The sequence below is a fragment of the Urocitellus parryii genome, chromosome X (assembly GCF_045843805.1).
Source record: "Urocitellus parryii isolate mUroPar1 chromosome X, mUroPar1.hap1, whole genome shotgun sequence".
NCBI classification, from domain to species: domain Eukaryota; kingdom Metazoa; phylum Chordata; class Mammalia; order Rodentia; family Sciuridae; genus Urocitellus; species Urocitellus parryii.
Genome location: NC_135547.1, coordinates 60,078,587 through 60,150,675, shown reverse-complemented (window position 1 = coordinate 60,150,675; position 72,089 = coordinate 60,078,587). Strand labels below are relative to the sequence as shown.

At 37.2% G+C, this 72,089-nt stretch overlaps 1 protein-coding gene across 2 annotated transcripts; it reads right to left on the bottom strand.

Moving 5' to 3' along the window:
• Positions 1–42,697: 42,697 nt before the first annotated feature.
• LOC113175803 (T-complex protein 11-like X-linked protein 2) lies at positions 42,698–59,689 on the bottom strand. Of its 2 annotated transcripts, XM_026380142.2 has the most exons (9): positions 59,578–59,689; positions 51,316–51,433; positions 48,170–48,290; positions 47,020–47,240; positions 45,201–45,337; positions 44,726–44,943; positions 44,457–44,638; positions 43,818–43,981; positions 42,698–42,930 (listed from the first exon to the last, which is right to left on the bottom strand). In XM_026380142.2, exons 1-9 carry the CDS (start codon positions 59,687–59,689, stop codon positions 42,698–42,700), a joined length of 1,506 nt encoding a protein of 501 aa, XP_026235927.2. The 2 variants fall into 2 exon arrangements, with proteins under 2 accessions (XP_026235927.2, XP_077650065.1); XM_077793939.1 differs by lacking the exons at positions 51,316–51,433; positions 59,578–59,689 and having other exon boundaries at positions 47,020–47,210; positions 48,170–48,265.
• Between the last annotated feature and the right edge of the window lie 12,400 nt (positions 59,690–72,089).

Genomic DNA, 72,089 nt, shown 5'->3' with positions numbered 1-72,089 from the left:
CATCGCGTGGCATGTGACCACAGGAACAACAGCTATAGGCTCGCTGTGGTGCTCACGTGACTGCGAGCGATTTGCCTGCGTATGAGAGGACTTTCTACAATTTTGTTGTTGATGTTTGTGATTTCAATTAAAAGAATGCTGAAATTTAGCAGCCTCTTCTTATTTGCCATCATAGAGGAAAAGTGGTCAATTGACACCGTTATGGTTCATCCTATTAGCTGTAGGTTTTCTTGACTATGTCTTTTAACAAGTTAACAAAGATACTTTTTTTGAGTTGTTTTCGGAATGTGTGTGGAATTTTCTCAAGTGGTTTTTCTGTGGCCATCATGTTTTTCTTAATTGTTAATATGAATCACATTGATTCTCAAAAGTTGAATTAGTCCATGTTTTATTCCTTAGATAAACCCCACTTTTTATTAAATTTTACACATAAATGGATTCAATTTGCTAATATATTTTGAGGATTTTTGCGTCTGTGTTTGCAAATAATACTAACCTAAATTTTTTTCTCATCTATTTTCTTGGGGTATCAGGGAATGACCAATCTCATAAAGTGAGTTTTAAAAGTGATCACACCTGTATCTTGGAACAGAGTTTTTTAGACCTGGTATTACTTTGCCTTACTTGTTTTTTAAATACCTATGTTACATGGTGTGGACTTAGATCTTATTGTTCAGAAAAGATTTTAAACTATTAATTCAATCTCTTTAACCTTCTTTAGGCTATTCAGGTTTCCTAATTCTTTTTCCATAGGCATTTGTCAAGGAGTTGCTCCATTTCATTAAATTTGTCAAATTGATATAATTTTTTGTAGTTTCTTTCCTACTCTTTACTGTTTTTAGTTTTGTAGTGAAATCTACCCTTTTATTCTTTTACATCACAGTGTGATGAAACCTTATAAAAATGTGTACATTTTACATAGATATACTATATGATGTCTCATATACCTGTATAGTAAAATGATTACTACAGTCAGACAGCATTTTTGTTTTGTTTTGTTTTAATACACCCACAACAGTGGAATGCATTACAATCCTTATTACACATATAGAGCACAATTTTTTATTTATGTATATAAAGTATGTTCACATCAATTTATGCCATTATACATGTACTTTTTTGCATTACAATTCATAATACACATATATACCACAATTTCATATCTCTGTATAGAAGGTATGTTAACACCCAATTCAAGTCTTCATACATGTACTTTGTATAATGATGACCATCACATTCCATCATCCTTGCTAATCCCCTCCCCCTCCCTTTCCCTCCCACCCCTCTGGCCTATCTCCAATTAATCTAATCCTCCCATGCTCTCCCTCCCTATCTCACTATGAGTCACCCCCCCCCCCCCTTATGTCAGAGAAAACATTTGGCGTTTGTTTTTTGCGGACTGGCTGACTTCACTTAACATTATCTTCTCCAACGCCATTCATTTACCTGCAAATCGCATAGTTTTGTTCTTTTTTAATGCTGAGTAATATTCCATTGTGTATAAATGCCACAATTTTTGGCCATTCATCCCCTGAATGACATCTAGGTTGGCTCCACAGTTTAGCTATTGTGAATGGTGCTTCTATAAACATTGATGTGGCACTGTCCCTGTAGTATACTGTTTTTAAGTCCTTTGGGTATAGCCCGAGAAGAGGAATAGCTGGGTCAAATGGTGGTTCCGTTCCCAGATTTCCAAGGAGTCTCCATACTGCTTTCCAAATTGGCTGCACCAATTTGCAGTCCCGCCAGCAATGTATGAGTGTACCTTTTTCCCCACATCCTTGCCAACATTTGTTGTCTTCATACTAGCTACAAGCAGCACTTTCAATTTGTTTCTTGTAATCTCTTGGTCAATATGATTAAAATCTAATAAATTTCATTTTTTAAAAATACAATTCATATTTCTGGACATGTTATGTTCCTTTTCTCCTTGCTATTTCCTTATCTTTATTATGTCCACCATTCTACTTTTTTTGGTTTCTATTTGTTCTTATTTTTTTGTTCTTAAGGTGATTTGTGATCTTATAGTTTGAAGGCTTTCAATATCTTTAAAAATTCAAATTTAATTTTAATTTGACAGATAATAATTTTATATATTTATCATGTGGTAGAGCAAAATGTGAACTTTAGCATTTTTAGAGCTGACAGGCTGTGGTTTTGAACTCTGAAACACAGCAGCTCTGTTTTCTGACACTTAGCTACAATGGCTAACAGGTACCTGTAAAAGATAACCACAGTAGTAGAAGCAGGAAACAAAATAGTAGAGACAGAACAATCCTCCTTTAGCCTTAGTGCAGTAGAATCCCTAAGCTTTATGAGAAGCTAGGTTGTTGACATTTTTTTACCCATATAAGGATGTAGAATGCACCCTCCAATAGAGTTGCACTAACTCCCTTGCCTTGATGTACCTCCAAATTGCTTGTGTGTAAAAGTAAAAGCCCTGCTCTGCTCAGGGCTCAGACTTTAGGAATTATCCCTCTGGGCCATGGTGCCACTAATAAAGTGTTGCTTCCAGATTTCAGTGTCCTGACCCTCATTTCCTGCTATGTTTCTGGTGCATTGGCCAGGAAAATGGGAATCAGATATGGTGGTCTTTCACCTCCCTTGTTTGCTGGGGAACTGCTGAGGATGCCACAGGACTGGTCACAACCTCTGGAGCCAATGGGTTATTTCTCTTGCTGATGGGGTCCTCTCCCAGTGCTAACATTGTGGGACATGGGGCAATAGCAAAACTGGGTGAGACTTAGCAACCAACACCTGGAGCATAGCCTGTCTGAATTGGTAAGAACCCAGGTTCCAGTTCTATCATTCCTGCTCTTAAGGACAGAAGGGGAGCCTAATTACTTCCCATAGACACCCTAGTAAATCTGTCATTATATGTGGATTGATAGAGTGAAGATGTGTCAGAGACACTTGAGTAGTCCTGTCAGGAGTGGAACAATATGAGTGAAATGGTGTCTCTGAGGTCTGGAAATTGGGTGGAGAGCTGTTGTCATATGAAAGTGTGTGAATGAGATGGACAGTAGAAAGGTTCTGACCCAGCCAGGGGCTAAAGCAAGTGTTGACTTTCAACCCATGGTTCCATGGTGCCTCATACAGTCAAAGGCAAATTTTCACCTACATACATCTAGGTGGAAACTCCTGGTCAGGAGTTTATACTGCATCCTACTAAGATTAAGAGGATCCTAAGTCCCCAAGAGGTAAGCTGCCAGAGACAAGACAAGCAGCATTGTTTTCCTTTGTGTTTCAGACAAAAAAGACCCCTTGCCTTTCTTTCAAAACCCCACTCCCTTCTGTGTCTGTCTTGATGTCTGGTAGAGGGTGAAAATGGGTGGACAGGAGAGTAAGTGTACTCCTTTAGAATGTATGTTAAAGAATTTTTAGAAGGGATTTACTGCCGACACTAGTATTAAACTCACCCCTCAAAAACTAAGACTCTTTGTGAGATTGAATCAGGGTGGCCTTCTGAATGGTAAATTGACCAAAAGATTATCTGGTCTGTTTATTTGGTGGTCATAGAAAATTCAGGGCACCCAGATCAGTTTCCTTATATCAATATTTGGTGGGATCTAGTCAGAAATAAACCCTCATGGCTTAAGGCATACACAGAACATTCCAAAGTTATGATGACAAGGCTTATGGACACAGGCACCTGACAATGCACAGGACAATCCAATGCCCTACAGGCTCCCCAGCATTCTGCCACCAAGAGTGCTGACAACTCCACTGGCACCCTCACTCAACAGAGGCTTTCTTCTCTGAGTCCTCCCAGGGTTTCAGCGCCTTCCTTTAATATGTCTCATCAATCTCCATAGCCAAAGTTTAGAACTCTCCAACACCAACAAGGTGCAAGAAGACAGCTGGTCAGGCAGAATTCTGAGTCACTCCAGATGCCTCTAAGAGAGACATGAATTCCTATTTATCCTGACCAAGAGGGCCAAATTCAGGGAAGTGACCATGTCTTTATGTACTAGCCATTCACCACCACTGACCTTCTAAACTAGAAGCATCACACTCCTTCATTTACTAAAAAGCCCCAGACCATGATTAACTTGCTACAGTCTGTCATCCAAACTTATAAACCCATCTATTCAGATTACCAGCAACTGCTCTGGACCCTCTTCAACATAGAAGAACACTGCTAAATCACCCAGAGAGCCCTAACATGCTCCAACATGATGCTGGGAGTGCACATCAGTATGCCCCAAATCAGTTCCCTCACGAACATCCAGGATGGGATCAGAATGTTGCCAAAGCTACCTGGAAGCACTCATTAATGGCATGAAAGTGGGAAACAAGAAGACCATGAACATGAACAAGACTACCAAGTTCCTTCAAAGCACAAAAGAAAGCCCAAGCCAGTTCTATAAATTCTGTGTGAGACATTCCATTTTTATACCCCCCTTTGATGCAGCAGCTACTGAAAACCAAAGAATGATAAAAAATGCAACCTTTGTGAGTCAATCTCAGGAAGACTTTTTCTGAAAGCTCCAAAAGCTAGAGGATTTTGCTAGAATGAATGCAAGTCAGCTGATTAAAGTTGCTACCAAGGTCTTTGTCCACTGAAATTAAGAGGCCTGCCAAGAAAATGTCCAAAACATGAAAGAAGAAAATGGATATGTTGGCAGTGGCCCTGAGTGGAAGATTGTACAAAAGCAATCAAGAAAGATAGAAAAATAGAGGCAGACAAAACAAGAAAGAAAGAAAAAAGAAAAAGAAAGAGGCAGACAAAAACAAGGAGAGTCTTCATACAATTGAGTTCAACAGACTGAGATGCCTAGGGTAAAATCAATGTGCCCAGTGTCATAAGAAAGTCACTGGAAAAAGAATGCCCCCACAGAGTCAATGTGGTCATAAGAGTAAGGGGCAAGCCAGAAGGAGAAGACACTCACCCTTAGAATTTCTCAGGCCTGTGAAGGTTTTATTAGCCTTTCAGTTTCACTGAAAGACTGCTCAGAAGACTAGGAGAGACTATGCTCTATTTCCCTCACCGCCCAAGAACCTATGGTCAGAATAACAGTAGGAGGCCACAGATTGACCATTTCTGAAGCCCTGTTCCTGCAACATTGGAACTCACCTAATTACTCATGAACTCCTATTTCTCCTGGACTGTCCTGTTCCTCTGTCAAAACTCCAAGTGCAGGATCTTGGGTTGTGGCTCAGTGGTAGAGCACTTGCCTAGCACATGTGAGGCACTGGGTTTGATCCTCAGCACCACATATAAATAAATAAAATAAAGATATTGTGTTCATCTACAACTAAAAAAATATTAAAACAAAATAAAACAAACAGCAACAAAACTCCAAGCACAAATCACCTTCACTCCCAATGGTGGGCAGCTCTCTTTCCTGGACAATTGGCAACAAAGTTTCTAAACTTAGCCATACCAGAAAAAAAATGAACACAAGTGCTGCCCATAGCCTTACTTAGAATTATGTTGAACTCTAATAAACAAACTGGGTTCTTTCCTTATGAAATTCTGTATAAAAGGCTCACAAATTTAATCAAGGTTGTCTCAGAAATTGGCAATATCACCCTGAAACAACAGAAACAAGTCTTGGGGATGATCCTAATTAAGATACATAAATGGATCCAAGAATGTGTCCCAATCAGCCTCTCTACTTCAGTTCACCCTTATCAACCAGGAGATCTAATATAGGTAAAAGACTGGAACATCCAACCATTAAAAGCCGTGTGTAGGGACCCCTATCCTGTATTTTTATCTATACCCACTGCTGTCAAGGTGGATGAGGTGACCTGTTAGATTCATCACAGCTGACTAAAACCAGTAACATGCAGTGGAGCTGAATAGAAATGCTTTTCAGGTCCACAACAGCCTGAAAAAAAACTATTCCTTGGAGGACATTCCATCACAACTGGGCAATAGCATACAAGCCCTTCTTCAGTAACTATGTGGGCTGACTGCTCAACACATGGCCAAAGCTGGGACCATTTTTCTTTCTGGTGATCAAACCCAGGGCTTTGTGCATGCACTCTACCAACTGAGCTATATCCCCAGCCCAATCTCACTATCTTTAATAACTAATTTCTCAACCTATTCAACACCATTACTTAACAAAGCCATGGGTTCAATCACCAGCACCACAAAAAATTAAAAAAATGATAGTGAGATTACTATTAAACTATATAGGAGTTGAAAATGGAAAGAAGAAATGGACAGATAGATGAAAAAAGAAAGAAAAGGAAAAATAGTAAAGGTAAAATAAGAGGAAGAAAAATGGGTAACATTGAGACAGGAGCAGAGGGAAAGGAAGAGGGATTATTTAGTGAGTTTCTTTCTCATAAGTGCCTCAGGCTGGGAGACTAAGTATTGATACTCCCACTCAACATGGACCTGCTGCTATGGCCAGTATTCAGTACCACTTTTAGGAAGATACTAAGCCTTCTTAACTGCAATCACTACAGAGCAAAACCATCTACTAATAAACCTTAGGGTAAAAACCTATTGAAAACATTCTCCACAATTCCTCTAATCCAATTATAAAATATCAGGAATGTTCCTAAATAGGCTGAAAAGTTACTTATTACACTAGTGAATTGCTGTGAAACTATACAGGAGTTGAAAAGACAGAAAATGGAAAGACAAAAATAAGAAACGTAAAAGGGAGAAAAATAATGCACACTAGGATGAAAAGAAGAAAAATGGGGGGGGGGGATTTGGGACAGGGGCAGGTAAGGCAAGGGGGAAAAGAAAGACTATGAGAAACAAGTATAAACCTGAGGTAGGAGAGGAAAAATAGAATGATCCCAATTAATGCTTTAAAATATTGGAGGAAATACAATTAATTGGGTTGAGGACTGCAATATTGAATACTAAGGGGACACCTATAGATTCAAAACAAAAATAATATCTGTAAGATCAAAACTCATACCAGGCAGAGGCTGGGCTTGTGGCTCAGTAGTAGAGTCCTTGCCTCGTACATGTGAGGAACTGGGTTCCATCCTCAGCACCTCATAAAAATAAATAAACAAAATGAAGTTATTGTGTTCCATATACAATGAAAAAATAATAAAAATGATACCAGCCAGGTGCAGTGGCACAAGCCTGTAATCCCATTGGCTCGGGGGCTGACACAGGAGGATCATCAGTTCAAAGCAAACCTCAGCAAAAGTGAAACACTAAGCAACTCAGTGAGATCCTGTCTCTCAATAAAATACAAAATAGGGCTGGGGATGTGTCTCAGTGGTTGAGTGCCCCTGAGTTCAATCCCTGGTACCCTACCCTGCAAAAAAAAAAAAAAAAACTGATACCAGAACTATTTATGATATTCCATGCTGCGCTATTTGAGGTGGTAATGTTTGTTACTGAGTCCTCCTGATTTGTGTTTAATCAAGATTTGGGAACTTTAGAAGATACCTACTGCTCCTTGAGTTTACCCCTAATTTTCCCTGGGTGTGGAGGTAGTGATCATACCAGCATACCACCAGTAAAATTCCCGGAGGTCCTTTCCAATCTTTCAGAGGAAACAGTTCCTAGTTGTGGCTTAGAAACAAGCCTAGTCCCTGTTAGAAGGTGTAGCCTTGTGTGCCCTTCTGAAGAAAAGTCAATATACCCAGTACTATTAAACTCCCATGTGAGTTCCCCTGTGTGTATTTTGGAATGTGTGGGGTGTGGTGGTCTAAAGTAGAGATATGGTGGTCTACTGAAGTGGCACCGGGTGACACGTGGGAAGTGCAGTGCTTCAGTTCTGTCTGGAATGGGCAGGTTGCATGTCAGTGGGGTTACTGTTCAGGGACTACCACAACATGCAAATAAAAAATTATGTCCACAAAGAAATATTCCATTAGGAAAAGTGTGGAGAGGAGTGAGAAGGTCAGGATTCCATTCAGGGTATATATTCAAGAGCTGTGTGTCATTTGTGATGAGACAACTCTCTGAGACAGTGTGAAAAACACGTGCGTGTAAAAATGATTTAAAAATAGTTATGGAATGCTGGCAGAGAGCATGGTGAGAAAGGGACCATGAACTGTTCCACCTCCTCAGGGACCCATAGGTCACTCAGACCTCAGGCAGGTGGGTGAGCTGGGGTCCTTGCCCTGCCCAGGGGGCCACCAGAATGCCACAGGGGCTTGGAGAACCTGAGAAGGCGTGTAGCGGCCACCAAGTTTGGCTACACATTAGACATGAGGGCACACAGAGAAGGCCCCTAATGGGGAAGGGACTACTCCCTGATCAAGGAGCACTCACCTTCTCCTCCCGACAACAACAAATAAACTTTCCTGGAAGGTGAGCGAAGCCCCAGAAGACCACAACTGGTGGAATGGTTACCACCAGCCGGTGGAATGTTAACTGTTGGCTGGAGAATGGTTATCCACCTACTGTGACAGGTGATGGGGGCGTGGGGGTGAGGGTTAGGAGCCCATGAGTGGACAGTTAGCGCCTTACAGGTGGAAGGGTTACCTACCATCGGGTGGAAAAGACAATGGTGTGTGGGGTGTGGGGATGGTTAGCACCTTACAGGTGGAAGGTTAGCGGCCATCAGGCAGTTGTTCTTCGTTCTGCCCAAGAGAGAAAGGGCCAAGGAACACACTGTTCTTTTTTGGGCCAGTTAGAAATGTCCATCACCCTTTGAGAAGCTTTGTAGAAGGCCTCTGCATATAATATGAAAAGGTGCTCTCAACTTTCCCCCAACCTTTTTCATAATTCCTTTGTAGTTGTAGATGCACAGCATGACTTCATTTATTTTTATGTGGTGCTGAGGATCGAACCCAGTGCCTCACACATACTAGGAAAGCAGTCAGCCAATGAGCCACATCCCCAGCCCCTCCACCAACCTATTAATAGAAAACTTTTGCAACATCTGGACATTCTAGATGTAAAGAGTTTGCCAACCTATGATATAGTAGAAATTAACACATCTTGTAAATGCCCATTTGTTTTAAAAAATCAGAAAAGAGATTTCTTCTGGAAGTTATTTTGAAATGGAGTTGTGGGACCACTCATGCACATTTGTTCAGGTCCGTTAGAGGAAATGGAGAAGATGACCTTGAGAGGAAAGAGAAGGTGGTCCTGTGCCAGACTGGTTATATGTAAAAGACTTTTTCCATAACCATACTTTTGTGTATGCATTTTATTCCACATTAATGTACGTTTAGTTGACAATGCTAAGTACTAGTCTTTCTAGATGTTCTAAAGTGCCTGGTATGTGTTAAAAGTAGAGATCATAAAATATAACACATTTTCTAAATTTTATTTTTGTTAAAATTCCTATGAAATGATTTTTTGAGAAATAGCCAAACCCTCTGTTGAGTAGTACACATTGTATGCTGTTTCTCCAGAGCGACATGCCAGTGTTATCATAAGTAGGCAAGAGTAACCATTGTTCCTTATAGCTATGCATTTTATTTGCTGTGTACATAATGTATATAAAGGACAAACAAATCCTCTTCTGCATCTAGTCTTTATAGATGTTAAAAAGATTACCAGTGTATGACAAAAGTAGAATTAGTAAACAAATTTTGTATGTTTTGTGTTAAAACTCCTAGGAAAGATTGTCTTCTAAAAATTTGAGAATTATAGCCCAATGGATAGGTGAAAGGCCAGAATGCTCATATTTTGAAGACATTTTCAAATTAGAACTATTGTTACATATGTGCAGTTTTTTCAAGACTATCGTGTACATGGTGGACAAATTGAGTCCTTCTTTGAAACATCTAGTTAATCTAGGTGTTTAGAAGTGCCTAATATGTTAAATGTAGAGGTTGTAAAATATCACTTTGTAAATATCTTTTTGCTAAAATTCATATGAAATGATGTCTTTGGGGAATTAAAATATCTAAACAACTCTGTGAGCACTATAGTGCCATCTGTACCTGTTCAGTGATGTGAAAAAGGCAGAAGGGAAGCACTTGCAAAATATAATGTTAGTGTGTTCATACTTGAACATCTTCAGGGGCAGAGTTTAGACCCTTGTATGGTCCTGGGTATTTTATTGTGTGGGGAGATATTGGGCATTATTAAATCAATGCATCTCCAGGACTGTACCCAAAGAGTCTCCCCAGGGCTCCACTAGTAGAACAGGGGAATCAGTCCTTCACCACTTGTGTTTTTGGTGGATACTGCCCTTTATGGTCTCCTGTGGTCTGTCCCTGAGTACTGTCACTCTTCCCCATTCAAATTATGTAGCTGATGCTGCTGCTGCTGGTCCTGCATGCTGCCAGAATCAAAGGAAGGGTGGGAGGTAGACACTCTCTGGCCTCTCCAAACTTTATTACCCCCAGAGAAAATGCTCTGCAGGCTAGAAATTCTCTGGATTTGCTAGATTCAGTCCAGATCCCATGGCTGGCATCTGCTGGATTCTTGTATTGGACTCAGCCCCAAACTCACACATCTGAGCTCTCCATCTCGGTTGGTGACGCTACAGCACGGACATCCCAAAATGGCTCCTGCTTTGCCTCCCTATGCACAACTGGCAGGCTCAGGGTGTTTCTCCTGCACCAATTTAAAAAAGTGAATAGCCTCTGGGTCAGCCCAGGTAGGCTGCCCCTCCAATCCCAGAATTCTCCACACCAAAACTGTCCACAGCACTTCTCATCATTTTTCTACTTGTGCAGTAATTTTGCCCCTCCCACCAGGAGCCCAGCTCCAATTTTGTTCCTTTTCCGATGCACCCCAAAATTTCCCACTCTCCAAGGCTCTCTGTCCAATATTGAGTATCTGTGAAGTCCCTTTTTCACCTACTTCACAGAGAACCAGTATGCCTCCTGCTTGGTCCCATTGTCATGGAGCTGTGAGAAATGCCACTTCCCTTTTATCTGCCCTCTTATACTTGAATAGTAACTTCCTGATAATTATTTGAGTTAAGGGAAGACATTTACCAACTGGTTGTGCCTTTAAAATTTGTCTTAAACATCCCCTTTATCCCTTTGGGCCCTAGTACTCATAGGACCATGGCTTCTTATTCTCCTCCTCAATTTGAAAAAGCAGGCAATCCTGGTTGTGTTCTGGGTGGTATCCCCAATTGAGAAGGCTAGCAATTGGGCTTCCTGAACTGGGAGAGATGAATATACTTTATTTTAGTTAAGTGAAAGAGAACTTCTGGTATTTTTCCTGTAGGACAAAGGGAGAATGCAGAAGAAAAAGGTATCTTGTGAAGGTCTCAAGATGGCAGTCTAATTTTGAAACTAGGAAAGGTCTATCTTGGAAATCTCCCATACTTGGTCCCTGTTTAAGAGGTGTCCACCAAGACACCTCTTAAAGACTTGTGGTTTGGATCCCAGAAAGCATTTTGAAAGCCTAGCATTCCCTAGATACTTTGTTTAGGCACTTGAGAGAAAGAGAGAGAAGGTGAAATAATGGAGGGTCAATAGGACATATAGAGTAGTGGGGAGTAACCAGAGCATCAGGGTATAAATGTGGAAGAGACATTTCTGCAGAGAAGGAGAGAGACTCCTTGCATCATGCTCTGGAGATTAACAGGTCACATCTCAAAGGCCTCAGATAAGACTGACTTCATCTTAGGATCCACAGTTCACCATACCAAGTCAGTCTTAAGCGCTGTCAGGGTCAGACTCGGGACATGAGACCTTCATGCAGCACTAGGGAGTCACCTCAGTCTTCTGCCTTTAATTCTCTCAAGCCTTCCTCTCTCCCATGAACCAATTCTGTCCCACAGAAAAGAAATGGAAACAAGTCAGGACCAACACTTGCAATGCCTAGGTGAAGAGGGATTAGCCCACCTGCCCGGCAAGCCTGTCATCTCAGTTGTAAGACTGGCAACTGTGCTAATCACTTTTAACTGGAAAACAGGTGCCTAGTGTTTAAAGACAGTTTGTTCAATAAGAAAGAGCACAGAGAAGAGAAATAAGAACTCCCTTGTCCATATTACTCACCTTTCTGAGGATCCTGGACAAGCCCCCATAAATGTAATACAGAACATGGATGGACAGTTTGTCTCATGAAAACAAAGAATGGAATCCATGGACACAAGAGTAAGAGCAAAGTAATAGAATTTATTATAATAATAGAAAGAAAGTAGAGATCCTGAAGGGTAGGTTACCTAAGAGAAGGGTACCAAGAGGTTATCTTTGTCTAGGGGTTTGTATGGGCTTGATATGTACCTATAGTTGTTTGGCAGGATGATTCATAAAGGGGCCAATCAAATCTCTCTCTATCTTGTTTTCTTCAGCAAATCTGGAGAAATGTGATTTCTAAGCCTTTAATAGCACAAGGGTAGGGGTAAGGGTCTGTTGCCACAAAATGAAGTACCTTTTGTGGTTGGTTGTTATCTAGGGACTGTTAAGGAACCAGCCTTGTGACTAGGTATAGCTGAGATTAGAAGCCTGATTTCCCAATCTTCTCTTCCTCCTTTCCTTCCCCAAACTCTTTCCTGGCTTACTATAAGTGGGCTATCCTTCTATCTCACCAGCAGAGAAAGTGACCACTCTCTACATTCTCATGGCCAGAGAAAGCCTGCACTCATGCTCCCAGAGAAGGTGACCACCTGCTGAGTTCCTCCACAGGGGAATGTTTGCACCCTTGCTTGTGCTACCAGAGGGGGAGGCTGCAACTGCAACCCCACATCTGGGGAAAGAGTGTGCTTGTGATATCATAAAAAGTGACCATCCTCTGCCATCTCAAAGCAGGGGAAAGTACACAAGCATGCCACTGGAAAAGGCTGAGTTCCTCACTCCAAGGAATGTGCAAGCTTTAGGGACTCCACTGCACTACCATCACCTGCAAAAGAGGCAGCACTTCTGCAGCCAGGAGAAAGGAGTTAGGGAACCCCTGCAGCTAGCCGAAATTCCCAGAAGGCACCTAGAACACAGAGACTGAAATAGGCACAAAGAAAAGTTAGCTTAGATCATTCAAGAGTAGGACCCCAAGGGAGATAGCTCCCACTGTTGCTGGCCCTGCAGTGGACACACAGGAGCATCTGCACTCCCAGGCAGATACAAAAAATTTCATGTTTATAGCGATGAGGGAGAAACCTGTGGAGGTTTGCCCCTATACCAAGAAGTGGATTTTATCAGAGACCCTAGACTTCCAGACATCCTGCAGAGACCATCATCCCCATTCTGATAGGGACTGTACATCATTTCTCAAATACCCACTCACAGAGTTCCAAAGTTTGATCTAGACTAAACCCCAATTATTGGAATCTTCTCTCTAGAACTACGCAATACCTCAACACAGAAACACACAATTTATCAACATCCAAACTGTTCTACCACAATGTATACCAAGAGAAGAAGCTGAAATCTCCTACAAACAGCTTTGCCTCCTAGCTACAAAGGCTAGAAGAAAGGCTTAATAACACTAATCTTGACCCAAGGTTTGTAGGATCGAAAACAAATACAAAGAATAAACATCCATCCCTGCCAACAGTTTTGACTACCTCAGTGGAAACAAGCCCTTTATTTCTCAACAAGTTTTCTTTTTTTCATTCCTTATTTTTTCCTTTCCTCGTTTCTTTTTTCTGTTCTTTTTTTCTTACTCACTTTTAATCTATTCTTTTTAATTTTTATTTTATTTTTATGATGCTGGGGATTGAACCCAGGGCCTTGTGTATGAAGCAAGCACTCTACCAACTGAGCTATATGCCAAGCCCCTCTTTTTATTTTTTTAATTTGAACTGTAAATTTTTTTCAAACACAAATAATGGCGAGGAGAAGATGACTGTGGGTAGGAAGGGAGTACCCCCGTGACCTGCGCCTCTGCACCAGCAGTGAGTGAGTTCAGAACAGCCAAATGCTGTCTTGTCAGGAACATTCAGCAAAGTTGGTCTACAATGAAACCTAAGGCAATCTGAGGTGCAGGGAAGGGGCTCAGACGGGAGTGAACCTGAGCCACCCCATGCAGGGAGGTACCCGTTAGCTGAACAGCAACCTGCTGCAGCTGTAGGCGATTGAGCGCTAAGGAGACCTGCCAGCCAGAGTAAAGAAATGGAACTTTGGATCCTGTGAAGATCTGCCAACCACGCCTCTACAGGGCACCAGACCGAGATCTGAAGTTGGGACTTAGGAAAGAAATGGCCCAGATTCACCCTCCTCACCAGACACACCAGTGCGGAAACAGGTACCCACCACATTGAAGAACTGACGTCATCAGCGTTTGGTGTATTGGATTGCTCCACAGCAAATTTGGCGACAGAACGGGTGTGTGACCCCCAGCCCCCCACCTCCATACAGCTGAGATAATTCAAAGACTCTCTCCCCAGCTCTCCGTGGGTGTGAATATCAGATCAGAGGGAAACTGAAAAGGCACCTGACCTCCACCCCCCCACCACCAGCAGTGAAAACCGTCTCCAGGGTTTGGCTATCAGAGGGAATCAGATAGAACAGGTTGCCGGTTTCCAACTCCCACGCTCCACAACCCCACAACCGTGAACTCTAGGTGAGTAACAAACAAAGAGAGTGCCTAGTCATTCAAGAGAGCAGGGCATCCAGGAAACAGCATGCACAGAGTGTAGCTAGAACTGTGGAGAAGTGCCCCAGTAAGTGGGGCCTGTCAGGCAGGAGAAACCCTAAGTGACTGGGATTAGAGAGATACCCAGCTGAGGAGGAAGAGCTGCCTCACACTGGGATTAGAGAGACACCCAGCTGAGGAGGGAGAGCTGCCTCACACGAATTGCTTCCTACATCCTGAGGGCAGAGATTTAGCCCAGAAAGCACAGCTCCACCTACTGGAAGAGAAGAAAATAGAACTCTAAGAGTGAATTTTTTTTCTTTTTCTCTTTCTTTCTATTTATTGTGTTCTTCCTTTCCTTTCCCCTACCTTTCCTCCCAAGAATTACTATTTCTATTACATATAATTTACTAAATACAAATAGTTGAAAGTTTCGAGGCTGTCTATAATGCTCCTAAGTACTTAGCTACCCCCAAATACTCCTATCTATTCTCCTGTTAATATCCCCCTTCATTAGAGCTATCCTCCAATGTAGCTAATATATACTAACCCCCATACCATCACATCTTTGGACCTAAACATAAAGTCCTAAGACCAAACCTCAGTTCTCTATACACCATCAGAATCTGTATGCCTTTTATGAAGCTAATGAATTTACTTTAAATTACAATTAAACCCAACATCTCTAGACATTGTCTCCCATCACAAAGGAGAGATCTCGGAGCTACACAAAACCAAAACAAATTTATAGGAGAAAATAATAACACAGCAGTCACACAGAGCTGGACAATAATGTGACCATCATGAAAAAACAAGAAAGAAAAGTAACACAATCAATGCAGGACAGCTTAAATTTACAGGAGATGCTAGACACAGCAGAGAGATGGTCAGATAAAGATTTCAAGACATACTTGATTCAGTTGGTATGGAGCCTTAAAGAGGACATTAGTCAGCAAATGCAAACAATGAAAGACCACTTTGACAATTAATTACATATACAAATCCAAGAAGCAAAAGAGAGGTTATAAAAAAAAATCAAACAGAAATCCTGGAATAAAGGAAAGTATAAACCAAATTAAAAACTCAAATGAGAGTATCACCAGTAGACCAAGTAGAAGTCAGAACATCAGACAACGAAGACAAAATATATCATCTCGAAAACAGTCTAGTCAACTCAGAAAGGCTGGTAAGAACCCAGGACCAAAACATCCAAGAGATATGGGACATCATAAAAAAACAAACTTAAGAGTCATTGGGATAGAGGAAGGTATAGAGGTCCAAACCAAAGGAATGAGCAATCTGTTAAATGAAATAATTTTAGAAAACTTTCCAGACGTGAAGAATGAAATGGAAGTCCAAATCCTAGAAGTCTACAGGATGCCGAATGTACAAAACCACAAGAGACCCAAACCAAGACACATTATTATGAAAATATCCAACATACGGAACAAGGAGATAATATTAAAAGCTACAAGAGAAAGTAAGCAGATTACATTTAGGGGTAAACCAATTAGCTTAACAGCTGATTTTTCATCACAGATGCTGAAAGTGAGAAGATCGTGGAACAACATATTTCAAACGCTGAAAGATAATGGGTGCCAACCAAGAATATTGTATCCAGCAAAATTAAGCTTCGGGTTTGATAATGCAATAAAAATCTTCCATGATAAACAAAAGTTAAAAGAATTCACAGCCAGAAAACCAGCACTGCAAAGTATTTTGGGCAAAACACTACAGGAAGAGGAAATGAAAAACAACGAAAATCAACAGTGGGAAGTAGCTCAGTAAAGGGAAAAAACTAATCAAAGAGGAAAAACAAACCAAATTAAAAATAAATAAATAAATAAACAAACATGACTGGAAGTTCAAACCATATATCAATAGTACCCTAAATGTTAATGGCTTAAACTCACCAATTAAGCGACATAGGCTACTAACCTGAATTAAAAAAAAACAGATCCAATAATATGCTGCCTTCAGGAGACACATCTGATAGGAAAAGACATACACAGGCTGAAGGTGAAAGGTTGGAAAAAATCATACCACTCACATGGACCTCGGAAGCAAGCAGGGTGGCCATACTCATATCAAGTAAAGTTGACTTCAAGCCAAAGTTAATCAAAAGGGATAAAGAAGGACACTATATACTGTTAAAGGGAACCATTCACCAACAAGACATAACAATCATCAATATATATGCCCCAAACATTGGTGCTGCTATGTTCATAAAACAAACTCTCCTCAAGTTCAAGAGACAAATAGACCACAACACAGTAATTATGGGTGACTTTAACACACCTCTCTCACCACTGGACAGATCTTCCAAACAAAAGTTGAATAAAGAAACTATAGAACTCTAACACAATTAATATCCTAGACTTAACTGACATTTATAGAATATATCAACCATCATCAAGCAGATATACTTTTTCTCAGCAGCACATGGATCCTTCTCAAAAATAGACCATATATTATGCCATAGGGCAACTCTTAGGAATTATAAAGGAGTAGAGATAATACCATGCATCTTATCTGATCATAATGGAATGAAACTGGAAATCAATGATAAAAGAAGGAAGAAAACTCCTACATCACTTGGAGAATGAACAATATGTTACAGAATGAACAATGGGTTACAGAAGACATCAAGGAGGAAATTTAAAAATTCTTAGAGATAAATGAAAACACAGACACAACATATCGGAATCTATGGGACACTATGAAAGCAGTTCTAAGAGGAAAATTCATTGCTTGGAGTTCATTCCTCAAAAAAAGAAAAAACCAACAAATAAATGATCTCATACTTCATCTCAAAATCCTAGAAAAAGAAGAGCAAAACAACAGCAAACACAGTAGAAAATAAGAAATAATTAAAATCAGAGCTGAAATCAATGAAATCAAAATAAAAGAAACAATTGAAAAAATTGACAAAACTGAAAGTTGGTTCTTTGAAAAAATAAATAAGATTGACAGACCCTTAGCCATGCTAATGAAGAGAAGAAGAGAGAGAACTCAAATTACTAGCATACTGGAAGAAAAAGGCAATATATCACAACAGACACTACAGAAATACAGAAGATAATTAGAAATTATTTTGAAACCTTATGCTCCAATAAAATAGAAGATAGTGAAGGCATCGATAAATTTCTTAAGTCATATGATTTGCCCAGATTGAGTCAGGAGGATATACACAACTTAAACAGACCAATATCAAGTGAGGAAATAGAATAAGCCATCAAAAGATTACCAACTAAGAAAAGCCCAGGACTGGATGGATATACAGCAGAGTTTTACAAAACCTTTAAAGAAGAACTAATACCAATACTTTTTATTTCAGGAAATAGAAAAAGAGGGAGTACTTCCAAATTCATTCTATGAGGCCAACATCACCCTGATTCCTAAACCAAAGACACTTCAAAGAAAGAAAACTACAGACCAATATCACTAATGAACCTAGATGCAAAAATCCTCAATAAAATTCTGGAAAATCAGATACAAAAACATATAAAAAAGATTGTGCACCATGATCAAGTAGGATTCATCCCTGGGATGCAAGGCTGGTTAAATATATGGAAATCAATAAATGTAATTCACCACATCAATAGACTTAAAGATAAGAACCATATGATCATCTCGATAGATTCAGAAAAGGCATTCGACAAAATACAGCAGCCCTTTATGTTCAAAACATTAGAAAAACTGGGGATTAACAGGAACTTTTACCTCAACATTGTAAAAGCTATTTATGCTAAGTCTCAGGCTAGCATAATTCTAAACAGAGAAAAATTGAAGGCATTCCCTCTAAAATCTGGAACAAGACAGGGATGCCCTCTCTCACCACTTTTATTCAACATAGATCTTGAAACACTGGCCAGAGCAATTAGATGAAAAAATTAAAAGCATTAAGATAGGAAAAGAAGAACTTAAATTAGCACTATTTGTGGATGACATGATTCTATACGTAGCAGACCCAAAAGATTCTACCAAGAAACTTCTAGAACTAGTAAATGAATTCAGCAAACTGGCAGGATATAAAATTAACATGTATAAATCAAAGTCATTCCTGTATATCAGTGACAAATCCTCTGAAATAGAAATGAGGACAACTACCCCATTCACAATATCCTAAAAAAATAAAATAAAATACTTGGGAATCAACCTAACAAAAGAGGTGAAAGACCTATACAGCAAAAACTACAGAACTCTAAAGAGAGAAATAGAAGACCACCTTAGAATATGGAAAAATATACCCTGTTCATGGATAGGCAGAACTAACATCATCAAAATGGCGATATTACCAAAAGTTCTCTATAGGTTTAATGCAATGCCAATCAAAATCCCAACAGCATTTCTTGTAGAAATAGATAAAACAATTATGAAATACATCTGGAAAAATAAGAAACCCAGAATAGCTAAAGCAATTCTAAGCAGGAAGAGTGAAACAGGTGATATAGCGATACCAGATTTTAAACTATACTACAGAGCAATAGTAACAAAAACAGCATGGTACTGGTACCAAAACAGGTGGGTAGACCAATGGTACAGAATAGAGGACACAGAGACCAATGCACAAAATTACAACTACCTTATATTAGACAAAGGTGCGAAAAATAAGCAATGGAGAAAGGATAGCATCTTCAACAAATGGTGCTGGGAGAACTGGAAATCCATATGCAACAAAATGAAATTGAATCCCTTTCTCTCACCATGCAGAAAAGTTAACTCAAAATGGATCAAGGAGCTAGGACTCAAAACAGAGACTCTGCATCTAATAGAAGAAAAAGTTGGCCCCTAATCTCCATCTCATGGGGTCGGGCTCCAAATTCCTTAATAGGACACCTATAGCACAAGAGTTAAAATCAAGAATCAACAAATGGGACGTATTCAAACTAAAAAGTTTTCTCCCAGCAAGAGAAATAATATGTGAGGTAAATAGGGAGCCTACATCATGGGAACAAATTTTTACCCCTCACACTTCAGATAGAGCTCTAATCTCTAGAGCATACAAAGAACTCAAAAAGTTAAACAACAAAAAATTAAATAACCCAATCAACAAATGGGCCAAGGACCTGAACAGACACTTCTCAGAGGAGGACATACAATCAATCAACAAATACATGAAAAAAAATGGTCACCATATCTAGCAATCAGAGAAATGCAAATTAAAACTACTCTAAAATACCATTCTCACTCCAGTAAGAATGGCAGCTACTATGAAGTCAAACAACAAGTGCTGGCGAGGATGTGGGGAAAAGTGTACACTTGTACATTGCTGGTGGGACTGCAAATTGGTGCAGCCAATTTGGAAAGCAGTATGGAGATTCCTTGGAAAGCTGGGAATGGAACCACCATTTGACCCAGCTATTCCCCTTCTTGGACTATAACCAAAAGACCTAAAAAGAGCATACTACAGGGACACAGCCACATCAATGTTTATAGCAGCACAATTCACAATAGCTAGACTGTGTAACCAACCTAGATGCCCTTCAACAGATGAATGGATAAAAAAAAAATGTGGCATTTATACACAATGGAATATTATGCAGCGCAGCACTAAAAAATAACAAAATCATGGCATTTGCAGGGAAATGGATGGCATTAGAGCAGATTATGCTAAATGAAGTTAGCCAATCCCTAAAAAACAAATGTCAAATGTCTTCTCTGATATAAGGGGGGGGGTGACTCAAAATAGAGTAGGGAGGAAAAGCATGAGAAGAAGATTACCACTAAATAGGGAAGAGAGGTGGGAGGGAATGGGAGGGAGAAGGGGAATTGCACGGAAGATGGAAGGAGACCTTCATCATTATACAAAATACATGTAAGATGATGTGAGGGGGAAGAAAAAAAGAGAGAGAAAGGTGTCACAGTAGATTGGGTAGAGAGAGGTGATGGGAGGGGAGGGGAGGGGGAATAGGAAGGGCAGCAGAATAAAATAGATATTATTATTGCTGTATGTATGTAGATGACTGTATGACCAATATGATCCTGCAACCTGTACACGTGGAAAAATGAGAATTCATACCCCATTTGAATCAAATGTATGTTATGTCAAGATCATTGTATTGTCATGAGCAACTAATAAAAAAAATAATGTTAGTGATTGAGACTCATACTTTCTAAATCTAATCTCACGTGCATTCTGTTGTATCTGTGTATTTTGGCCATTCTCTGAAATTCTCTGATTTCATTCTTTGTAGCATATTAGTAAACCTTGCACTGATTCTACCTTTCTACCTCAAATTTTTCCTGCAAATCAACAGACTCAACCTCTTCTTCCTTCATCTAACACAGAATAAGTGTCAAGACTAAAATGTTATGTATCCAGAACCTCTGTCTGTAGAATTTATAATGTTGCTAGATACTTAGTAGGTGTCGGGCTCAAAAGGATTTCTCCATTATTCTACCTTGTCTTTAATATCTCAAGCAACATGTGTCTAGTTAGACTCACTCATCACTTGGTGTTTAACAAGTGTTTGCTAACATCCTTCCATGCACAAGGCACTGTGCTAAGCACAAATTTGAGGTAGAAATATAGTGAAATTCAGTTGGAGTTCTTGGGGGAAAAGGACGCATATGTTTGAATATACAGGAAAGTAGAAACATGCCTGAATATGCAATACAGATGCCACAACCATATTTATGAATGGAGATGCAAACATAGGAAGGACTAAGCATGCTTTCATGAAATTTTTCAAAAAGTTTACCAGTCAAAACATGTACAAAACCATCACATAAGCACACACACATACACAAATCCTAAAACAATTTTTCTGAATTGTGAGAGAATAGCTAACAATTCCTTTTTCAAGCTGAAAGTGTTTGGGAAATCTTTTGCCCATCAATAACTCAAAACTGAAATGTAAAAATCATACATCAGAGTTGACAGGTGACTGGAACTACATGAGGGATTGTCTCCTATTAAGTCCCATGATGGAAAAACAGGGGAAAAAGAATATAAATTGCATGATTCCAGTAAAAATTGCTTCTGAATTGTGCCTAACTTCATCATATTGTGGAATCATTCTCATATATGTTTGGGCAGGCTTTTCTAGTTCCATATATTCTTGACATATTGAATAAAAGCTCACCTCCTTTTAAATTTCTGAATGATTTAGTTTAAATTTCCTTTAAGAAGTTTTTCTTAACTTACATTATCCCAATTGAGGTGTTCCTTATTTTAAAATATTAATGACACTCAAATAAATGTGAGCTTTGCTTACTTTTTAAAATAACTCATTAAATGTTCACTATGTGCCAAACATCATTTTCATATGTTAATTTAGTTAATCTTCCCTGAAGCCCTATAATTTTAATACATGGAGAAATTTAAGCCAAGTTATTCTATCTGAGAAAATTCTAATAAGAATTAGCACAATAATCATCATTTATTTTGAGTCAACTTAATAACAAATAAATAATTATATTCCCAAATAAAAAATAAGGTAACAGTGGATCCACGGGGTAAATAATTTTTTTAGATCAGGCAGGTAGGAAGAAGTCAAGCCCAGTTGTGAGTCCTGAAGTCTTTTTAATACACTGTGAAAGCTTTGAAAAATGGCTATCGAATCTTCCACATTACAATCTGCATTAAATGATTACTATGTGTGAGTGAATGAATGAAAACATATATAAAGGGTATTTTGTGGAGAACATTAGAGGAAGAGTCACGAAACTGCTGATGGGTGGGCTAAGTGAACCTTTATGATCTTTTGTGTTTGTGGAGAGAGATTCCTCAAGAGCAATAAAATGAAAAGATAGGAACGGCAGAACTCTTGTTTTCTTGCCTGGGATATACTGCCTGAAGGCAAGGACTTAACAAATGTGACCTTTTGGTCAGCTTGCAACCAAGTATAAATACAATGTTAGGCCTTTGGGACATACTAGTGGTGGGCTTTCCAGAACTCAGAACAATCAATTTTTACTTAAAATTTTGAGCACACATGTATGTGTGTGGGTAATGATGCATTTTTGGAACAAATAACTCCTATCTACAGCAAGGCAATTCACATTTCTCAATGAAAACATCTCCAAACTCAGGGGCAAACAAGTGTGTTATTGGTGCAAAATCTTTATGTTTTATTCAATCATATGTCTCGTTGCAGCTGGAATTAATTTCTTGTTATTTGTGACAACTCGGATGAATCTGGAAGACATTGTGCTATATGGAAATGACTAGACATAAAAAGGAAAATACTACATTATCTCACTTATAGGAGGAATCTAAAACAGTCAAAGTCCCAAAAGCAGAGAGGAGTGGAATGGTGTTTTCCATAGGCTGAGGGGGAGGGAGAAATGTGGAGATGTTGGTCAAAGGCTACAATTTTTTATTTATAGAAGATGAATAAATTCTAAAGACTTCATGCATGGTATGACAACTGTAGTTAAACATTGTGCATTGCACACTTGAAATGTGCTAAGAGGGCAGAAACCTTAATTGTTCTAACACACACACACATACATATAAAAATATGGTAAATATGTTAGGGTGATGGCTATACTAAATAGCTTGACTGCTTATCATTCATAATATATAAATAAGTATATCAATATTTCAAGTTGTACACTTTAAATATATTTAATGTTTGTCAATTATAACTCAATAAAATAAAAATATGAAGCTAAAATAAAGTGTACATATCAGATATGCATAAGAAGAATTGTTGAATTTTTAATAAAATCCAACATACAAAACAAAAAAAAAATTCAAACATCATATCCTATTGTATTCCTTTTTACTTTTTTCCTTTATGTGTGTATGTAGGTGGTTGTGGGGGGTGTATATGTACTCATTACATAGATAGATTTGAAAAAAATACATGTATACTCAGACAATTACTTTCTTTTTAACCTGTTTATTATTTAGCCTTGGTTTGTCTTAGTTGGAGTTTGATTAAATGTGGGTTCATGCTGTTTTGATCTTACAGTTGCTGGTTTCTCCATACCTCTGCTCTCAGCCCTATTATCTCCCCTTTATCATTCTCTTCCCCCATAATCAACCAAATTTTCCTGTTCCCATGTCCTCTTTTTCTTTATTACCTTCTGTAAATTTTTTACTCCTTCTTTTTCACAGCTAACATCTACTAACTACCACCTGCCTTACATTTGTTCACTTTTTTAAAATATTTCAAACGTTCTCTCACTTTACCACCCTACTATCTCTATGCTTAAGAAACTGTAATTCCACTAAATAATAAAATTATATTTTTATGTAATTCATACCCCCATTCTTGTTGCTGTGATTAAGATAGTGCATGACACCTGATGTTGAATGCCTGATCTAGTCCACAGTTTTGTATTGCTAGAATAATGCTAAATGCCAACCCCACCATTTCTATATAGGTGACAATTAGTATTATAGATGTGAAAGTAGACACTGGACATTTATCTCAAAACTATACATATGCAGTTGACATTAGTACTACTCCTGGCTCTGCTACCCACCACACACCTCTAAGAGGGCCTGGAAGTGACTGGAGCACTTCAAGATCACAAATTAGAGTTCCTGCTGCTGAGAAAAGTAACAGAACTTATTAGAGTAGCCAAGCAACAGTGAATCTCACCCCACACATGATCTAATGCCACCTGAGCCTAAACTTTACTTCAACTCATAGAACTGGGGAGAGAAAAACCCCAACCAAAAACCAGGCCCCAAGTAGAAAACAACCAGATGAGAACTTCATGTCCTACCACTTGAAATCTACTCATATACCAAAACCAGAAAAATCCTAAAATAAAAAAGAACTATACATGTAAGGACATGCATATAAAAGAGGAAGGTGAGTTCATTTCAATTGATGCACAAATCCAGGACTTCTGAATACATGAGGAAGCAGGCAATCAAATCTCCCCCCAAAGTTCACAATCTCCCAACAAATTACCCCACAGATATGGAAGAGGATGAAATTCCAGAGGAAGATTACAAAAAAACTAATCATTAAAATGTTCAATGAACAAAAAGAATATCTAAGGAATGAAGTGAAAGAGCAAATACAGAATATGAAAGAATATTTTAATAAAGAGATAATGAAAATAAATAAATCAGAATTCCTATAAATTTTATGTTAAGTGAAAATTAAGGGTTGAATGTTTTCTCTCATATGTGGAGGCTAAAGCAAAACAAGGGAAAGAATAGAGTGGAGGAGAGGATTGTATATCACAAATATATGGAGAATATTGGTAGAATACAAGAGATGAGAATGAGAGGGAGGGAGAAAGGAAGGAATAGGGAAAGAAATATGGGATGAATCTAACAGAATCATGGACACACACACACACACACACACACACCTATATATATTCACACACACCAAAAGGAATATTTCTTTTATGCATATGTAGAAAGTATCAATCAAAAATAAATGAAAGTGTAGAAGGAAGATAAGTAGGAGGGTGAATAAGTGAGGGGGGGAGGGAAGGAAAGATGATGGAAAATGGGGATTAAAATCAAACTCCTTGTGTGTATAATTATGTCAAATAAAACCAAAAACTACTACAATACTCAAATAAAATAAACAAAATTCTTCCCCCACAAAAAAAATTTAAAGAACATACTACAAAGCTGCATTACTCAAAACATTGTGGTATTGGCATAAAGAGACACACAGACCAATGGAACACAATACAGAGTTTAGAAGTAAACCCACATATCTACAGCGAAATGATTTTTTCCTTTGGTTGGGGATTGAACTCAGGAGCACTCAGCCACTGAGCCACATTCCCAGCCCTATTTCATATTTTATTTAGAAACAGGATCTCTCTCACTGAGTTGCTCAGCGCCTTTCTTTTGCTGACTGACTTTGAACTCGTTATTCTCCTGCCTCAGCCTCCTGAGATGCTGGGATTACAGGCATATGCCATTGCACCTGGCTCAGCCAACTGATTTTTTTACAAAGGTGCTAAGACACTGCACTGGATAAAAAACTTTTTTTTCAATAAATGGCATTGAAAGAACCGGATATCCACATTCAGAAGAATAAATGTAGACTCCCTATTCATTCCCAATCACAAAGATCAATTGAGAATGAATTAGCAACTTAAATATAAGACTTAAATCTGTGAAACTACTTGAAGAAAATAGGAAAAAAATGCCTTAAAGCATTGGAATGGGCAAGTACTTTTTGGACAAGACCCAAAAAGCATAGGAAATGAAAGCAAAAATAGACAAATAGGATTATATAAAAATAAAAAGCTTCTCCACAGCAAAGGAAAACACTCAACAGAGTGCAGAGATAACCTACAGAATTGAAGAACATGTTTGCAATGATATATACCTGACAATGGGTTCACATCCTGAATATATGATGAATACAAAAAACATTATCAAGAAACAAAAACAAGCCAGGCACAGTGGCACGTACTTGTAATCCCAGCATTTTGGGAGGCTAAGGCAGGAGGATCACAATTCAAGACCAGCCTCAGCTTAGTGAAGCCCTAAGCAACTTAGGCCATTTTTTAAAAAAATCCTGTCTCTAAATAAATAAGTAAATAGGGCTGGGGATGTAGTTCAGTGGTAAATTGTCCCTGGGTTAAATCTCCAGTACCTAAATAAATAAATGAACACACACACACACAAACACACAAACAAACAAAAATATAACCCAATTAAAAATAGACAATAGGGGCTGGGGATGTGGCTCAAGCGGTAGCGCGCTCGCCTGGCATGCCTGCGGCCCGGGTTCGATCCTCAGCACCACATACCAACAAAGATGTTGTGTCCGCCGAGAACTAGAAAATAAATATTGAAAATTCTCTCTCTCTCTCTCTCTCTCTCTCTCTCTCTCTCTCTCTCTCTCCCCTCTTTAAAAAAAGAAAAAAATAGACAATAGATAGAAATGACATCGCTCAAAATAATAATTCAAATAGCCAACAGGTACATGAAAAAATGTTCAACATCACTAATCTCAGGGAAATATTAATCAAAACCATAATGAAATATCACCTTATCCCAATAAGAATGAATTACATAAAAAAGACTAAAGATAACAATTGCTGGTGAGACTGTGGAAGGAAGGGAACCCTTTCATGCTGTTCATGGCAATGTACATTAGTGCAGCAATTATAGAAAATAGTATGAAGGTTTCTTAAAAATTAAAACTAGAACTACCATAAGATCCAGTAATCCCCTTACTGAGTATATATTCAAAGGAATTGAAATCAGTATGTCAAAGATACGTTTGTGCTCCCATGTTCATTATAATACTATTCACAATAGCAAACAAATTGAAACAAAGACAACCTAAGTGTCTATCAACTGATGAGTTATCAAAGGAAATGTGATACATGAGCACAATGGAATACTATTGGCCATTAAAAAATATTAAGTCCTGTCACTTCTGCCAACATGGATGGAACTGGAGATCATTATGTTAAATGAAATAAGTCAGACACAGAAATATAAGTATCACATGATCTCACTTAAATCTAAAAACCTGATCTCATAGAAGTTGAGAATATAATAATGATTATCAGAAGCTGGATACAGTAGGCAGAGAAGGAATGTGAAAGGTTGGTCAATGAGGACCATGATACAGTTAGATAGAAGCAAGAAGCTCTGGTCTACTTTTGCACAGTGTAGTGACTATATATAATAATACTGCATAAATACTGCATATTTCAAAAAGCTAGAAGAAAAGATTTTGAAAGTTTGCTCCATAGAGAAATGATGTTGGGGGAAATGAAAAAATGGAAATACTGGATAAAAAAGGAACTCATGATGAAATATCCTTATTCATACATTTTCTTCTCTGTTGTATCACAGATGAATATTGTATTAATGGTATGACACTCTGCTGAAGGGACCAGCGGCTATTATAGGATTGAGATCAGGGCAAAGGTAGCACATATGTAATTTCTATTAAGATAACAAAATATATTCCATAGTTTGGACATATAGAAAATACAAGTAAAAACTAGAAGAAAAGACTAATTCTCTACTCAGCAATAACCACTATGTGGCTTGTTCCTAAGAAAGTGTAGCACACAGGGACAAGCCTAAATTTGGACTTGGGGAAGACATGAGGAGCAGATATAAAGTCATCCATCTGCTTCTGTGTGAATGAAACTTGTCATTTGATTTCCTCCATTCCTTATCACATCTTTCATAATGGGTATTACTACTGTCCTACCTACAAGGGAGGGAAAAGTTGGTTAGTGAGAGTTGGTTAGTGATTTGCTACAGAGCACAACAGTAAGAAAACTGACACTAGGAAATCAAATACTGGACTTACCTTAAAACCCAAGTTGTTTTTAAATGTCTCCTGGAGCCTCCACTATGGCTGATGTTCTCTAACACTGATAAGTCCACAGGTTGGAGTTCTAAGACCTCCAAATATTTTTCATTGACTCTTTTTTTCTTTGGCGGGGTGGTGAGGGGGAGGTTACCGGGAATTGAACTCAGAGGCACTCAACCACTGAGCTACATCCCTAACCCTATTTTGTATTATATTTAGAGACAGGGTCTCACTGAGTTGCTTAGTGCCTCACTTTTGCTGAGACTGCCTTTGAACTCACGATCCTCCTGCATCAGCTTCCCTAGTCACTGGGATTACAGCCATATGCCATTGCACCTGGCATCTCATTAACTTTTTAAACACTGAACCATGTGACTTCCTTAATCATAAAAATCTAATAAATTGAAAAATAGTTTGCTTGCAAAAACATGAAATGTATATGGAAAATTGGGAAGAAAATTGACACACACATTATAGACAAAATATTAGTGTTCTTAATATACAAACAACTAAAAAGTAAGAAAATGATGTCAAACTAGAATTCTCCTTAAGAGCAACAGAAATACAAAATAAAGCCACATTATCTTCAGCAATTATAAATCAAAACTTGAGATAACATAATAAATGATAACAGATTTTTAAAAGTGTAAAGGCAGAGACTTACTATTTTTTGGATGGAAGGAGTGTGACGATACAAGCCCTTCTCATACTGTGGGTTTTCTTTTTTTAAAAAAAAATATTTATTTTTAGGTTAGATGGACACAACACAATGCCTTTATTTTTATGTGGTGCTGAGAATCAAACCTGGGTCCCGCCCAAGCTAGGCGAGTGCTCTACCGCTGAGCCACATCCCAGCCCATACTGTGGGTTTTCACATCAAATTTTTGAGTTTAAATTTTACTTGGCAGAATCCATTCAAATTTAAGTTGCTCATACTGTTTGTAAAAAATTTTAAGCTTTATGCCATTTTTAGGAAACGTTGATAATAGAAGGAGAGCCCAGCACAGCATGGAACCCTTTAGAAACTCCTTATGCCTGGTATTCTTGCTAACATTGACTCTGCTATCAAGGATTGAGTGATAAAATTTTCCCAGTATGCTGATAAAATATCCTATATGAAGGACCCCAATCAGAGGCCAACACTCAGATTCCATATCTGTGCAATTCTTTCCCCAGAGCCTCTATACTTACAAGCCTCCTCCCCATGTCCCTTTTATGAGTTTGGCATTCACTCCATAACTAAAGTCCTAATGGACTTTGTAGTCAGCAATAACCATGGTGTGCAGGCTGACTCTGCTCTGTATTCCTTGAAATTAAAGCTTATCACCACATTAGGATACTCAGTTTGTACCCACCCTATACATACACACACAGCCGGAAAGACAGAAAGGAGATCAAGGGACTTTTATGCTCAGTGAAGATGGAGGTATATTAATAGTGGTCCAGATATCTGTTATAGGTCCCCAGTTGTGATACCTTGTCCTGGATCAGCCTTCATGGGGTGGCAGGGACTAATACTCACCTTGTTCTAGTTCTATGTAAAATTGAAAATAAGCATTTGGGATTGAGAAGAGGGTCCTGGGAATTAGATTACTGCTTGGCATTTTAGATGATGCAGTTTTTTAAAGCTGTTAACATTTCCACATGTTCTACCTTGAATTCTGGAAAGAGTGAGTAATTGGCTTTTCTGCCTGAAGATTCAGAGTGCCAATTAATTGTGAAAGCTTAAGATGGTTGCTGCTAAAGGGACATGTTTAATGGAAAGAAGTATGATTAAACCTTTCAGGCAAAGTCCTGCCTGAATATTTAGGGTACTGAAATAATATTAATTAACATAAGCACTATTCAGACTTACGGATTCTGTAATGTGTGACATCAATTCCTTGTCATGTGGGTCTCTCCAAAGGCTGCCTGAGTGTCCACACAACAGGGCAGTTAGCTGTCTCCAGAACAAGGTGGGAGGTGCAGCACCTTTTTTGACCCAGTCTTTAAAGTTGCACATTGTCATTTCTACTTATTTTTCTAGAATTATCTCCACATCCTATGAGCACCTCATTCAAAGAAAATCCCCATTTCCTTAAGCCCTCCACAAAATCAAAAATGTAAAGCCCAAATCCTAAAACACATCATCTCTAATACACTCTTTTTTTTATTGTTGGTTGTTCAAAACATTACATAGTTCTTTTTTTTTTTAAAGAGAGAGTGAGAGAGGAGAGAGAGAGAATTTTTAATATTTATTTTTTAGTTCCCGGCGGACACAACATCTTTGTTGGTATGTGGTGCTGAGGATCGAACCCGGGTCGCACGCATGCCAGGCAAACGCGCTACCGCTTGAGCCACATCCCCAGCCCGTATAGTTCTTGATATATCATATTTCACACTTTGATGCAAGTGGGTTATGAACTCCCATTTTTACCCCATATACAGATTGCAGAATCACATCAGTTACACTTCCATTGATTTACATATTGCCATACTTGTGTCTGTTGTTTTCTGCTGCCTTTCCTATCCTCTACTATCCCCCCTCCCCTCCCCTCCCCTCTTCTCTCTCTACCCCCTCTACTGTAATTCATTTCTCCCCCTTGTATTATTTTTCCCTTTCCCCTCACTTCCTCTTGTATGTAATTTTGTATAACCCTGAGGGTCTCCTTCCATTTCCATGCAATTTACCTTCTCTCTCCCTTTCCCTCCCACCTCTCATCCCTGTTTAATGTTAATCTTCTTCTCATGCTCTTCGTCCCTACTCTGTTCTTAGTTACTCTCCTTATATCAAAGAAGACATTTGGCATTTGTTTTTTAGGGATTGGCTAGCTTCACTTAGCATAATCTGCTCTAATGCATTTCCCTCCAAATTCTATGATTTTGTCATTTTTTTAATGCAGAGTAATACTCCATTGTGTATAAATGCCACATTTTTTTATCCATTTGTCTATTGAAGGGCATCTAGGTTGGTTCCACAGTCTTGCTATTGTGAATTGTGCTGCTATGAACATCGATGTAGCAGTGTCCCTGTAGCATGCTCTTTTTAGGTCTTTAGGGAATAGACCAAGAAGGGGAATAGCTGGGTCAAATGGTGGTTCCATTCCCAGCTTTCCAAGAAATCTCCATACTGCTTTCCAAATTGGCTGCACCAATTTGCAGAAGAGGAAATGGAAAATAACAATGAAAACCAACAGTGGGAGGTAGGACAGTAAAGGGGGGGAAAATAATCAAAGAGGAAAACAAACCATGTTTAGTAACATAAATAAACAAATATGGCTGGAAGAACAACCCATATCTCAATAATAACCCTAAATGTTAATGGCTTAAACTCACCAATTAAGAGACACAGGCTAGTAGAATGGATCACAAAACAAGACCCAACAATATGCTGCCTACAGGAGACACATTTGATAGGAAAAGACATACGTAGACTGAAGGTGAAAGGTTGGGAAAAATCATATCACTCATATGGACTTCAGAAACAAGTAGGAGTGTCCATACTCATATCAAATAAAATAGATTTCAAGCCAAAGTTAATCAAAAGGGATAAAGAGGGACACTACATACTGCTCAAGGGAACCATACACCAATAAGACATAACAATTATAAATATATATGCCCCAAACAATGGTGCAGCTATGTTCATCAAGCAAACTCTACTCAAGTTCAAGACTCTAATAGATCACCATACAATAATCATGGGAGACTTCAACACACCTCTCTCACCAATGGACAGATCTTCCAAACAGAAGTTGAATAAGGAAACTATAGAACTCAATAACACAATTAACAACCTAGACTTAATTGACATATATAGAATATACCACCCAACATCAAGCAGTTACACTTTTTTCTCAGCAGCACATGGATCCTTCTCAAAAATAGATCATATATTATGTCACAGGGCAACTCTTAGACAATATAAAGGAGTAGAGATAATACCATGCATCTTATCTGATCATAATGGAATGAAACTGAAAATCAGCGATAAAAGAAGGAAGAAAAATCATGCATCACTTGGAGAATGAACAATAGGTTACTGAATGATCAATGGGTTACAGAAGACATCAAGGAGGAAATTTAAAAATTCTTAGAGATAAATGAAAACACAGACACAACATATCGGAATCTATGGGACACATTGAAAGCAGTTCTAAGAGGAAAATTCATTGCTTGGAGTTCATTCCTTAAAAAAAGAAAAAACCAACAAATAAATGATCTCATACTTCATCTCAAAATCCTAGAAAAAGAAGAGCAAAACAACAGCAAAAGAAGTAGAAGGCAAGAAATAATTAAAATCAGAGCTGAAATTAATGAAATTGAAACAAAAGAAACAATTGAAAAAATTGACAAAACTAAAAGTTGGTTCTTTGAAAAAATAAATAAAATCGACAGACCCTTAGCCATGCTAATGAAGAGAAGAAGAGAGAGAACTCAAATTACTAGCATACGGGATGAAAAAGGCAATATCTAATACACTCTTATTGGGACATACTTTGAATCTCCACCACTTATTTTCTCCTTTACTTTCTCTGTTATTGAGTAAAAATTCAACTTGGTTAGCTATAGGTATGTTCCTTATGGTTGGGTAGACAGAGAATACTGATGGCAGGTATACTCCTCATAGTTTTGGGGCTATAGAACATAGAAGAGTGTATCAAAATTGGTCAGCCACTCCAGGGTGGGAAACCAGAGCTATCTTAACCTCATTACTCCTTGTTCTGACAGTATCTGGGCTCCATGCTGACCAGTAATCTACAAGGGACAGAGCCCATCACAGACAACTATACCAAGGTGGAGGTTGATTGAAGTATGGCATTATATGGAGTGTGGGGTGAAAGAGCTGATTAGGACAGAAGACAAAACAATGGCAGCTATGGTCAAAAGCATCCAACTGCACCTGCTCTGTTCATTTTGGACCCTGGTACACTCTGCTTAGGGATATGGTGGGAGGAAGGCTGGAACTATGGAACTCAAATGAGCTTAGCTATAAAAAGAGGTATCATTTTCTTAGTCCATTTCCCTTTCTGACCATCATGTATAAAGGCATGAAGTACATGGGCATCTACAATGAATTTCACTTCTTACAAAGGTTGTTGGTGGAGTTGAGTGGTTCACCTCCCCCAGTAGCCCATAAGATCCTTCAAGTTTCTGTTGGGAAGGAGCCCAAGAAGTTAGCAGCAGGATATCCAGGAGTATATCCTTTGCCATTCTTAATCTCCTACTAGCTTAAGTGTCTTTCCTCAGAATATCTCTGGCTTCTGGTTATTACTCTCCATTCCCAACACACTGTCCTAGAACTTGTTTCCAAACTGATACCCTTACCCAGGAGAATCCTATCTATAGCACTCACCCTCAGCCTTTGTATAGCTCTGTACCTCCCTAAATATGGATTCTACTGACTTTATTTGGCTGCTCAGAAAGCTTTAAGGGCATCATTTCTTTAATGATTGCTGATTCCATTCCAGGTACTACCCCTTATGTTCCTACCCTCCTGTAACCCCTTTGTTGAAGAAAGCTGGTGGTTAGATATGAACACTTCACCCCCTCAGTGGCGATATTGAAGGGCAGAAAGTTCAAACCTAGATCATACAAATTTAGACACTGTTCCCCACCCCCATCAGAAAAAAATGAATGTGGGAAGATGTGTCTGGGTGCTCTCAGACCATAAACCACATCAAATGTAGAAGGTGATATAATAGTAGGAGGATACAATTTCTATGGATTGAGAATGGGGAGTGATAAAGGCATGACATGAGGACAACCAGTAGCCGGTGGTCCTGGGGCCTGACTTGCTCCCCCCGCTCTTACCCTAGAGTAATATCATTATTAAACATAGATCTGCAGGAGTGACTCATCTGTCTGGCTTCTTGCTAGCAACTAGCAGTTGCTTGGTGCACAAATAAATCCTTAATTATCATCCAATCCAATTCCTCTGTACTCAGTCATATATTATTATATTATAGCTGACATAAAACACCAGAGACTGGGTGACTTAAACAACAAAAATGTATTTTCTTTCACTTCTGGAAACTGGAATCCAAGATTAAGGTGTTGGTATGTTTGTTTTTTTGAGGCCTCTGTCCTTGGCTGGCAGATGGCTACCTTCTTGCTGCCTCTTTACATGATCATGCATCTATGCATATAAATCACTTGTGTGTCCTAATCTCTTCTTATAAGGGCACGAATTACATTGGATTAGGGCATGTTCTGGGACCTCGTTTTAACATAATTACCTCTTCAATAGTCATATCTTCAAATACAGTCATATTGTGAGGCACCATGGGTTAAGGTTTGAACTTATGAATTTGAGGGAAACATAGTACATAAAAATTTGTAACAATAAAGCACAGAGGAAGGAAGTGATTTGTCCAAAGGTTCTAATGACAGAAGGTTCTCCCATTTCTAGGCAATTATCTCCAAAGTCAGGCAAAGGGCTAATATTGCCCAACATTCCTCTTATCAACAGTCTTACTCTATTTATCAAACCTTATCTGATGGTTTATCTGAAGTTGCTTCCAGTTTTCTTCCTTGGAGTATGTATGATCTCACAATAGATTTGCTTTCTTCAATTTTTTGTTCCAGCTTATTTATAGATGCCACCAACCTCTGAAGAGGAAGTTCATCCTTACACACACATCATCCACAGTGAGATGGAAGAGAAATGACAGAGTCCATGAAATGAGAATGCTCTCTGATTATGGATTGGATTGTGTCACCCACTCAAAAATTTGTATGTTGAAGTTCTCACCCACAGTACTTCAGAATGCCCCTTTATTTAAAAATAGAATTGTTGCAGTTGTAATTAGTTAAGATAAGGTCATACTATGTAATCCCCTATCAAATATAACCAGTGTCTTTATAAAAGGAGAAAATGGGTATAGTGACACACATAAAGTGAAGATCATGTGAAGAAACATAAGAAGACGATAGACACCATAGGGGAAAGATAAATGAAGAAAACTAACCTCAGATACTTCCTGTGAGGTATACTCTCCATAGTTTTCTGGCTAAAGAATATAGAAGAACAGAAGGAAATCAACCCTGCTGACACCTTGATTTCAGATATCTAGCCTCCAGAACTGTGAGAAAACCAATTTCTATTATTTAAGCCACTCAGTTTGTGTGCTTTATTATGGAAGCTGTCAACCTAAGCAACAGATAGATTTTTACAAAGAATAATGATATTTATTTGAGATTAGTATAACATTGCAATGGGAATACACATGCCACAGTTAAACTATGAGCACATTCAAGGAGGTTAAAGAAAGGGAAGTTTTTTGTAAGACAAAAATGAAGAGTATTACATAAGATATTTTGAAACAATAATCCTTGTCTGCAAGGATTCATAACATGGACAATGCCAGTCCAAGGTTGAACAGACAGCTGTGGAGCAGATGTCCTTACAGAAATATTCCTTGTGTGATGTTGTAAAGGCCTTTGTGCAAGGTTATGATTCTAGCAGTACTTTGTGATAATTACTATCAGGAAACTGCATACAAACCATAACCTTCAAGCTTTATTTTGTATTACAGTTGACACAAATAACTCCATTTTGATTCAGACAACTTTCACACAGCCCTGGAAGATTATTTCTCCTTCAAATATACCTTTTCTGCAGAGCTCCATGTTGCCCTCAGAATACTGGGTGGATATTGTTCAGTGTCAGGGAAAGTAACTATTCACAAAAGATCTGTGGCTCTGGGAACCCAGACAGCCCTTGTCATACCCAACATCAATAGGAACTTATGTGCTCTAAACTTTTCCACCTGCCTTTTGTCAGCAAGATGGGTAGGCTCTGTCATTCACTAGCTGTATGAGCTTGTGTAACTTAACCTTGCCCTATTCTTCATCTGTAAAAAGGGGGATAAAATACAACCACCCTTGAGGTGGTGTTTTAAAGATTAAATGGGCTGATTTTATTATAGATCACATAAACTGTAGTTCACATTGTCAGTATAATTGCTCTTGTACAGAGTAGGACTATGTCTATTCTATGCTTAGGAGTATGGTGCTAGGACATGCATCTAAAAGTGAAGAAACAGATCATAAATCCAAGATTCATTTTGTTGTCATATGTTTCCTCCTGGGATCTGACTTAAGGATAATCCTAATTTAGGGGAAAGCATTAAAGTGACCTATCAGCTACTCCTAAAGGCCAAGAAGTCCATGCCAAAGGTGAACTCTGCAGCTGGGAAACTGGAACAAAATTTTCCAAATTAGTATTTAAGCTTCAAGTTTACCTGAAGAAATGGTCAATACATAGACTTCAGTTACCAATGCTCTCTATCCCCTCTCCAAAGCTAGGATGTGAGGTCTTGAGGTATGGCTGAATGTTTAAGAGTGTCTTCTAATACTTTCAGAAATGTTCCCCTCAAAACACTTCCTTCATAACTACTTAACCTGCTGCTAAGGCCCTTGCCTTAAGAAGACAGCTGCAACACCAGTACAAAATAGACAATGGTCAGCCACAGTGCTTTGTTCTATCCCTGTCTCTGGCTGAATTCTTCATAGGACCAAGGCACTATGAAGCTATGAGAAACATGCCTTACAGAGGAGCCATTAATACTGTAGATTAGTGAATATCAGGGCTGGGGATGTGAGGGAAATGGAACTGACTGCTGAGAGACATAGGATTTCCTTTTAGGATGATAGAAATGTTATTGAATTCAATTGTGGTGATGAATGCAAAACATAGTGATATACTAAAAAAACATTTGAGTTGTGCATTTTAGAACAGGGAATTTTGTCATGTAAATTATATCTCAATACAGACAATCTTAAAGAATATGTCTAAATTGTCACAGACTCTTGGTAGAAATATGGATATTATAGGCACTACTGGTAAAGGCTCAGAAGTAAATAAGAAACATGTTTTTGGAACTTGGAAAAAAGGGTATTCTTGTTTTATAGTGACAGAAAGCTCAACTAATCGTGTCCTACCTTTGTATAGGAAGCAGAATTTTTTTATAACTTTATTTATTTATTTTTATGTGGTGTTAAGGATCGAACCCAGGGGCACGTGTGAGGTGAGCACTCTACCACTGAGCCACAACCCCAGTGCCAGGAAGCAGAATTTTAAGGAAAAAAATTGAATATTCATTTGAGATTTCCAAATAAAATGTTGAAAATGTGACTTGGTTTCATCTTCTTGTTTAAGAAGCAATAGTAATAAATTGAGGAAATAAATTTAAATAAATTGAGGAAATAAACAATAATAAATTGAGGAAAGAGCTATTAAGCATGAAAGAACCAAGACATCATGATTTGGGAAATTCTTAGTCTGTTCAAATTACACAATATGCTGAAATTAGATTTATTATCAGAAAATTGTGTCCTAAATGTAAAGTCAATGATATGGCTGGAAAATATTGCTGGAGCTTTGAAAAGATAAACAGGTCAGAATATTAATTAATGCAGAGAGCTCTTTAAAACTAGGCATATGATTCATGAATCCATTCTCAGCAGAGTCCAGGAATAGAGAGAGGAATTATTCAGGAAAGATCTGTGAAGGATCCTGTTGTCAAATGGAATGAACATATATAGTAGAAACAAGATATATTGAAATAATGGTACAATAGTAAAAACAGTGCCAACTTGAACTGAAAGGGACACAGAGAAAAATGAAATAAAGGAAGGCTATTGGACTCCCAAAATTCTACAGGTAGGAATTGAGGTGATAGACATACTCTGCTGTAAACATATACTATCCTTCAAGAAAAAATGAAGAATGGCCCTGAGAAAAAAATATTGGACCAAAATGGCAAACCCCCAAGTACAGAGAGGTCAAGCCTCTAACCAGGAATATTCCCAAGTCTTGAAATTAATGAAGTTTTTTTGGATTTCATTTTCCTTTCAATTTCTCCCATTTGGAGTAGGAAAGTTTATAACTATTATCCTATATTTCTGCCACCACTATAAGCAGGTAAGAATATTTTTTTTTTTTTTTGTAATTCACCAGTCTACTGTTGAAGAGAAATTTTGCTTCAAGAAAGATCACATCCAAGGGCTGGGGTTGTGGCTCAGTGGTAGAGCACTAGCCTAGCATGTGTGAGGCGGCACTGGGTTCGATTCTCAGCACTACATATAAATAAATAAAATAAAGGTCCATTGACAACTAAAAAAATAAAAAGAAAAAAGAAAGATCATACCCAGAGACTCTCTTAAACCTAATTCAGATGATTTTCAGATGAGATTTTAGGTATGAATTGATACATAATGTGTTGATATTTGGGGGAATACTGGGATGAGGTAAATATATTTTGCACATAAGATGGCAACACATCAAAAATCAGAGGAGAAACTGTGGTAAGATGAATACTGGCCCCCAAAGATATCCATTCCTATTCACTGGAACCTCTGAATGTTAGCTTACATGGCAAAAGGGACACTATGGATGTGATTAAGAATCTTGAGATGTAGATTATCCTACAGGGCCCTAAGTGTAACAATATGTATCCTTAGCAAGAGAAAGAGGAGAAAAGCTGACACAGAATAAAGTGGTAATGTGATGATTAAAGCAAGATACTATGCTTCTGGTTTGCATGATGGAGGAATGGTAACTCTGGAAGCACTAATGGAAAATCCATTGCCTTACTAAGGAATAAAGAATACAGCTTGGGCTGGGGATGTGGCTCAAGTGGTAGCGCACTTGCCTGGCATGCGTGCGGCCCGGGTTCGATCCTCAGCACCACATACCAACAAAGATGTTGTGTCCACCGAAAAAAAAACAAAAAGTAAATATTAAAAATTCCCCCTCTCTCTCTCTTTCTCTCTCTCTCTCTCTCTCTCTCTCTCTCTCTCTCTCTCTCTCTAAAAAAAAGAATACAGCTAAAGAAGCTAGAAAAAGGGCTGGGGATGTGGCTCAAGCGGTAGCGCGCTCGCCTGGCATGCGTGCGGCCCGGGTTCGATCCTCAGCACCACATACAAAGATGTTGTGTCCGCCGAGAACTAAAAAATAAATATTAAAAATTCTCTCTCTCTCTCCTCTCTCACTCTCTCTTTAAAAAAAAAAAAAAAAAAAAAAAAAAAAAGAAGCTAGAAAAAGCAAGGCAATGGATTCTCCCCCCTAGAACATCCAGAAGGATTGTGGCTTTGCTGACACCTTGATTTTTGACCCAATAAAACTGATTTTGAACTTTTGACCTCCAGGATTTATAGAAGAATAACTGCAAGTTATTTTAAGCTGCAATGGTTTTGGAAATTTTTTACAGTAGCCATAAGAAAACAATATAGGAAACTTCAGAGATAATCTCCTCTACTTATTTTCAGTTCTCAAAACTTCTTCCATCTCTGCTTCAACTCAAGCTACCTAGCTTTGGTCTTTCATATTTACGGCCTTCTGGAGAAGGCCATAAATCCCATATAGTCATTTTTTGAAACATGACTATATGGGATTAAACAATAAAATCACTGATTTAGTCCAGTACACAATTTTATACATAAGGAAAAATCTCAGAAAAGTAAAATGATTTTCCCTTACTCAATCAGAAAATACAAATGAAAAAGTAAAACACAGGTTCTTTACTCTCAATTAAATCTTCTAATGTCATGCTACTCTAGAATCAAGAAAGTAGACTGAAGATAAATTGTTGAAGAATAAATAAAATAATATATGTAAGAAGCTTTAAAAAGTCTCTGGCACATAAACATGCATAAATATTAATTATTAATAATACATGCATGCTATAAAATCTATTTTATAATGTATTAGAATATATCATATTTATATTATATGAAGACTGATAAATGTTAATTATTATTATAATGTATACCCAAATACACACAGAATATTTCGGGAAGTAAACACAAAAAATCTGATAATAGTTTCTTCTGGGTAAGGAAAATCAGACACAGGGTGAGAGAGAAACCAACTTCACTATATGTCATTTTTAACCATGCACATTTTTATGTATCTATATATCCTTCCATCCTTCCATCCATTCATCCCTCCCTCTCAAAAGGATGAACAGGACTAATGGAGTTAGCTTTCCTTGTTTAGTATCAAATTCCCAACTCCTCCACATGGAAGCTCAAAAGAACCAGTTCAAATCCCTACGAAATCAAACAGATTTAAATTATAAAGTATAAAGAAAAGTTTCACTTTAGAACATCCATCAACTCCTTTGTGGTCACCACAGAGATCCCTTTAAGCACATTTGCCTCTTAAGATACTGTGATTTCCAATATTAAGATTTTTTAATTATATTCATATTGGAAAATCAAATTAGAAAATCTAATTAGGCAAGGCCCTTTGCCTATTTATTTGATATACAACTTTTACCTTCCCATAATCTATTCTTTAGACTGTCTGTTCACATGATTAGAATACTTGATTAATTCCCCAGATTTTCTGTGGTGACCCACTTCTAGCCAAAGTGAAAGTATCACTCTGTTTTCATTTCTTCAAGCACCCTTGGTAAATTGGAAGTAGGTATTTGTGTACTTTTATTCCTCGTTTCTTTCTAGTTTTATTCCATTGGGGTCTGAGAAGACAATGATATTATTTCAATTTTTTAATATTTATCGAAAATGATTTGTGGCCTAATATATGATCTATCCTGGAGAATGTTCCATGTGCTATTGAGAAGAATGCATATTCTGATTCTATTAGATGAAAAGTCCTATAAATATCCCTTAGGTCCATTTGCTCTATAGTACAGTCCACTTAAAGTGTTTCTTTGTTGATTTTCTATCTGGTTTATCTGTTCATTGAGGAAAGTGGGTATTAGAGTTTCTCTCTCCCTTTAGACTTGATATTTACTTTATATATTTGGATGGTCTCATGTTGGGTATGCACATATTTACAATTGGTATAGATTCTTGATTAATTGATCCTTTTAGTGATGCATAATGACCTCATTTGTCTCTGTTTACTGTTTTTTAAATTTAAAGTCTGTTTAATCTGATATAAATCCTGTCATTTTCAGCAATATGGATGGAACTGGAGGTCATTATGCTAAGTTACATAAGCCAGACGCCAAATGTTCTCACTTATTTGTGATAAATAATAAGCCAATCTAATAGAAGAATGGAATGGAAGAGTGGTCATTAGAGACTGGGAAGGGCAGGGGCAGTGGGGATGGAAAAAAGTTCAAAAAGGGCACAAAGCATAGTGAAGAAATTACTCCTGGCTCTTTTTCAGCACTTCTGGGTAATTATTGGGTAAAACAATCTATATCTCAAAATGACTAGAAGACTACAAAATCCCCAATATATAAAAATGATTAATGTTTCAAAATATGGAAATGCTTATTATCCTGATATTATGTGTCCTATTAAAGATGTACTTATATTATATCTCAATTTAAAAACACCCTGTTCAACTAGCTGTATTGCCGATCTGGATCTACTGTCCAGAGAAATCAATTAGAAATTTACCATGGGACTAATAGAATTCAAGTCTCATCTCTTGGGCAAAGTAAATTGTACACAGCTCCCCACAATCTCCTGAAATGGTAAGGACATTTTTTTAACCCACTTAGGTATCTGATAAGTTAAATCCTATTTTCCTCTGTTCATTCTAAACAAGCCCAAATTCAAATCCAATTTTTCCCTAATTTCCTATACTGCTTTTGGTATGTTTCACTTTGCCTGGGAATGTGAGGAATATCTAAAATTTCAGAAAATAAGTTCATATCCTTGTGAACCTAGAACACTTGTCATTTGTGACGCTTAACTGAGTTGATAATAATAACCTAGCAGTTATGAGTCCCAAACTAGAAGTAGGAAAAAGTATGGTGGCTGTCCCAGCTTTGAATTCTCACATTATCTGTTAAAAATGGGGTGTTCTGAGCCTAGAAATGTGGAAACAGAAGATTCATTTCACTGTAAAATAGGACAAGGCATAATACAAGTCAGTTTCTGACCTAAGTGTTCGAGTTTGATATCACTATCAGAGACACCTAGACTGGAAAGTTGGATCACTTGAGCAAGAGAAATTCTATGGAGGCTGAGGCCTATCCTTAGCTGAATGCATACTAGCAGATAACAGTAACTCTCATCTTGTCTCCATTTTTTATACTGCTTCAAACCAAATGCTAGAACAGGAGTTAAGACCCTTACTATTGCTGTATCTTTTTTTTTAATTATAAGTAAGTTTTGGGGGCCGGGGTTGTGGCTCAGGAGTGGAGTGCTTGCCTAGCATACTTGAGGCACTGGGTTCAATTCTAGGTACCACATACAAATACATTAAACAAATAATAAAGGCCCATCAACAACTAAAAATATTTTTAAAATAATAAAAATAAATAAGTTTAGGCCAGGCTCAGTGGCCCATACCGGTAATCCAAGCAGCTTGGGATGCTGAAGCAGGAGGACTGCAAGTTCAAAGCCAGCCTCGGAAACTTAGCGAGGCCGTAAGCAATTTAGCAAGACCCTGTCTCAAAATTTAAAATAAATAAATAAATAAATAAATAAAGGCAAGGGCTGGGGATGTGGCTTAGTGGTTAAGTGTCCCTGGTTTCATCCTTGGTACCAAAATAATTAATTATTTAATTAAAATATAGAAAATTTATATCAGAAATGTGGTTCTACATTGTCTTTTTTAATCTTTATTTTTTAAATTTATTTTTATGTGGTGCTGAGGATCGAACCCAGGGCCTCACACATGTCAGGTGAGTGCTCTACCACTGAGCCACAACCCCAGCCCTCTACATTCTCTCTTAACCTATAATTCAGTAAAATTTCTGACTTCCAGGAGACCTTATATCACACTCCGGTTAATCCTACAGTTTGCACAGCCCTCAGGGAAATGATTTTCCACTAAAAAAAAAAAAATGCTAGCATCTAACATTACAATGCCTGCTCAAACCAGAATATTAGGAGTGATTAGCCAGTGAAGGAGAATTTTGGGCCCACCATATCTTAGCTAGTAAGGAAATGAGAACATAAGACCTGGCTTCAGATGTTTCACAGAAGGAATTGAGGTTTTCTTGCAGCTCATAAATTTATTAAGGAAAGGTGGTATTTAAGGGCCAATTGGTTTTTATATACTTGACCCTTGCAGCTGTAGTAAGGGAGAGAGCTGCCTGCTTTGTTGGCCATAGGTGATGTTATTCCAGGAACATGCTGAACCCTCTCTTCTGGGTCCCTGTTGCCATGGCTGGGTCCAGCACAATTAGATAGGCTCTACTTCTGTTTCTTGTGCCTGAGCAGGAAGGATGACATTATTTAGGATCTCAGTATAATACGGGCTAAATACCTGCTGATTGTGATGCATCAGAGTGATAAACTTCCAACCCAGTTCTGCCAACTCCCCGTCAATGAAAAGAAGGCCTCCAGGAAAGTCTAGCAAAGACTCCTGCATGCCACGAACCAAACAGCATTTCAGAAACAAATGGATCCTCTGTTCTGTGAGCAGGGAAAAAAAATAAAAAGGGGAATGAAAATTTATAATGCACTCTCTGATCACCAGAGTTTAAAATTAACTGAGTTATTAACCAACCTATATGCTCATTTGCATAAACCATATAATGAGATTTCTGTAAGCTCTGTTTTGAAGAGGGAATGCCATCAAGCTTTCAAAGATAAAGCATGATCAAAACACAGTGAGGGCCTTTCTCAGTGGTAGAGTGTTTGCCTAGCATGTGCAGGAACTTGGGTTTGATCCCCAGTACCATAAAAAAGTGAACTAATAAATTTCTGTCTGTTCATAAGATTATTTTAGATATCTATATGTGAGATCACAGTGCACATTTGACCTAACAAAAGGATTCTAGACATCATACCTGAAACTCCAAAGTTAAGGTCCATGTTAAAGTCAGTGCAGCAAGTTCAGACCATAATACAGAAACCAAACTATGATAAGATATTGCAGTTCAGGGCAAACTGGCCAAGTTAATTGTTTCTATTCCACAGTTGCACATTGTCTACAGCCTCACTATCAATCTCATGGAAGACAGTAGGGTCCCACATGGTAGCTTAAAGCATGGGATAGAGACAGGGTTTTCCAACATAGATCTTGGGCTATAGTTAGAGAATTACCAGGATGACTTAATAGGGTTGGTGGGATAATAGATCACCCCTTTACAGTTAAATTGGATGTAGATCCAACCTAAAACCATATATTCACTCTTCATATAATAAAAGTCCATTTCAACCCTGCACATAATAGATGAGGAAAGCTAAAGCTAAAATACTTCCTAAATTATCATGTTGTTGCATTCCCCAGTCAAGTTTACCTATCCACCCCACATATTATTACCACTCTTCCCCACCATTATCACAGGAACTCTTACCAATGATGCAACGAATGCAATTCCCTTTCTTGGCAATGTTCTGGAGTTGGCCTATAAGAGATGCTGTATTTTCACTACTCAGAGCAGTGAGGCCCATGTTCTTAAGACCTTTATGAATTTCCTCAGATACCTGTTCACTCACATTCTGCATAGTCTCTTCAGGCCTAGATAATGAAGGATAGAAAACAGAGCAGCCCTAGCATAAGAGCAAAGCCCAGAAAGCAGTGGCTAAGCCACTCAAGGAAGAATTCTGTTTCTCTACCTCCAGCAGGTGAAATACTTTTGTTGTTACCTTCAAGATATCAGCTAATTCATACATACAATACCATACTTCATCTTCAAAGGAAACAAGGGTTGTTTCCATTCTTGGTTCCACTCAATATTCTTAGTCTTGTAAACTTTAAATCTGTATTAAGATTTTCTTGGATATTTTCCAACTTACCCAATTAAATAGAAAATACAATAAGAAATGTTTTCTATCCCAAGTTTCAATATGGCTTATCAAAAACTCTGACTATCTTTGGAGATGGTCCCCAAAAGCCTCTGCTCTGTGTGGTTTGCAATGAATATATTATATTGTCTACCTGTGTCCCAAATGCCCCCATTATTTTCTATTTAAGAAAGATCTATGTAACATACCTGGAGTTAAATTCTTCAGTTAGAGCCTTAGTTATATATTTTATTTTATCTACAAATTCAGGTGAGCTGAATAAAACACTGCCAGAGAAACTTCTTGCCACCAACAATACTGAGGCCAGGATAGTTAAGTGGTGCAATTTGGACTCCATCTCTTGGAGCCGGATCCTGTCCATCAGCAGAGTCTGGTGAGGTAGAATAAAAACAAGCTGTCAGTAAAAGGAGGCAGAGACTACAAAATAACAAGACAACGACCCAACACAGATTCCTACCTCAGGGAATTCTTCATTTCCATGACCCCAGAGAAGGAGGTTCAAGTACCCCTGGTATAGCACCATTGTGAGACTGGGAAGCTCTGGGTTGTTAGGTTCCTGATCTGAAGATGAATATTCTATGCTGGAGGAGAAGCTGGGAGAGTCAGAACTTGGAAATGGTGTAGTGAGGTCTATAGCTGCTTTGGTTAGCCATTTTGTGGTATAATTGAGAAGATCTATGAAAGAGAAGGGAATATAGAATTTCAAACTCCAAGGCTTGAAGATTAAGATTTTGAAATATAGTCTTGGTGAATAAAGAAGTGATTTTGTAGGTTTTTCTGATTTAGAGAAATATCTTTATCCCTACTTCTTCCCTAAGGAAGAAATTTTCTATTTAAAAAAACAAAGCAAAAGATAAGAACAGAAAATCACTGTAAGAAAGCAAGCCCAGTGTCAAGTTTTCCTCACTCCTGCTCTTAAATTTTTAACATACTGGGCTGTTTATCAAGGAGTTCCTGAAATTTAGCTCGTTCATACTGGACCGAATGTTCCTGGATGTAGGGTCGAAGGCTCTGTATAGTGTAGTTTACCATGTCCATCTTCATCAGGCCCAGAACATGGAAGATGCCCCTGTCATAGGGAGAAACAGAATATTTACACCATGAAAAGAAATTCTAGTGTGGAGAGGTGGGACTCAAACAAAGAACCATATAGTCATAGTACTTAGAGTTAGGTGAAGCCTTTAAGACAATGGTCCTATTACAGTTTATAATTTGGTATGGTTTGAGTGTATCCCCAAAAAAGCCTGTGTTGAAAACTTAATACCCAATGCAACAGTGTTGGAAATGGAGCCTACTGGAAGGTGATTTGCTTATGAGGGCTTCACCCTCATGAAAGGATTAATACTGATTATACAAAGGGTTGAGGCTCTGAGTTTGATCTCCAATTCTCTCTGGCCATTTGATGTCTTCTACCATCAACTGATGCAGTCCCTCACTTGTAGACTTTCTAGCCTCAAGTACTGTAAGAAATAAATCTCTTTTATTTATAAATTACCCATCCTCAGATATTCTATTATAGCAACATACAACAGACTAAGACACAAAGGCACTGGCCAGGGACCTAAGGCAACAAACTGAATTGGTGGCAGAGATAAGAACAGATATATTTGACCTCTTGGCTACCAGCCTGAATTCATTGCACTGTAGCTACACCATCACTTTAGAAAAAGGGAGGAAGAATATCACCAAAATGCTAACAACTATATGTGGATATTTGGAATGTAGGTTGTTAAATTTCTAACCCAGTGGGCAAATCATTTTGCTTTTCTAGGTTTGGGTTCTTCTAAGAAATAAGAATAACCTTCATTCCTGTTCCCTCATAGAATTTGGGTTAGACAAACAGGAGAACATCTGGGAAAGAGTGGTTTGAAATCTATAGATATAATAATTACTATACTTTAATGTTTTAACAGTATCACATTAAGTTGTCATGTCATAAATGGGGCCTTAAATGTTGTAAAGATTATGAAAGGAACCATGAGAGATTATCATTGTAAAATAAAATTCAACAATCCAGGAAGAAAAGAGATGTTAGTCAGGTCTTCAGGACAGAAGAGCTAAACAAGACAGGAGTTATATCATAGTATCTGGCTCATAGTTTTCTGGCATGGTATCTAGACTAGATTTTAGGAACAGTACATGCTATGATTTGAATATGGTTTGCCTCCTCTAAAGCTCATGTGAAATTTTAATACCATTATGAGGTATTAAGAGGGTGGAAACAATCCAACTATGGTGTTTATAGGTGAGGCTTTTGGGAGGTGATTAGGATTATATAAGGTTATCAGAGTGAAAACCCCATAAATGAATATTAGTGGTTTCATAAGAAAAAAGAACCAGGCGTGACGGCACACACCTGTAATCTCAGCAGCTTATGAGGCTGAGGCAGGTAGATTGTGAAAATAAAACAGCCTTACACTAAGCAACTCAGTAAGACTTTGCTTCTAAAAAAAATACAAAATAGGGCTGGGAATATGCCCCAGAGTTCAATCCCAGTACCCAGCTCCCCCCTCCAAAAAAAAAAAAAAGGAAAAAGAGAAGCTAGGACACAAAATCTCTCACTCACAATGTGATACCTATACCACCTTTGGTCTGTGCTGGCAACAAGGCTATCAACATATGGGGCTTCTTAGCATTGGGCCTCCAAGCATGAGGCAAAATAAAATTATTTTCTTTGTAAATTATCCAGTCTGTGGTATTACACATAATAGTTATAGAAAACAGACTGAGACAGCATGTCTAGATTCTCACCTAAGCAATTGTACTGGATCTGTTATGCTCTTTAGATTCTGCACTGCTTCATCTCGAACTGGTGCACATAGCAGGCTCATCAAATCAAGAATAAATTTGGAGAGATGATAAACATTCAGGGCTCCATGCTCTGTTTCCTGTTTGAGGAGATCCATGTCCAGAGCTTTTTCAATCTCATTTCTTAAACGATTCTGGCGTGGTAATAGCAGTGATAGCAAGATCTGCCCAGAAAAGGAAATCAAAGAAACAAATTCTCTTTAAAATCATGAACTTTTTTTAGTGAACAAAGCTTTTAGACCAAATGTCTGACCATATTTTTAGGGGGTCAGGAATGTGGATCTCTAAATTTCTTAGTATTGTATCCCTCTATTTAGGGTGCAATTACAATGCAAGGCTTCATTGGGTTATTTATAGTAGCAGTTATTATTTTCAAGGCAGAATGAGATAAAGATAGGAACAAAAGTAAGGGTGTGATAAAAAGAAAGTGCTGGATATGAGAAATACAAAATTCACACCACAACAAAGTATTCTTAATAAAGGATAATGACATTTTAGGTTGTTTTACTCCAAAACGCAAGGATGGAATAACCAAAGGATCCTTTAAGGTTCACTTCAAATAGCCTTTTGACTCAAAAGTACAAGTTCCCTGTGAACAAAGGTATTCTTACTCATCTCTGTGTTTCTGAAGCACATAAAACATAGTAAGAGTTCAGTAAAAATCTATTTAATTGAAAATATATGATGTTTTTATAGTAATATCTAACTGTTCATAATCATCTCATACAAATAAAATAGAAACCACTCTATTCTACCCATGTTCAGAAAGTATGCTGCTTATGATATTAATAGCCATTAACAATCTAAGGGTCTAGGATACCCAGGAACTTCAAGTCATCTAAAGGAAGGAACCACACACAGTGGTGCACACCTATAATCCCAGATACTGGGAAGGCTGAGACAGGAGGATTGTAAAGCCAGCCTGAGAAATTTAGCAAAACACTATCTCAGAATGAAAAATAAAATGGACTGAGGATATAGTGCAGTGGTAAAGCTACTCTTGGGTTCAAACTGCAGTACAAACAAACAAGCAAATAAACAAAACGCAAAAATAACAACAAAAAAACCTGATGGATGGAAGTTGATTACTTACCTCCTTAACTTTTTTCAGAAGTTCAAGGGCACAAGAGAAGTCAGGAGGAGTACTTGATAACTGCTCATGTAGATGTTCCCAAAAAGCATTGTACATTGTCTCCACAAACCTGCTTTCCAGACTGTTAAGAAGGTTAAATGTTCAAATTCCACTTTACTTAGAAAAATAAAATAGGATAATAATTTCCCAAACAACATTTAAAATCATAAAAAAAACATTAAATCAACAGACAAGGAAGAACTATGTTTAGATTTGAGAAGGGTTGAATAAACTTAAGTTAGTCTCAAATGCATGGGCCAAATCCTCTCACAAGGGCACCTCGTGGTTCCAGAGACACTCTCTTCCTGCAGTAGGAAGAACTATGAACTAGAGGCTTAGACCCTGAGTTCTGACCCTAGTCCTGCATCTAACTATATGTGAGCTGTTTCTATTTCCATATACTTATACGTTTGAACTAGATGATCTTTTTCTTTTAGGCCTGAAATATGGGGAAAGGTTTTCCTTCTTTATGACACTGAAAGCTCTTTCAAGCACTTCATCAAGTCCAAAAAGGAGCTCATTATTTTCCTGCTTCAAAACTATTCTTTATTTATATTTGGTCCTGCAAACCAGAAAGCTTAGCCTTTTTTCCCTAAAAACATTACTTTTTAAGTAAAAAGTAATGGGTTTTTATTTTAAAAATACAAACAATACAAAAATAAATGGAAAAAATGTCAGAGTTCATCCTTTAATACACCAATATACTTTGTGAGAAGCCATCAACTATTATCTGTCTGGTATATACCAGAGTCCTTCTTAATTCCTTTCTCCTCATCCCTTTTACCCAATTAGTCACCAAATTCCATAGATGCTGCTCTTTACCTGTCTCTGGAATCCATCCCCACCTACTACAATCTCCTACCTGGACTATTGCAAGAGTCTCCTATATGGCTACCCTGCCCCACATGGTCTTACCCCTACCATAATGCCACATATACTTGCCAAACTCATTAATTTTCTTCCAAATCTGACCATGATGTCATGGTCCTTTAAAGTCTTTCAGGAGCTCCCTACCACCAGCTGGACACATGGTCTCTAAGATCCTTCATAATCCTATTCTGCCACCTCTTCTAATTTTGTGCCTCCAACAGTAACATTCTATTACAATGAATGCATAATTGTTTTCTACCATTCTATGCTTCTGAAGAGCCTCTCTCTCTTTTAAGAATCCTTCTCCCTAGACCATCTAAAAAGTGTCTATTCATACTCCAAAATTAAACTCAAATATTACTTTTTCAGGAAAGTGTTCTTTGACATTCTCCAGGCAGCTAAGCACTAACATAAAACTCCATACACTAGATATGAGAGAATTTATCACTCTACACAACAACTAATTGATTGTCTCCCCTAGAGAAGCTTCTTGATGGCAAAGACACCATTTCACCCATCAAAAACTGCCTTCCACCTAATAAGGATTTAATGTTTGTTGAATGAATGTATGACAATGCAGGCCTTTAAGAGCATATTATTGTACAAATGAATCAAAATAGATTCTACCGTCATGTATAGCTGTAAAGAACACATACTATTTTTTTAAAAAAACAAGAAAGAATATGAAGAGTCTATCATTGTAATTAGTATTGTTTTATAAGCCCAAAGTGAAACCAGTTGTCAATATCTATAGATAATAGATGACCCCAAACTCTATTTCAGCCTTTTTTCTAGTATACTTTGTGCATTACTACACTTGAAGAAGGCTGTTAGTAATAAAGTAATGAAATTCAAGCTATGGATAATATTATTCCACCTGCTTCATTTATTGACACCTCATTACCACCACAGTCCCTGACTACTTTAACAAATCTTCACTCTTCTGGTTTTGCTTTTTGTACTAGTCTAAATCAAACTCCAAATGAATTCAATGAAGATGATGCTAGGAGACCCGTGTTTTGGCAAAAACTTATTTTAGGGAAATTGCTTGGCCTGGGTCACTGCTGGCGACAGGCAAGACAAATCTAAGATGTGTGAAGATAAAAAGAACCACTGTCAGACCAAGGTGCTTCATTAACAGACTCACTAAAGTAGCAACATAACAGAAGCATTTAAAGTGGTAAATTATAAGTGTTATAGAATACAGATTCTTATGAAGAATCTAACCATTTAACTATTAATAATCCATTAGAAGCATTCAATTCATACTTGCTGAATGACTCTTATTCATGCACTGAAATATCAACATACTTAAAAGAAACAAAAACAAAGCCTAAGTTTATTTTATTTTATTATTTTAACTTTATTTTATTTTGGGTGCTGAGAATTGAACCAAGGGCTTCACTATGCCAGGCAAGCAATCTAGCACCGTGAACCACATCCCCAGCCCCAAAGCCTAATTTAAGAAGGGTATTATTTATCAATTGGGTTCTGAATCTGATTCACTTATATCTTTAGTAAGTCAATTATGAAGGAGAAATGATCCGTAAAATCTCTTATCACATGAAGAGTACTGAATACCACTATTAGAAAAATGATTATTCAGGGCTGGGGTTGTGGCTCAGTGATAGAGTGCTTGCCTAGTTCGTATGAGGTCCTGGGTTCAATCCTCAGCACCACATAAAAATAAATAAATAAAACAAAAGTGTTGTGTCCAACTACAACTAAAAAGTAAATTAAAAAATAAAAATGATTATTCATCTGTACTTGTTTAATCTACAGACAAACTATGCCTTCCCATTCTGTCTAAAAAGATCTGAAATTCATTCTATATTTCATTATTAACTGAGAGCCTGGAATGAACATTTTTGACAGTAATCAGCACTGATTTATTCCTTAATCAAATATAATATGCTGGGCTGGGGTTTTGGCCCAGTGGTAGAGTGTTCACCTGGCATGCGTGAGGCCCTGGGTTCAATCCTTAGCAACACATAAAAATAAAATAAAGATATATATATATATATATATATATATATATATATATATATATATTTCTACTTTGACCCTTTTTAACTAATAATAATACCGATTGATCTGCTGTTTCATTTGTTGATACTACTCAAGACATAATCAAACATTAAAGTTATTCATAAAATACTTCAAAAATGTTCAAAAAGGCATTGTGGTATGTACCTGTACCAGGAAATATGAAACAGAAAAATTAGAATAGTCTGTACCTGTTTGGAGGTAAATCTTTCTCTTCCACATATAAATCTTTGTTCACCATGATTTCATGAGCAATGCTCAGGTTGGAAACTACATTAACTCTCTCCGTAAGAGGAGTGATAGAAAGTGCTTCTGGTTGACTCTCTAGAAAAAAGCACAGCAATCATCAAAAGGGAACCCATACAAAAGAGAATTTCTATTTTATTCAGAGATCCATTAAGATAAGTAAGAAAAGCCTTCAAATTTAGATTCATCAACACAGATTCACTCAATCATTTCAGTATTGGGGCTTTCTGAATTCTGCCTTTCAACAGCACTAAAAACTCAGAGAAATCAGGCATGAAAAGATGTTAGTTTATTATGAAAAACAGAAAGTGAAAATGTTTTCAAAACCTTCTACTTGAAACAGCAAAATATAGCAAAGGAATAATGAATACATTGTTGCTTGTAAAATAAACATCTCTATAAAATGTATTGTGTTCCCACTATCCATTTCATACCTCTGAAACTACCTACAAGATGACAGTTAAAGTCTCCCTATAAATAATACCATAGGTCTTATTTGATGGTTCTAAAGCTTTTAAAATAGTAATTTCAAATCTGAGGATTCAGCAGACCAATAAAATTTCTAAAATAAATAAATAAGACTTGTTCATTTTATTTTCCCACATATAGACATTCAGACAAAAGAAAAACTCATCCTTCCCCATCTCCCACCCTGTACAAAATTCAATTCAAAATGGATGAAAAAACCTAAAGTATAAGATCAGAAACTCTGCAATTTCTATAAAGAAACACTTCAATATAAAAGCACAGGCAACAATTTCCTGAACAGGACTCCTTTAGTTCGGGTAGTAGTAGCAAGGAATAAAGGAATAAAGATCTTCTGCAGGGCAAAGGAAACAATTAACAGAATGAAGACAGAGCCTACAGCTACTATTCTGACAGGTGACTAATAACCAGAATAGATAAAGAACTTTCAAACTCAACACATTCAATAAATGGTCAAATGATCCAGACATACTTCTCAAAAGAAGAAGTAAAAATGTCCAAAAATTGTATGAAAAAAAGTGTTCTTCCATAGCCATTGAGGAAATCCAAATCCAAACTTTACTGAGATTTCATCTTGTTTCTGTCAGACAGCAATCATCAAAAATACAAATAGCAGGGCTGGGGATGTGGTTCAAGCGGTAATGCGCTCGCCTGGCATGCTTGGGGCACTGGGTTTGATCCTCAGCACCACATAAAAATAAAATAAAAATATTGTGTCCACTGAAAAATAAATATTTAAAAAATTCTCTCTCTCTCTCAAAAAATACAAATAACAATAAATGCGGGAAGGATATGAAAGGGAAAAGAACCCTAGACACTGTTGGTGAAAATGTAAATCAGTACAGCCAATAAGAAAATCATTATTGAAGCCTCTCAAAATCTAAAAATAGGGCTGGGACTGTAGCTTAGTGATATGATCTAGCTACCACTTCTCAGTGTTTATCTGAAAGTCAGCATACTTTCAGATGCATGCATACCCATGTTTATTTCAGCATGAGTCACAATAGCCTAGGTGTGTATGCCAATAGATGATGGATGAAGAAAAATATGCTATATATACAAAATGGAATATTATATACCCATAAAGAACAAAATTGTGTCATTTATAGGAAAATGGATGCAACTGGAGATCGTTATGTTAAGCCAAATAGTCCAGACTCAAGAAACACAAGTATTGCATATTTTCCCCCATATGTGATTACTACAGGGTATAAAAGGACATCATAAAGGTAGAAGAGAAACCATTGGTATAGAGAAAGATACGAAGGAGGCAGCAGGAAGAAGGTAAGGAGGGTTACTGAGGAATTAAACTGATGAAATAATATTATATATGCTTGTATAAATATGCCATAATAAAACCCATTATTCTATACAAGTAATATGCACCAATAAAATTACTCTTAAATTTAAAAAATTCACCCTACTGCCGGGTTTCTGTTCACAACTAAAAGGCTCAGGGATCACTCTAGCTAAACTGGGCTAACTGGGCTGCACGAAATAACCACACAAGAGACACAAATACCTATTTATTTGGGGTCGCCGTGATGGCTCCTCTGACCTCAAGGGTCCGCAGAAAGAGAGAGAGAGAGCATGCGCTGACCCCTTTTATTGAGGAGAAGCTATTCAGATGAGGCAAGGGGTCAGGATTCAGGGGGCTGAGTCTATCTTCATGATGTCCACTGTCAGCAGGTTGACTGACACCTGGGTAGGCCACACCCAAGGGCACAGTAAGAGAAGGGGACACACACAAGGCACTTCCGTGGAAGATTCTATCCTAAACAGGGCAAGGGGTTATATTACAAAGGAACAGGTGAGCATAGCTTCACCCATGGGGCTGTAGCAAGACACACCCTTGCACGAGACACCAACCCTCGAATCCAAGAAGGGTGGGGAAAGCTCTGCCGCATTTCTGTGACTGAGCGCCTCAGCACCCAGCTGGGGAGTGTGACTCAGTCACTTGCAAGGTTGGTCTCCCACATATTCTCCCTTTCTTAATATATATAAAAAATTGTAACTGGGAAATTTTATCTTTCAGTCACTTGACTCTTGGTCCGAGGTCATCACAATCTGCTATTGAAACAAAATAAGAATTAGTAGAAAACATATCATCTTCATAACACAATTAAATTGGAAGATCCAGGTTATTATTATTATTTCACCAAACACTCATCAGAAGATTCTTAATCTTTTCCCAATTTTATTGGGAGGCATTGTGTTTGGCCATAGTAACAGACATTCTCATTGGCATGGCATTTAGGCCTCTCCATAAACCACAGAGCAAAGGACTCATTCACATTATTTATTACATTGTCTTTTAGAGCATGATTACTTAGTTTTCATCCATCCATCAGCACTTATCTGACCATGAAGGATCTTGGAAGTAATTTAAATCAAACATTAAGAAAATCCATACATTGTAAGTTTTAAGACATAGCCACAAAGGCTGCAATTGAATAAACAAGGAATAATATTTAAAGTAGTCACTTCAGGGATTATGAGACCAGAAGCTTGCTTGGGTCTGCTTAATTGACATACACCTGTTTTAAAGCCTGAATATTAACTTCAGCATATTATAGCTCTGAAATATTAGCTGGCTATAACTAATGATACAATAAGTTGTATTCTTACAGGCTACAGGATATTTATCATCCTTTTTTTTAATTCTCACATTTAAAGAGTTAATTAGGTCTGTTGGTAATGTAAATGCTCTTAGAAAAATTTATTTTAATAATCTTTCCAACAATTGTCCATATAGGTAAATGTACTCTTAATCACTAAAGTTCAGTATAATTGGCAGGCTTTGGTTTCTCATCTGCTGTCTTGCATATGTTTTTGTTACTTGTGTGGCCAATAAGTTGTTCGGCTACCTCAGTCACGGGGGGGGGGGGGGGGGTGTAGAGACATGGAATCAACATATAGATTCTGGGAGCTGGTGAGAACTGGCTGGTGACAAATCTCAAGTCAACATCCAGTAGTTTACTTTTGGAATGCACACAACTGTTATAGGGTTCGAGTGGGGCATGCCTGTCAATCATACATAAGCAAGATAATATCCATAAACCAATCATCTTCTGCCTAATGTAACTGCACTATGAGGAAACTCTAAAATATTGTTGTCATGGTGGAAAGCAATCTGGAAGGGTCTTTGTCCCTAAGGGAAGGGGCTTACTGAGTCAGGGTAGTTTGGCAATGCTAACCACAAGTGCTGAGCATGTGGTTTCATTAATGGCTCGCTAGAGCAGAGCACCCCATCCTGCAAGGTGTTCCTGTCAGGCCTGAAGGAATGTGGATTCCTCAAGCGCTCCAAGCTGTTCATAGCTGCCAGTTGTAACTGAAAGTTATTCCAACATTTCCTCCCCTTACATTAAATTTGTTGCCAAAGGAGAACCATGATGAGAGAAGAAAGGAAAAGGGAAAAGCATATAAAAAAAGGGAAACATCCAGACTTGGCCTTTTCCTGTAGCTGCAGTTGTTTCCTGCTGTAGTGAGCAGGCAGTCACTGTTGACTAGGTCTCTGTCTGTCACTTGGGTCCCAATCTGAGCTGGACGTGGGGAGCAAAGCAGCCAGGGGGGAAGGAGACCTCTCTCATAAGGGGTGAAGAATTAGGCCTTTGCACAGGTGAGGGAGTGAGATTCTGTGCCTCACCTCTGTTGGCCCCCAAATTTTCTCCTGATGGCCCCTCTGCGACTGTGCCTGTATTAGGTTCCCTCCCTTGAGGAATCTTACCCGTCTTTGACTAACCAGCCAGCCTCTGGGGCCAAACAGGGTGATGTGGAGTGTGCATGGCATTGTCCCCAAGAGGGCTCTCTGTCTCCTTGATAGATAATGCCCCCGTGGCCTCCATGCCAGCATTTACCCTAGGATCAGCAAACTCAGGTTTCTTCTCCATGGAAGGCCCAGCTCACAGCACTGGGCTGGTGAGGCTGCCTTCAGGAAGGAAGAAGAAAGGCCATAGACAGACAAATAGTAATATAGTAACAAGGCTGAGAGACAGATGAAGAGGAGATCCCTCATACAGAACTGGCCCTTAATTGGTGTTACTCACATCTGATCCATAGCCACCATTCATATGGATGTGGAACAATCCATTATTTCAACACTGTCTTTTTCTCAAAAGATACTTCCAGACAGTCTGTTTACCATAGAATCAATATATAGGTATAACTGACCATTACAGTCAGGACAATTAATCTAGTTTCATGGGTGGAATTTCCAGTCCACACTGCAAGACACATTAAAGGTGGACCTGGGAAATGGGTCTATACAAGTCTTCATAATATTTATTTACCTGACAAGCTTGTGAAGCTGCATGGCTATAAACTTTGTAGCTGAAAGTTTACCTTCCTGAGCCAGGTTTCTCAGTCATGATCATGATGACTGGTTTAAACTTTCCTTTGATATCTGATTTAATTTACTGAATCGTGTTCAATAACATTAAGACTCTCAATATTATAATTTTAAGAAAAAAATTTAAAATATTAAAAATATTTTATAAAATCTAGTGTGTCTCCCTGAGGTCCTGTATTCCCCTTTTTTATTTAATAAAATTGAGTAAAGGCTTGGTATAAGTCATAGTATCATCAGTTTGAGTTATAAATTATAGTATAAATATTTAAATAAGAATAGATTAACCTTTTATTGATTATTATAATTTCTCAATATAGATAAGTGGATTTATCCTAACAATTTAGAAATAACTCTCAATCTCTTTGAGAGAAGGTCTCAAAATATTTTTATATTTTAGAATATTATTTCTTTAAATAGGTATCTCTCCATTGTCTTTAAAAAATATGATTAAGGTTATTTCCCAGTGTAGGGAGCAGTATATAAATCTTACTGTATTTTTTATAGACAATAGGCCCAGCTAGAGAAGTTATATAATATAAATGAATTTTTTAAAGTTTGTAACCTTTATTGCTCAAAAGTAACATGCAACTTTAATTTGGAGAAACTCAGTCCTAATAAAATGTTTTTCCAAATTCATATAATTATCTAACAAACAAAATATAAGAATTAACAGTGTCTTTGAATCAATAAAATTTAGTCTCCAAGAATAATTGTCAGAATTGGGATTTAAGTTAGCAGTTTAATATACTTAGTGTTTAATCAACGATGTAAATTTATTTACCAAAATTAATCTTTGTCTTAAATAGCAAGAATCATTAGGCAATAAAGACCTTTTTTAACAGAAATAAACTTAACATTTTAATAGGTTTTTATCATGCAAAATATGGACAAAATCTTAGCTCCCATCAGTATAGTCAAATTAGGAAAATAGTCTGAAATATCCTTGAATTAATCATTTAAAATTTTTATAGTTAGTCTGGTACATATAAATCTCTTTTTTAATTGTTTTAATTTTTTATATCATCTGGTTAGATAATATAAATATTTTTCTATTTAAAAATATGTTTATCATTAAAATTTAGAATATAAAGACCTTAATTTTACTCAAAGATGATTTATTTATAAACAAATTATTGTACTTTGGTAAGAAATATCAATGAAAATAGTTAAAATCTTTGGATATTTCTGTAGACAGAATTATATTTGTTTATCATCTTATAAGTTTGTACAATAACTTGAGAATTAGAAACTACTTGAAGATTGTATTTTTACTTAAAAGCAAATTTATAGCAAAATATATTTATCTCAAATATCTAACTAAAAGGCAGAGTATCAGATAAATGTACATATAAAATGTATAAATTATGGGTTTTCTGTTGAAGAAAAACAATTAGACAAATATATATTAATTAAAAAATTAGACATGTGCTAATTATTTTATAGATTATCAACCATAGTTTATCTAAATATCTAGAAAAATATATATTAAGAATAAGGACAGGGCTGGGGTTGTGGCTTAGTGGTAGAGTGCTTGCCTGGTGCATGGGAGGCACTGGGTTCAATCCTTAGCACCACATAAAAATAAAATAAAGGTATTGTGTCTGCCTACAATGAAAAAAAATATCACACCCTACCATTAAAAAAAAATCAGTTCATATAATGTATCTTCTGTACCCCCAAAAGCACAAATAAAATCAGTCTTAAAATAGACTTAAATCAACTTAACTTTATTTTTAAAATTCATTATATCATCTTTATTGTCTTATTTCATCAATAATGGTAGCAATTATGCCACAGACCAGTTTGAAATTAGGGAGGCCAAGGTTCTAAGTTTATTATACAAACTACTTACAGCAGTAATATACAGCAAGCACATTCAGTAGTTAAAATTATTACTTGGTATATAAAATAAACATGCAATAAAACTATTTTCTCATTCACTTTCAATGTAGATGCATAATTTGTTCAGAGAGAACTGTTTTTCTCCAAGATATAATAAAACTCACATATAAGAATCCTAAAATGCCTCCAATATGGTCTGCTTATGTACATTTATTTTTCATTCAAAAATAGTCTTTAGCCAGGATTGGTAGCACATGCCTGTAATCCTACAAACTTGGGAGGCTGAGGCAGGAGGATTAAAAGTTCAAGGCCAGCCTCAGCAACGTGGTGAGGTCCTGAGCAACTTAGCAAGATAAAAAAATAAAAAAGATTGTGGATGTAAACCCCTGGGTTCAATCCCTGGTACAAGGAAAAACAAAAATTTTTCAACACAAGTCTCACTCACATTTCCTTTTTACCCTAACAATTAAAAAGCTACATGTGTTAAAATATACCATCTAATCAATATATTTAGATATTTAAGAGGCACTATGAAATAAGAATTATGCTGTTCCATTATTCTGTTTAATAGCAGAAACCTTAAGCCCACCAAAGAAACATATATTTCAATACAATAGCATCATGGCCTCCAACTCTTATTTTTCTTCATTTCAATCTTCAAGAGTTTAGATCAAGTTGTTACCTTTGGTCAGGTCTGCTGATTAATGTTCAGTGATTTTCACAGAGGTTATTAAAGGATTACAATTTGAGTTCTTGTGAGGGTGGACTATCAAACCAAAACCTCAAATGCCTAACATAAGGTATAAAAGACCTCATATCCCAATATTTACATGAAAATACTGTTATTACACACCTAAAAAATTTTTACCCAGAGTAGTGATAATTTATATGTCAACAAAGCACTCCTAGAAAAGGATACAACACAATTCCAGCACCAGATACTTTTTTGTTTTGAGAGAGAGAGAGAGAATTTTTTAAATATTTATTTTTTAGTTTTTGGTGGACACAACATCTTTATTTTATTTTTATGTGGTGCTGAAGATCAAACCCAGCGCCCCATGCATGCCAGGCGAGCACATTACCGCTTGAGCCACATCCCCAGCCCCAGCATCACATACTTTTGATTATTGCAATTCGGTTCTAGATCAACCACTTACCCTCTTCAAAAAAAAAAAATACTAATGCTATCTACCATGTTTTGAACTGACTACATCACTCTCAAGTCTTATCAAACACAAATAATTATGCTTTGTTGGCCTCTTTCTCTGGAACCAAAACCTTTTAATTTTACTTGCCAACCATAGGCCTAAATCCTATCCATAAAGATAGAAGGAATAAAAAGACAAGGAAAAGAATAATTTAAAAAAGGACTAGCAGGAAAATGAGGCAGAAAAATACAAGGTTGCAGAAGCCCTCTATATCCTTTAAAGGCACATAAGCAGTGGGTTGCCTATACCTTAAACCTAACTGCTATGAAGAAACACCTAAAGAAGTGATAACATTATTCTAGACCCACCTAGAAAGTGGTCACCTAAATGTAAGGTATTGTCTTCTTGGCTCTGCTCTGGTGTTTTAGGCTTATGAGACCCACTCTCTGTTTCACTAGGGTCATTCTGGAGCACAGCTTTTTCAATTTTTGGCATCTTGATGTTATCTAGAATCAGGAAGAAAAGAGGCAAGTTATATAACATCTGGCTCTGACCCAGGGACAAGGAGCTAAAGGGCTCTTCAAATGCTACTGTGTGCCCTGGTGCTCCCAGTTGAGGGGAAAAGTGCTTCAAGGCCCTCTAAAAGGAACATTTAGATTCTTCAAACATGCCTTGAGGAGAGGAATTTGGGACTAATGTGACTGTGTTTACTGAAAACCTAGCATTTCACAAGCAGAAGGTAAGCCAAGGCCCAGAAACAGACAATACCTCCCCAGAAAGAGGGCACACCACAAGCTACAGTCCAAGCTAGGAAAGAGACCTTCCTCAAATCTGGCTACCTTTGATTATTCCCATAACACCCCCTTCCTTGTGAAATTCCACATCAGATCTGCCTGAAGAGGAATAGTGATCTGAACTCAGGCAGCAGGATAAGTCTCCCCAGACCCCATATCCCCCAGGAACCTGGTCCCTCACCTTTTCACAGTCCTTGACCAGCTGGCCCGTGGGTGCATCTGATAGTGAGACCTCTCAATCTTCCCAGTCTGGTCTTGGGATGTACCATGGTGTCCTGACAGAGGGGGAGATAATCAGGGAGGGTGGGACAGAACCATGGAGATGATGAGGTCTACAGGGAGCACACCCCTACCCATGATGCTAGTAAGAGAGTCCAAAACAGGAAACAAAGGGTGACGGGTTGCCTGGGGAGCAGGGCCAGGATGCTTGGGAACCCAGAGAGCCAAAAAGGCAAGCAGGCTAACACCCCTAGGTGATAAGAGGAGGCAAGCAGAAGTTACAGAGACAGATATTTCAGACTCATACCCTCCCTGGCAGGCTAGAATCCATACAGGAGCTTGGAATTAATCTTCCCAAACCCTTTTCTTCCCCCACAGGAGAGGAAATGTTCAAAGCGTTTATCCCCTCCCCCACACCCCCCAAAATACCATTTACATACCTAAAAAGGAAAAGGAACATTACATTTTTCTTTGTTCCACTTTAAGCTGTTCATGAAGTCCCTCTCTCTCTTAGGTCACCATTAGTCATTTAAAGTGAAGGGCCAGCACAATTACAAAATTCTAGAATTGTTTCATTTCTTTTTTTCATTTAGGTAAGCAAATCCACCCAAGATCAGAGAGGTGAAGTGATATAACTCTCCTTTTACAAATATAAAAACCGGGCTGGGGATGTGGCTCAAGCGGTAGCGCATCTGGCATGCGTGAGGCCCAGGTTCCATCCTCAGCACCACATACAAACAAAGATGTCATGTCTGCCAACAACTAAAAAAAATAAATAAATATTAAAAAATATATATAAAAACCAAGAGTAATTTTAAAGGGCTGGTTATAGAATTTATGTAGTGAAAGATCAAGATTCTAAGCCAGATTGAGAACTTAAATTTTGGTTTGGGTTCTTCCAGCTGAATTCCTGGCATGTTCTCCATTACAATCTAATTATTCACATAGGAAGTGATGTATAATCAGAGGATGCTGGAATAGACAAGCCTAGGGTCTTGTGTTTCTTACGTTTTAGTCTTTGTCTTTATTGTCATTCCACTGGCTGGTTACCATACTGATATGAAGACACTTAATTGGTCTGTTTACAGTTTTAGGTTTTTTAAAAATATGTTACCACACTACACTATCCCATCTCTCTCTTTTACCCTAACTTGATTTCTGAACACATTATTTACCTAATCTCTCTTATCACCAGTTTGTTTGCTTATTAAATGAGTACAAAATATCATCTGTCTCTACACAGAATACTGCCTGCATAGTAAGTAAGAGAGATGAGATTTTGTACTCATTTAATAAGCAAGCAAACTGATGATACGAGAGATTAGGTAAATTGCTAAATAACACACAGCAAGCAAGGGAAAAAAGTCTTGAATATATTGAATTCATATATATATATATATATATATATATATATATATACACACACACACACACACACACATATACATATATACACATATAATATATGTGAATATATATTCTCAGCCATAAATGCAACATATATTCATATATATACACATATATATTCTCAGCCATAGATATAATATATTACCTCTTTCTACATATATATGTACATATATTTATTTATGATATTTATTACCTCTATGGTTGAAAAGCTATACACCATAATTTTAAAGAACATAATTTGGTTTGTTGCAGTAAGTGTCAGAAGTGGGGTATATAACAGAAGAGTGGTAGGTCATCAGGAATTGTGATATATCATCCAAATGTTTGAAATCAAGTATTAATCCAGACTAAACTCTAAAGCCTAAGCTCTAAACAAGATCATGCAAGATAACCTAGACTTTCAAGATGGAGTATCTGTCTCAGACAAGTGTTTCACTGTAAGACTCTCTAAACCTTCATAATGAATGATACGTTATTATCCAACATACTTCATCATTTAGCAGGACTTCCCCTTCTTGATAAAATAATACTCTATTAAAGTGCTTATTATGCAAAAGGCAAATATTTTCTTTCTTTCTTTCTTTCTTTCTTTCTTTCTTTCTTTCTTTCTTTCTTTCTTTCTTTCTGTATCAGGTATTGAACTCAGGGGCACTCAATCACTGAGCCACATTGCCAGCCTTATTTTTTTATTTATTTAGAGACAGAGTCTCACTGAGTTGCTTAGCACCTGACTGTTGCTGAGGCTGGCTTTGAACTCATGATTCTGTCTTAGCCTCCCAAGCCACTGGGATTACAGGCATGGGCCACTGGGCCCGGCTTCAAAAAGCAAATATTTTCAATTTGTCTCAAAAGCAGATGAAAAATCCCTAATCTTTACAGTTGAGTCCAAAACGTTCCTTTATAGATAATATTTTGTAATGTATCATGACTTTTGTAAATTAGTAATAATATACTTGTGGGGTTTTTTTTAGTTATAGATGGACACAATAGATTTATTTTCTTTACTTTTTTAATGTGGTGCCTCACATGTGCTAGTCAAGTGCTCTACTACTGAGCTACAATCCCAGACCTACTTGTGGTTTTTTTAAAAATATATAGCCAATTCCAAATCCTTGAGTAAAAGTTTTGCTTCAGGAAAGAGAAGCATATATATTCATTGGGTTCTTTACTCCTTGGCACACTTCTGGTTCCCCATGTGGGTACACATATGGCAGTTTCTAAGCCCATTTTAGAGAATTCCAGATCTATAGCAGGAAATTTTTACCTATCAGATGTGTTTTGATCCAGGCTTAATACTATGATATATTATCATTTCTTAAATGATGTCTTATGCCACTCCAAAAAAGAAAATTATCTAGAGAGAGTTGATCCTATCCACAAGGACATTAAGGAGGCCTAATTAAAAGATAAATAGTCACAAATAGCTCTAAGGAACACAAAATTTAGGAGGAATACTGGATAAGGATAACCTAGTTGAGCGGCCATGCCCTCAACACTAGTTAATATATACAAATTAAGTATTTCATTTTACAAAGAAGCATTTGAGGATCAGAGATTTTAGATGACTTGTCTAAGGCCACAAACAGTTTAAAGAAAAGTTAGGGCTAGAATTAATGTCTCAGAGTGTTTATTCCAAAATAGATAGAGTCATGCAAGGGCAAAAACTAATAATTTAACTAAGCATTTACATTTTCTAAAAAAGAAAGCAAATGATAGGGGCTGGGGTTGTGGCTCAGTGTTAGAGTGCTTGCTTAGCACGAGTGAGGCCCTGGGTTTGATCCTCAGCACCATATAAAAGTTAATTAATTAATTAAAGATATTGTATCCAACTACAACTATAAGATAAATTTAAAAAAAGAAAGCGAATGATAGGTATGGTAAGAAAGCCTATAATAGGTGAAGTTACATAAGGGCCAAGATCACACCAGAGTACTGTGTAGTGGAAGATAAACAGCTAACTAAAGTGGTGGGGATGTGTAAATACAGGGTGATACCTTCAAATAACCCCAAGATTTAAGATAAAATAGATTTTATTTCATTATAATCTCAATTATAGTACAGAACTACACATTAACATCTTTTGCTTTTTTATTTTAGGCAATGCACTTTCTTCACAGAATCCAAGAGAATTATCAAAAGGTTCTAGATACTCTGGAGCAGCTCAGAAGTGAACTTTTCAAGCTAAAAGTGAGGCATGATGGGTAGAGAAGCCATCAGAGACCTCTATGGAAAGGAATTTCAAAGCAATGAAAGATAAACCTTCAGCACATAGTATTTACCTCTCCATTAACATCTCTCTGCATTCTTTCCCAGAAATACTGGACTTACTTTGTTATTGTTTCTTAACAGGTCACATATCTTCCTACCACAGGTTTTTAAACATGCTGTTTGTCCTCCCCGTGATGCTTTCTAGCTTCTTTAGCCCCCTTCCTATGGACTGACTTTCCGTGATTCAAGTGGAAGCTTCTAAATACTCAGAGAACCTCCTATTGTCCTCCATAATAGTCAATTTTTCTTCTATTAGCCTCTCTCTTAACATTTTGTACTTTTAAAAAAAGGAATTATCAGAGTTGGTAGTAATATATTTGCATAAATAATATTTTTTGAATATTGAATTCTGCTATGAGATTTAGCTTTCTGAAGACAAGGATTATATGCATTTTTCTTCATTGTGCCTAGAATATGCTTGATAACTCAATATATTACTTGTGCAATGAATGAATATGCATAAATGCCATAATCCCACAGGGAAACAGCAGTGTTACAAGAATGACACAAAATGGAAGCCCCTCCATTGCCAATCCTGTTGAACTGTTGAACACCTTATGTACCAGAGTCAGCTTTTCTCTCTATCTCAGAAACATTCCCTCTGTCTTTCAGTTCTTGACTTTCAGTGAGATACCAAACATACAAATCACATACAGATGAGTCCCTGAATTATGATGGTTTGACCTACAAAGTGTTTCAATTTTACAATGATGCAAAAGTGTACTCATACACTGTGCATGGTCCCACACACCTGTAATCCCAGTGACTGGGAGGCTGAGACAGGAAGATCGTGAGTTTAAACCAGCCTCAGCAACTTAGTGAGGCTCTAAGCAACTCAGTGAGACCCTGTCTCTAATAAAACATGAAAAAGGACTGGGGATGTGGCTCAGTGGTTAAGTGCCTCTAGGTTCGATCCCTAGTACCGAAAAAAAAAAAAATGTACTTGTACCACTATCCTGAATTTTTTTCACTTTTTTTTTTTTTTACAGTATTTGTCACGATGGGCAAAAGATGCAACGTACGCAGTTGAGGGGGAGAAATAAAGAATGTCCACACGCTTCTGCCTTTGTCAATGCTTTACTCACTCAAATCACTCAATACAACTTTATCCTATAGGTTCTTAATCAAGAAAATGATAATCCTTAATGCTAGGCATTGCAATAGACATAATCAATTCACAGCAAACAATTCTAGATTAATTCTAAGCACTGCAAACACACTTAACCATGACAGGCTCATGACAGACATTCCCTCTGCATGCTAATTCAAGTGTCAGATCAAAAGTCTCAAGCCTTAGGCTTTAAGTCCAGCAGGTGCACACTCACTCAGACTGTGGTGATCAGATCAGGAACCAAGGCAGGCTTTTCCTGGGGTGAAGCTGACAGCTAGTTGAGGAGAGGATCATAGGAAGAATTTGTGGCTCTCACCAGGGTCAAGATGTGGCTGAAGAGTTTGAGAGTGGTGAGAAAGATGCAGAGGATCAGGCAGATGAGAATAGTTGGGATGTCAGCCTAGGTCCTCGTCAGGCTCTCAGGCTTGTGTGCATCAGAGTCGGCTGGCTGAATATCTGTTTATTTGCTCCTTCATTTACAATAAATTTGGGGACTTTTGACCACCCTTTCAAACCCTATCAGCTTCCTCTGGATTTCTTACTGACATCATTTGCCCTGGGGTTAAAGTATCTGGTCTGGTGGTCCCCACCCTGATTTTCTTGCCTTTCCCCCTTATCGGGGTGAGGACAACATGCCAGAGTCTTCACTCTGAGTTCATCAGGGTGGGGAGAAGTGACTTGTTTGTGCCTGAAGGCCATATTGGAGGGCTCTGTTAGGTGTGAGACTGCATGGTTTAAACTGGAGTTTTAAAATGGAGTTGCTTAGGCTCAGGCCTAAGGCCATCCTTACAGTATTCAATAAATTATATGAGATATTCAACACTCTATTATAAAATAGACTTTGTGTTAAATGATTTTGCTCAGCCCTGGTCCAGTGCAGGTATTCTGAACAAATTTAAAGTAGGCTAGACCAAGCAATAATGTTCAATAGTTTAGTTTTATGTGATAAAAGTCTAATACCTAGAATATCTAAATAATTCTTACAATACATTATAAAAATGATTAAAATTGAACAATCATTTTGAGTAGCTATTCCTATAAAGAAAAATACAAATACCCAACAAGCACATAAAAATATGTTAAACCTCATTAGTCATTAAGAAAATGTAAATCAAAACCACAGCTAGAGACTGTGCATGATGGTGCATTCCTATAATCCCAGAAACTTGGCAGGATGAGGCAGCAAGATTAAAAATTTTAGGCCATTCTGGGCAATTTAGTGAGACCCAGACTCAAAATAAAAAGGGCTAAAATGTATCTCAGTGGCAGAAGGTACCTGAGCTCAATTCTCATTACTATGAAAGAAACATGACAAATATTGTCTCTCATGTTAAAATGATGAAATTGGAGTCCTCATAAACTGCTAATGGTAATGTAATATAGTGTGGATACATCAGAAAATGTCTGGTAATTTCTCAAATGACTAAATGTATAGTTACTATATGATCTAGCAATTTCACTCTTCAACATGGATCCCAGAGAACTGAAAACATAATATCCACACTTAAACTTGTACACAAATGTTGATAGTAACATTATTCAAAACTGAACATTCTTAAATAGTGAATTTAATCATACATGAATAATTTCTCAATTTAGAAAGTTAATCCCAATTACCATCAATATTCTTTAAGGCTCACTTGGGCATTGGTGACCTAGATATAATTCTATATCTTTCACTGTTGATATATCTATAGGCATGTAATTATAGAAATAAAGATTAAATACATAGGATGTGATTCTATCCTATGACCATGTTTAGATACATGCTAAATTAAAACTAAAGTTTCATAATAGGTTATAATGTAAATGTGTGACTACATTTTTGTAACTTGTATTTTACATGAATTTCATAAATAATGTCCCAAAGTTATCAGAAACTCACAGATTTTAAATTAATGTCTTATCTTCCAAGTTTCATTTCAACAATATTTGAGACTTTTTCTTTAGTAGAATTGAAACAGTAAACATAGTCTGTTGTCCCTAGTAGTATACTGATATTGGTCTGTCGTTACAACTGTTGTTTTTGTTTTGTTTTGTTTTGTTTTAGTTTTCTGCAGCTATTTTTGCATCTGACACATTTTTAGTAATCAATAATCCCATCACTTGTACAGAATTCTAATGAAACAAATTAGAAAGATCACAACAAGTTTACTTTGAATTTACAAAGCTGCAGATTCCTCACCAAATCAGAAAAAGAGGCATTGCTAAAATTTCAGCTTTAAAAAAATCTGCAGTGAATATTCATTCTCCTCCTTTTTCTGTTCTTTCTGGAGTGGCATAAATAGAACATAAATGCAGTAAAATCTAATAAATATAGACTCTATTCCTTATACTTTTGCAATCGTGATAACCAGGTATTCCTTTTAAACTTTGTAATATTTCTGGGTTTAGTGTTTATTTTTTAAAAAAAGAATTGTTTTAACTAAATGTCAAGCATTTTATATGCTTTTTATATACAAATATTTCATATTGTGATGATAAATTTATATCTGTACATTAAAACAAATTTTCTGTGATTCTTAGATTCAACTTTGATTAAATTACTGTTATTGAAGTTATTTAAATGGCATTTCAAAGAGATATTTTATGATTTCAAATTTTTAGAAACTGGGGCTGACTTTCCCATTAGTTTAAATTAGTAAGTATAAATTTATATAAATTCAATTCTGGGTACTTATTGGATAATTAAGACAGAGAGTGTGGAGTCAGGCCAACTGGAGACAAATCTATTTCATTTCACATATTCTTGGTAACCTCTTAGCTAAGTGATCTAACATTTCTGTGATTCAACTTTCTCATCTGTAAAATTGAAATAGTATATTCTAAAATTAACACAATTAAATGAGTTAATATTTAAGTACCTGGGCTGGGGATGTGGCTCAAGCGGTGGTGCGCTTGCCTGGCACGCGTGCGGCCTGGGTTCGATCCTCAGCACCACATACAAACAAAGATGTTGTGTCTGCCGAAAACTAAAAAATAAATATTAAAAAATTCTCTCTCTGTCCTCTCTCTCTCTCTTTAAAAACATATTTAAGTACCTATAGTAATCATCATATACTTTCTTCAAAATAATAATTTAAATTGACTTATTAGGTTTGCTTTAATTTCCTCTAAACCTACATAAAATTAAATTGACAATATATTTGTGTACCAATGTCTTTGATTCTTGCAATACTTCCTATTTTGTGATTGTAGTTTTAGAAAGAAACTGTTTACTAATAAATCTTAATTTTCAACATATTATCTTCATAGGAAAAAAACCACAAAATTTTCACATTAAAAATGGATGGGGGGCTGGGGAGATAGCTCAATTGGTAGAGCACTTGCCTTGCATGTACAAGGCACTGGGTTCAATCTCTAGCACCACAAAAAATAATGCGAGGGGCAGCCAACTCCATAACCCCCCCCCCCACACACACACACACACACACACGTTAGCCTCCACCTTGGGACAATGGACAGGGACTGAAGGCAGTAGTCCACCACAGCATTGCATGCCACAGTGCTGCATCAGCAAACAGGCTGCCCAAAACCATCACACAGTCTACCCTCTCAGCTCCATCTCTGAAAGAAGTCACCTCCATCTTGGGACACTTCCACTGCCATCTTGGGTTACCTCCACTGCCACCACTACCAGCTGGGGAAGCATCCATCTCAGAACATTGGCTAGGGCCTGGAAGCCTAACATCAAGGTAACTACAGAACTGACACCACCAAGTAGGAACATGCCCACTTCCATTTAGACACAATAGCCAGGACCTAGAAGACCATCATCAAGGTCCCTGCAGGCTTGGTGACACCAGAGGCATCCCTGCTAGCCTACTTCTCTTGATTCCTCTTTCACTCTTTGTATGATCGAATACATCTACATTCTCAACTCCTACCTCATAAACCCCACATCCTACACCCCACCTTCCCCCCCGGCTCTCTCTTTGTCCTCAATTAAAAACTGTAGGCCCTTATGCAAACCTACTATTTATATTGTAGATATTAATTAAACACATAATTTCTGTCCATTGCAACAAAACTGTAATTGTCTAAATAGGGGCTTTTTGGTTGAAGGCTGCATACTGTTGTATTGGGTGCTGCAAATATTGATCTTCCCTTTAAAGGTGTGGTAATGGTAACCTGTAGGGATACTACAAGATTATAGGGTAGAAACTCTAATACCTTGGATCCACACTGCCAGAGAGGAAGACATATGGACAACATGAAAAAAAAACAAGGGAAAAAAGTACCCCAAACAAACCAACATGCTGCAATAATAGAATCCATCAACATTACAGAAGATGAAATGTCAGAGAAGGAGTTCAGAATGTACATACTTAAAATGATCTGCAAAGCAGAGAATGATATAAGAGAACAAATACAGGCAACAATTGATCAATCCAACAAAGAGATAAGAGAGCAAATACAGCTAGCAAAAGATTACTTCAAGAAAGAGATAGAGATTCTTAAAAAATCAAAGAGAATTCTTGAAATGAAACAATAAATCAAATAAAAAAAATTAATTGAAAGCATCACCAACAGACTAGATCACTTGGAAGACAGAACCTCAGACAATGAAGACAAATATATAATCTTGAAATAAAGTTGATCACATGGTGAAAATGGTAAGAAACTATGAACAGAAGCTCCAAGAATTATGGGATAACATGAAAAGACAAAATCTAAGAATTATTTGGATAGAGGAAGACATAAAGATACAAACTAAAGGAATGGACAATCCCATCAATGAAATAATGTCAGAAAATTTCCCACACATAAAGAATGAATCAGAAAATCAAATACAAGAGGCTTACAGGACACAAAATGCACAAAATTACAACAGATACACACCAAGGCACATTATAATGAAAATGTTTAGCATATAGAAAGGATAGAATCTTAAAAGTCCCAAGAGAAAAGTTTCTGAATACATATAGGGGGAAACCAATTTGGATCTCAGCAGATTTTTCAACCCAGACTCTCAAAACTAGGAGGTCCTAGAAAAACATATACCAAGCTCTGAGAGAAAATGGATGCCAAAACCAAAAATCTTATCTCCAGCAAAATTAAGCTTCATATTTGATGAAAAATAAAAACCTCCCATGATAAACAAAAGTTAAAAGAATTTACAAATGAGAAAGCCTGCATTACAGAATATTCTCAGCAAAATATTCCAGGAGGAGAAAATGAAAAACAATGAAAATTAGCAAAGGGAGGAACTACACTAAAGTAAAAGCCAATCAAAGGAGAAACCAGGTCAAGTTAAAAACCAAAAATAAACCAAAATGACCAGGAATAAAAACCATATTTCAAGAATAACCTTGAATATGAGTGGCCTAAACTCATCAATTAAAGACACAAACTGTCAGATTGGATTTTAAAAATACCCAAAATATGCTGCCTTTAAGAGACTCATTCCATAGGAAAATGTATCCATAGACTGAAGGTGAAAGGATGGAAAAAATCATATCACCAACATTGACTACATAAACAAGCAAGAGATTCCATCTTCATAAAGTGGACTTCAAACCAAAGTTAGTCAGAAGGGATAAAGAAGGTCATTTCATACTGCTTAAGGGAATCACACATCAACAAGACATAACATAAATATCTATGCCCCAAACAATGGAGCATCTATGCATATTAAAAAAAATTCTTCTCAATATCAAGAATCAAATAGACCACAACACAATAACACTGGGTGACTTTAGCACATGTCTTTTACCACTGGATAGACCTTCCAAACAAAAACAAAGAAATTGTAGAAATAAATAATACAATCAATAATTTAGACTTAACATATATAGAATTTTTCATCCATCAACAAGTGAATACACTTTTTTCTCAGCAGCACATAAATAAATTCTAAAATACTCTAAATATAACTATACAGAATTCTAAATAGAACTCTAAAATAGACCATATGCTATGCTACAAAGCAAGTCTGAACAAATACAAAAAAAAAATAGAGATATACCCTGCATTCCATTAGATCATAATGTAATGAAATTAGAAGTCAATGATAAAATTAAAAATAAAAGCTACTCCAACACCTGGAGACAAAACTATATGCTATTAAATTATGCATGGATAACAGAAGACATCAGGGAGGAGATTAAAAAATTCTTAGATACCATCTCACTCCAATAAGAATGGCAGCCATTATGAAGTCGAACAACAATAAGTGCTAGCAAGGATGCAGGGAAAAAGGTACACTCATACATTGCTGGTGGGACTGCAAATTGGTGCAGCCAATTTGGAAAGCAGTATGGAGATTCCTTGGAAAACTGGGAATGGAACCACCATTTGACCCAGCTATTCCCCTTCTCAGATTATACCCAAAAGACCTAAGAAGAGCATACTACAGGGACACAGCCACATCAATGTTTATAGCAGCACAATTCACAATAGCTAGAATGTGGAACCAACCTAGATGCCCTTCAATAGATTAATGGATTAAAAAAATGTGGCATTTATACACAATGGAATATTATTCAGCACTAAAAAATAATAAAATCATGGCATTTTCAGGCAAATGGATGGCATTAGAGCAGATTATGCTAAGTGAAGTCAGCCAATCCCTAAAAAAACAAATGCCAAATGTCTTCTCTGATATAAGGGGGGTGACTCAAAATGGGATAGGGAGGAAGAGCATGAGAAAAAGACTACCACTAAATAGGGAAGAGAGGTGGGATGGAAAAAGAGGAAGAAGGGGAGTTGCACAGAAGATGGAATGAGAACTTCCTTGTTATACAGAATACATATATGATGTTGTAATGAGAAAAAGAAAAAAAAAGTGTGTCACATTAGATTGGATAGAGAGAAAGGATGGGAGAGGAGGGGAGGAATAGGGAGGATAGGAAGGGCAGCAGAATAGAATAGACAATATGATTGATGTATGTATATTCCAAGTATGTATTATATGTCAAAATGCATTCTACTGTAATGTATGACTAAAAAAATAAATTAAAATTTAAAAAAAAATCTTAGAGGTAAATGAGAACTCTGATACAACATATCAAAATCTCTGGGACACTATGAAGGCAGTACTAAGAGGGAAGTTTGTGGCATTGAGCTCATTCATTAAAAGAATAAAAAGTCAGCC

Excerpts from the sequence above, each read along its gene's own strand:
- LOC113175803 (XM_026380142.2), bottom strand. The coding sequence starts at position 59,689 with ATGCCAAAAATTGAAAAAGCTGTGCTCCAGAATGACCCTAGTGAAACA. Across the intron at positions 45,338-47,019 it reads GATCCAGTACAATTGCTTAG|GGGCATCTTCCATGTTCTGG; the intron begins GTGAGAATCTAG and ends TCCCTATGACAG. Across the intron at positions 44,639-44,725 it reads GAAATGAAGAATTCCCTGAG|ACTCTGCTGATGGACAGGAT; the intron begins GTAGGAATCTGT and ends CTACCTCACCAG.